General features: G+C 32.3%; 6 protein-coding genes across 10 annotated transcripts; 5 read left to right on the plus strand and 1 right to left on the minus strand.

Annotated features, from left to right (window-relative positions):
* Positions 1 to 1,996: 1,996 nt before the first annotated feature.
* On the plus strand, positions 1,997 to 4,612 carry LOC148608436 (metalloproteinase inhibitor 2-like). 2 transcript variants are annotated; one of them, XM_088546012.1, is made up of 5 exons: positions 1,997 to 2,662; positions 2,978 to 3,072; positions 3,257 to 3,362; positions 3,586 to 3,722; positions 4,391 to 4,505. In XM_088546012.1, the coding sequence occupies exons 1-5, from the start codon at positions 2,560 to 2,562 to the stop codon at positions 4,424 to 4,426; spliced, it is 477 nt and encodes a 158-aa protein (XP_088402138.1). In that variant the 5' UTR covers positions 1,997 to 2,559; the 3' UTR covers positions 4,427 to 4,505. The 2 variants fall into 2 exon arrangements, with proteins under 2 accessions (XP_088402138.1, XP_088402137.1); XM_088546011.1 differs by having other exon boundaries at positions 2,000 to 2,662; positions 4,423 to 4,612.
* A 3,236-nt stretch (positions 4,613 to 7,848) lies between these two features.
* LOC148608437 (uncharacterized) lies at positions 7,849 to 43,551 on the minus strand. 3 transcript variants are annotated; one of them, XM_088545638.1, is made up of 5 exons: positions 43,432 to 43,551; positions 10,583 to 10,662; positions 9,662 to 9,767; positions 8,832 to 8,968; positions 7,849 to 8,049 (listed from the first exon to the last, which is right to left on the minus strand). In XM_088545638.1, exons 1-5 carry the CDS (start codon positions 43,496 to 43,498, stop codon positions 7,873 to 7,875), a joined length of 567 nt encoding a protein of 188 aa, XP_088401764.1. In that variant the 5' UTR covers positions 43,499 to 43,551; the 3' UTR covers positions 7,849 to 7,872. The 3 variants fall into 3 exon arrangements, with proteins under 3 accessions (XP_088401764.1, XP_088401766.1, XP_088401763.1); XM_088545640.1 differs by lacking the exon at positions 43,432 to 43,551 and adding an exon at positions 29,255 to 29,330; XM_088545637.1 differs by lacking the exon at positions 43,432 to 43,551 and adding an exon at positions 11,219 to 11,335.
* On the plus strand, positions 20,418 to 24,430 carry LOC148608438 (metalloproteinase inhibitor 3-like). 2 transcript variants are annotated; one of them, XM_088545641.1, is made up of 5 exons: positions 20,418 to 20,675; positions 22,052 to 22,131; positions 22,950 to 23,055; positions 23,576 to 23,712; positions 24,271 to 24,430. In XM_088545641.1, the coding sequence occupies exons 1-5, from the start codon at positions 20,573 to 20,575 to the stop codon at positions 24,397 to 24,399; spliced, it is 555 nt and encodes a 184-aa protein (XP_088401767.1). In that variant the 5' UTR covers positions 20,418 to 20,572; the 3' UTR covers positions 24,400 to 24,430. The 2 variants fall into 2 exon arrangements, with proteins under 2 accessions (XP_088401767.1, XP_088401768.1); XM_088545642.1 differs by having other exon boundaries at positions 20,420 to 20,675; positions 23,576 to 23,707.
* Positions 26,657 to 30,293, plus strand: LOC148608439 (metalloproteinase inhibitor 4-like). Its single transcript, XM_088545643.1, has 5 exons — positions 26,657 to 27,002; positions 28,101 to 28,210; positions 28,447 to 28,552; positions 29,221 to 29,357; positions 30,104 to 30,293. Exons 1-3 carry the CDS (start codon positions 26,900 to 26,902, stop codon positions 28,546 to 28,548), a joined length of 315 nt encoding a protein of 104 aa, XP_088401769.1. The 5' UTR covers positions 26,657 to 26,899; the 3' UTR covers positions 28,549 to 28,552; positions 29,221 to 29,357; positions 30,104 to 30,293.
* On the plus strand, positions 37,896 to 40,632 carry LOC148608440 (metalloproteinase inhibitor 4-like). Its single transcript, XM_088546643.1, has 5 exons — positions 37,896 to 38,068; positions 38,955 to 39,064; positions 39,367 to 39,472; positions 39,828 to 39,964; positions 40,431 to 40,632. Exons 1-5 carry the CDS (start codon positions 37,951 to 37,953, stop codon positions 40,572 to 40,574), a joined length of 615 nt encoding a protein of 204 aa, XP_088402769.1. The 5' UTR covers positions 37,896 to 37,950; the 3' UTR covers positions 40,575 to 40,632.
* Positions 43,552 to 43,866: 315 nt separating the features above from the next.
* LOC148608441 (uncharacterized) lies at positions 43,867 to 46,687 on the plus strand. Its single transcript, XM_088546773.1, has 5 exons — positions 43,867 to 44,029; positions 44,398 to 44,501; positions 44,880 to 44,985; positions 45,307 to 45,437; positions 46,493 to 46,687. The coding sequence occupies exons 1-5, from the start codon at positions 43,918 to 43,920 to the stop codon at positions 46,622 to 46,624; spliced, it is 585 nt and encodes a 194-aa protein (XP_088402899.1). The 5' UTR covers positions 43,867 to 43,917; the 3' UTR covers positions 46,625 to 46,687.
* The last annotated feature ends 6,144 nt before the right edge of the window (positions 46,688 to 52,831 follow it).

The following is a 52,831-nucleotide window of genomic DNA, read 5'->3' on the forward strand; positions in this document are numbered from 1 at the left end:
CTTGATACAGGAAAGATATATAAACGTATAGAAAGGTCTGAACAATTAGCGAACAGAGTCGTCACATTCTGAGACGTTTGTATAATATTGATTTGTTGTGACATGCATCATTAATTTGATCCTCTATCTTACATAATAACATCTAAGATGAACTGTCCTGTACTACCATACATCGTGTACTAAGTTACAGCCCTAGATTAATCCTACGAGGAGGAATGACCCGGCCAGCGAAAGCTGTATTTTCATATAGCCTAGCTGGTCGAGTGGTCTAGGGCGCTGGATTTAGTGCAGGCGGTGTTGCCATAGATGTCACAGCGGTACAAGTTCGAGTCCCGCGGAGGGAACGACCAAAAATTTGCTTCGCAAATTTGACAGTTCTAACATCGTTGGGAATTTTTCAGACCTTTCTATATATATTTTCACTCTCGGTGTTGTATACAGCCCCACGCATCTCAACCACTTGATCTATGAATTTAGAAACAATAACGTAACACGCTTACGTGACCATATATGACTAATTAAAATACGTATGGCGATTTTGAATCCATTTATCTTCAATTTAAACGACTTCAAGCGGTGTTTTATTATATGTATTGGGTGTAATAAATTGAACCAATCAAAAATATAAAAAAAAAGAATTGTGTTGCGTCTCTTTTAATATGATGTTCTTGTCGAAATCAAGCTTATCATACGATAAAGGCTACATAACAATTTTTTTTTCAACTGATTTTTTTTGTTTTTTGTTTTTTGTTTTGTTCCACGGTGCATTTTGTAAATGAAATTGGTAAAACATTTTGGAAAACAAAATTTGTATTATACCTCCCACCGTTTTTGCATTGAAAAGCGCACTAAACAATCACGCTTAGCTATTTCTGGTATATGTAATACAAAACACATAGAGAAATGCCACCGACAGAATATCAAACTCAAAATATGTAGATAGAAATAAAAGAAAATGGACTACGAAACAATCATCCTACGCAAAAAAGCTTTATCGACGTAACAAGTTATAGAATGTTTTATGAAAGAATCAGAATATCAAAAGCATGAACAGGTATGTTACTAGTTACTAGTACTACTTATAAAATGCAAGCAGAAACGTAGTTATCTTGATAACACCAAGTATACGGATATAGTATTTTATATAATCTCCTGCACCTACTGAAGATAACACCTCTCCAATCATGACTAAAATTGTGAAAAAAAAATATTAAGAATTATTAAACATGGAGCTTATTTGTTATGGGTATTAACTACATAAAAATAGAATACGATTGATTTAAAAGTTCACTGACTTGAAAGAGTGGAGCTAAAGTTGTTTGTAATTTTCCACCAAAATAATTGATAATATCTATTTTTCAAATGTGTTATAAGAATAGTATAGTCCATATCCATATACTGTTATACATGCGCCTGTTAAGATTGAATTAACAATCTTTATTAATACAGTTTTTAATATAAAGGTAGATTAACAATTGCATTATGATTATTTGTTCCATATCGATTTTATACTTAAAAATTGTTTCTTTGATATTAAAAGAATAAATGAAATTTTATTTGTGATTGTGACTTTATCTGGGTTCTTATCAGGAGAGCCCGCCGAGAAGCCCCTAATATAAATAAAGTCTTGAAACTGAATAGTGAAATAGTCGATCAAATTTATAATTGCCTATCCTCTGTTTATTTGACCTTTAAAAGTAATCAATTAAGTTTGGTAATCTGGATAAGCATTTTATCTTATTTAACTTGTTTAATGGTTTGTTGAAAAGCGCGATTGTGTGAACACTTTGCGGTGAGAAGCTAAACGTCAAATAAATCAACGAGGTTATATTTAATATCTTGTAGTAAACTGCGTTTTAAATGTTTTGTCAGTCTAATTTTGGAGACATAAGGTAGTGGAGAGGCGGTATATAACACTTTTATATTCTTAAAACTTTATAAAAAAAAAAAAAATACGTCGAAATATACAGTATATATTTTATTTTTCCATATTTGCTATTTTTATCAAGTGCATATATTTAATCTTAATATGTTGTTGTTTAAGCTAAAGAAAATGGATTAACATAATATTTATCAAATATTGTTCTCGTTAACTTTTTGTCGAACAAATCATAACTATTGGATGATGTAAAATTCACTTACACAATATACCCTTGACATTCCCAATTGCCTTATTATAATTCTCTTTGCATTTTTTATTTTTATATAATTACATTATCAAAAGTAACATAGGTATATTTTACTTCGAATTAGGCAGATCAAAACAAAAAAATAATCATTGAAAGTTTTTGTAGAGCTGTTTCACAGATACATATAAAAGAACGTAAATATAAGGCCTATGCCCAAAGCTATTAAATTTATCTGTTTATCCATTTGACATATTATATTTTCATGTAAACGGATATATGTACAAAAACAAAGAAAACCGCAACATATGTGTACCAATTGAACTGGAGTGTTTGTAGACATATAAATTTCATATTTTTGTTATTTTGAATTCAGTCAAGTTTATGAATCTCACTATATTTGATATAAATAAGTAATGATTTCAAGAGGGAAATGTTTGCGATAGTTTTATTGATTTGTACGGTCTCACTGGTTTCCGGATGCAGACCAGGATTTCCTATTCATCCACAAAACAGGTTCTGTAAGAGTGAAAGAGGTAAGTATTTATAGTTGGTTTTGCTTCCCTTTTATCAGCGAACTGAAAAGTAAAGAACAAAATGATCATCCGTTAACACTTTTCATCTATGGTCAGTTTGTTGTGCTGCAGGTATTTTTATTAATATCAACTAAGAGTTGCATGAAACCACCCACCTTGAAAAAAATTTTGGACGTTTACTATATACTGAATTGTTATTTTCTTTTGTAATCTTTTATAACATTTGTGACAGTATGCAATAAATATTACACTTTTACTTTTTGTTTGATCACAGCAACCTATTATATTACGCTTATTTCCTTTTCTTATCTACAGCAATAATTGGAGAAGTTCTTATTGATAAACAATCGTTAGGAAAGGGTAGCACAACACAAATTCGTTATAGAGTACGGATTCAAGCAGTTTTAAAGGTAAAGCTATATATGTCGTTTACTCCGTGAGTGTTAAAATAATAATAATATGTATGCATATAATGGTATGACTTATTTGATTGTAAGATAAGCTATGTTGTCTGAATTAAAAACAGTTGTAGTAATATTTACAGCTCAACATCGCATTCGGTCTGAGAATCATCGAATCTAATTATCGTTTCAGGGATACCCACATAACAAAGTTGGACAAAACATATACATATACACAACTAAATCATCTTCAATGTGCAAAATAGACCTGAAAGGGAAGAAGTCTTACGTACTAGGAGGTAGTACCAATGTCTGATTAACCTTAAAAATTAACAAAAGAATGTAACCAAACAGATCGATTATTTATTTAATAGGTACAGGCAACTGATAATTCTATTTTATTCATGTAAACATCGGCAATATTGAAATTATTTTTGTTTCCGAATTAGTGTATTAACGTATATAGTGTACTTATACAAACACTGAACTTGTTTCTTTTTTAAATGAAATTTGTACTTTCAGGCAGGAGCAAAGGCAATGACATGGATGTCATTGGTCATGACTTAGTTATAGATGCATCTAAATTGACATGGCAACAACAGATGTTTTTGTTTTCAACGACAGGTCCGAATTCTTACAGAGACAACTGTATATGCGAGGTATAGAAAAAGTATTTTCAATAAAAACAATCTTGAAATATACGTAACTGAAAAAGAAGAATTTAAGATTTCAAGGGAAACTTTCCTTGAACGGTTCACATATAAATTATGTTTATCATACAAATTAAATATTAAAAAGGCATATGTACATGGATGTGAAGTACAAAAGAAGGCAGTGAGATTTCTTAAAGTTGTCTATCTTATATAGAGAAAATTTCCTTAAAAAAGATGAATGTGAAATATTTGTTTTGTACTTAAGGATAAGTACAGATTTTTATTTGTCTATCTGAAAAAAAGTGTTTTGTATTTGTAACGTGGCGATGGCGACAAAAGTAGAATTAAGCAACATACTAGTACAGAAAATGATCGATTAAATACAATTATACCATAAACATTTTTAACTTCGTTTCTTTGAGTTGATACATATTTTATTCAATATGTCTTTATCATATCTTTTTATTTTGATTTCACGCTTTCTATGATTAATAAGCATATATCATTTTAAAACCCGACCAGTGCACACACAGCTTATAATATCCCATGCTAAATACTGAACTGACCCTTAACAAACAATCTAAGGACATTAATGTTTGGGCGCTTTTTAGTCATTCGTACATATTAAGAGAATGAACATTTTTTACCCATGTTTTTTTCACATTTACTTACAGAATAAAGCCAATCAGCTTTATTTTCCTTCCAGATAACAAGTACTAGTAGTGATTCGTCGTGTGGAGTCCCATATATTAAACATGAATGTTATGCCAAAAAAGGGATCTGCAGCAATCAATCTGGAAAGTGTGCATGGGTCAATGATAACTGTTAACTACCATGGTATTTTCTTTGAACAAAAAATGAACATTCAATATGTTTTAATTAAAATTGATAAAACAGTTATGACCATTTAAAAATTCCTTTAAAAGGGAAGTCAGGTGAAGTAGGATTCGAATAACATCCAAAAAGAAAATAATAATTCAAGAATAACGACTAGAAAGTGAAAATAGCAATACACAACAAAAACATGAAATAACCAAATATAAAAAAAGAAAAAAAAATAAAAAAAAAAAAAAAAAAAAAAAAAATAAAAAAAATAAACAAACAAACAAATAAAACAAATGTAAATGATCAGCAAAAACTAAATATGTTGAATGGGTTAATTAATCAATTAATTAATTTACAATCTCAAAGTGTAATCTATCGATCATATACAAACAGATTTAGAATATATGTAATAATGTACTGTACAAATAAGTTAATCTCCAAAAAGTTATCGGTAATGTATTTCCTTAAATCAGGATGGTTTTCTGCATGAATGTTAATTTGGGACACACACACACACACACACACACACACACACACACACACACACACACACACACACACACATATATATATAGATATATAGAAAGGTCTGAAAAATTCCCAACGATGTTAGAACTGTCAAATTTGCGATGAAAAGTTTTGGTCGTCCCCTCCGCGGAACTCGAACTCGTACCGTTGTGACATCTATGGCAACACCGCCTACACAAAGTCCAGCGCCCTAGACCAATAGAGAATGAAAAAGCAACCCTCTTAAGATAAATTTTAGTATTCAGATTACCAATATCAATATGCATACTAAGATCAAGAAAAATTCTTCATTATTAATGTTTGCTCTAATGAAAGACAATTCTACAGGATATATATCTTTAGTATACATATTGAAATCATTGTTGTTAAGAGTCAAAGTATTGTCCAACTTTCTCCTAACTGTTGTTTGGAACGATCTTCATTTATTCAGCCATATATTATGATTCGTAACAGTACAGAAAAAAACATCTGCATTAAGTGGTGCAAAATTGTTTCCGATGGGAATTCCAGTAATTTGACGATTAAGAGTTTCCTCGAAGCGTACAAAAATATATTAATAGGAAAAGTGGAACAAGCACAAGCGTGTCAAAATGGACAAACCATTTAAGAATTTTGGGACCTTATGTCAATAATTATCTATCAAGTATTGGTGTGCTGTAATTTTTCCAAAAAATAGGCTTTTACATCAAACATTGGTAATAATGAAACACTATTGTGTTCCTTTCTGATCAAACAAGAGAAACATTAAAGATGGTTTGTGAAAATTTAAGAATCGTTTTAACAAATTTCCTATCAATGAATATTACGTACATATAAATGCAGGTGCGTTTCTGGTAAACTATCAGGTTTTAGATGTTTTAAATGTTTAAAAAACTATACATAAAATTTATATATAAATGATCAGAATTTGCTTTCTAAACCAGCGTACCTTGATAATTAGTGTTTAAATTAGTGAAACTCAAAATTATGTAATATTTGTGTCGTTCCGTAACTGTCTGACTTGTATAATATGCCAGTAAACAAATTACAAAGAACTTTTTGGGCATTTCAAAACATCTCTTAAATCATTTTACAACTCGATACAATTCGGATCCTGTTTTATTTCATTATACGATACGATTATAAGATATGATAAGCAAATGTGTCACACTTACATATATGACTAGTTATTTTGAAAATCTGAAGTATTTATTTTAGTACAGATACATATACTGATAATTATTTCCGTTTGCGCTCATTAGTGTTTTACAAATATAGAGTACGGATTGCATGATATTGTCACAGGTATGTTTAACTTGAACATTCTGAAAAGAGTCAACCAATAATAAAGTATATTTGCTGATCAATAATTCATAATTTATCAATGATCTTTTTGTACCATACATTACAGTTCACATTAATTGCATCACTTACATGTAGAAAGATTATTCAGTTGACCTCTCCTTCAATATTTTTGTTATGTTTACTTGGATTCATGCATTCATATCATATTATTATGCCAGAGCTTGCCGAAACTACGCAGACTTTTTGTATCGCACTAAAATTCTAACACATAGGCTTCTGGAACAGGGTTATGAAGTCATCACTGCAGAAGTTTTATGGTCCTTTTTATGAACTTATGGATCGCTACGGTGTATCGATTTGCGCCATTAAAACTGATTTGTTCAACGGGTCATTGTTTTCCTTTCATCTTTCGTCTACCCTGGACTTGACTTTTTATGAGAAACTCAACGGGTGTTTCTAGATAGCAGAGGACGCTTACCATTCCGGTGCATCTGGTCCATGCTCCCAGTTCGTAGTGGAATCCGAGTTGCTCATTTGCTTTTGTTTCTTTGTATGTATGGTTTTAATTATGTCTGTTTTCCATGTCTGGTCGTTGTTCCTGGATTACATTCTTTTGATAAACACTTGGTTCCTTTGGTTACTCCTTAACTACGTAAAAAATCCTCATTTGGCATTTTTTGCATTCACACATATCTGTAACATGCATGGATTTACCGATATCATATGGTTACTGCATGCATTTTTATATTCTATTCAATTTACATAAAGAAATATTGATAAAACTTGGAATTCGTGAAGTATTTAAATGGTTATATGATTTGTTCATCGAGTCATAGTTTTTCTTTCCTCTTTCGTCTACCCCAGACTTGACGTTTTATGAGCAACTCGAAAATGTGCTGGGAAAGCACAGGACGCTTACCCTTACTGGTGCACCTGGTCCATGCTCCAAGTTTTTAGTGGAGTACATCTACACAAAAATTCAAAAACACATTTAAAAGAGCAACACAAACTTGCCTACGGATCAGAGAAGTTCCGGAACTGGGAGCAGTTTCAGTTTCTTGCAGACCAACAATGATATTCAAAAAAGTTAAATTAAGATCATCTATAGGCTTAGGGTAGATTGAAATAAAATGTGACAACGTTTGCAGTAGTACAAATAAAAACAAAGAAACAAACAAGAAAAGGTAAAGAAAAAATACATATAACAGGGTAACTTAGGAAGTACTTAAGCCTTCGAAAAGAAGAAAATTTAACACTTCATAGGTCATTGCCGTCATCGTAATGAAATTCATTAATGTAGTCTATACGATACGTCATTTTTAGAGATAAAGGTATAGATTAAATCATCTTAAAATGTCAGGGCTCTTGCGTCCACATGTGTATGTGATATTATGAGGATAGCTATGAAGGTTTAACGCAGTCAGTGTATTAATGTATTTTAACGTTGTTATTAACCAAGATAGACAAAGGGCATGATGACAGTACAAAACACAAATGCAAACATATTCATTTATTAAGATTAAACTTTTCCTTGTGCTCCAGGATCCCCTCTGAATGGCGGCGTAACAATACCACATCTGAGACCAAACCAAATGCACCTCTTAAGCCTCGAGTCGTAGTGGCAGACACCAGTCTTTTCATAGCAGGTATTAGATCTGCTTGCTTTACACGTATAACGGCTGGATACACTGCTTACCTGTGAAATATTGATATAAATCACACTAAGTAAAGTAAGCGAAATGGTAATAATAACGTAACCTTTTACGCCATACAAAACTTAAAAGTACTTGCCTTCAGGAAAAGCATGTTTCCTTTGTTCCTTGCTATATAGAAAGGTAATGAAAAATCTAGCTGTGGAGGTTAGTTAAAAATAAGTTATTATAAATTTCCTGCTAATATATGAAACACAAAGTGTTTTAACAATATTGTTGGTACTGTCTCATGAGATTTTATTGGGTGTTTTCACTGGGCTTGGAATGAAACGCTGTCTCAGGTGTATTGTTTGGTCAATTATGATAAATTGTGCATTACTTCCACAATTTTACAGCTGATAAAACTTTTCTGGTGACTCCAGGTGATAAGCATACCTAGATTTCATATTCTAATTCCCAAGCTTCTATGTAGTTTCCATGCAGTTCACTCACAATAGTGTGGCAAACTGAAAGACATACAGACAGATGGACCGGACAAAATCATTATGACTCCCACCAAAAAACGGAGAGACTTAATACCGTTCCTGACTCGTGTGATAGCAATATCGATAGTTCTACATTTTATGCAACTTATAAAACTTTATATACTGTTGAACAAAAGGATGACCATGGTAATCCATAAAGTTTTAGCGATGAACACTTCTTTGCTGTTTCATTCTAGCTATGCAAATGCTTGTTTTTGTTGACTACTTACCGTACATCGAAAACGTGTTTGAATGAATAGCCTACTTATGATGTGTCCTTTATTGATTACATACATACATACCTTACATTTACAGTTTGCCCTGTAGGAAGCCTTCCCAAATCGTGTAAACATGTAAATTTGCTGCTGCTGTGTCATTTTAGAATACTCAAATTTAAACATAAATTGTGATATGACTCTTCTTGATCCTTCCTTTTTCACTGTACGTAAATTGTTGTTCAAAATGAAAAAGAAAATAAATAAAATAAAATAAAAAGACGGCTGATTAGTTATTATTTAGCTTAAAGAACTATTTGGATAAATACTCTTCATTACAAAAGTGCCCCGTGCAGGTCCGGGTGTCAAAAGAATAGGCTTGCAGCAGCGCTAAGCTTGTCGTATAAGGCGACTAAATAGTGCTCAGAAACCTAGCCGGGGGCTAGGCGCTCTGCCCACAGAGCAACTTGGATGTGTGGAATGGGGTACCCCTGGCATGTTACATGCCGGGGTTGTCAGTATATAATACGGAAAACCTGACCGCAAACCATAGTGGTGCACCGTGTTGGGAAAGATGCCACGTTCCTCGCACGTTAAAGAACCCTGCTGTGGTATTCGATAGGAGTAGGAATCACTGCGCTCCGCCACAGGAGGCTAAATTGCCCAACCTTACCCATCCCTCCCTTTTTCCAGTGGCAATGAAAATTTGTCGACCCTACTGTCTTTGTTTCCCATCCCATTTTTCATTTCATCATCATTTCATGTTCATTTTATCATCCATTTCATGTTCATCGTCTGAATATAGCTGAAATGTTGCTGCTCGGACGTTAAACCCCAACAATCAATCAATCAATCATTACAAAAGTTAAATTATTTCTATCCACACTAATTAATCATCATCAAACGTAGATACAAACCTGCCATGGCGTAGATAAAATTCTTTTTCAAAGGTGTGCCGCATGTAAATTGACCTTTGTCGGTATAAACAATTAAATGGCGACCCGGTAAGTTATAGCTGTATCCCTGTAAAAAGTCATTTAATATTACAGTACCTGTATGGGATAAACTTCCCATTTTATGGGATATGGGGCAATGGGGCATGGGGAATGGGACTATGGGAAATGGGGTATTGGGTAATAGGGGATGGGGCTTTGGGGAACGGGACATGGGGCAATAGGAATGGGGTATGGGTCAATGGGGTATGGGGCTAGTGGTACGTTTATCCCATACAGGTATTTTAGGTATGACATTTTGATAAACATTAAAAATAAATGTACAAAGACACCACGGATCATTTCCCTTGATTTATTCCGATTGAAAAGTAATATATCAAGCAAATATAGTGTATATGTTTTCATTCGTCCTGAATGACAATAACCTGGGAAAAAAAACCTTAGACTCAGTGAAAGTTCGTAAGAATATACATGATGAATGCTATCTAGTACGTTTCAGATGGTGTATCCATCTGCATCATGAAAACTGATTTATTCATAGTTTTCCTTTCCTCGTTTGTCTACCCCGGACGTGGTTTTTTATGAGCAACTCGGCGAGTGTTTCTAGAAAAGCAGAGGACGCTTACCCTACCGGTGCCCTGGTCCATGCTTCCAGTTTTTAGTGGAGTCCGAGTTGCTCATTTGTTTTTGTTACTTTGTATTAATGATTTTAGTTACTTAATGTTCTTTGTTGTGTCTGTTTCTATGTCTGGTCTTTGTCCCTGTGTTACATTCTTTTGATTACCCTATGCTCTTAGTTCCCTTGATTACTCTTTCACATGTCGTCACTCAAATCAGCCTCTATGACAACGATGGAGACTGTATTTTAAAACTGAACCAACTTACCTTTATTACACCAAGGACACGGATTGTGTACCTGAAATATACTCCAACACTCAAAGATTTCACAACTTGACCAATTATAACTGTAATGAATAATTACATATGTTATTAGAATTTACATGAGTAAATATTTAGTTTAAAAGCAAATTTAAGCTCCTGGATTAAGCTTGCCTATTGTGAGGAAGCACCCTAATTTATTTTCTTATTTGTTTTCTATCATGTATATTGTCTGACTATTATTCAAGCAGATGGCAACAGAAGTGATGTTGAGATCAATAACTTAATGTGTTATTATAAATAACTTTAGAAAGGAATTTTCAGTGTTATTTCGCAAAATGGGGGATAGATTTTCCCAAAGAAAGAGGTTAAAAATATCGTAGCAATATTTGTTTTTAAACAATATCCATAAAAAATAAATCGAGCATTTAAAATGAACGATATCGGTCAAACGAATCTTTCCCTTCCTTTTAAAATTTACGTAATGATATATTAGTTTTGTTCGCATATTGATTTAGTTACTAATTCTGAATAATTAATTTCTAGCTCACTATTGCGATATACCATCCCCTATGACCTTACGTTGAGGTATTTTAACCTCATAAAATCGATTTGTCATTACTACTTTACCACAAAACTTACTCCGTTTTTCGTCACAAAATTCATTCTGTGGATGATAAAAATATCCGAATGGTGGACTACATCCGTTAGTAATACATACTAAACGCATAAAAACAACTACCAGAACACCTATACCAAATTTCATATTTGAACCAAAGTCAACAAAATATTTCCTTTATGTTTTCGTTAAAAAAAATAATGCAATAATTATAGTATTGTAACTCTTGTATACAGCAGCTTTTTCAATATATAAAATATGCTAATCTTCGAAATATAGAAAAAAGCTTATTTTCTATGAAGGTTACAAGGCAACACATTATTAGGTACATCCAAACTTTCTACATTTTGTATACGTACGTGGGAAACATGACATTATTAGGTACATCCAAACTTTCTACATTTTGTATACGTACGTGGGAAACATGACATTATTAGGTACATCCAAACTTTCTACATTTTGTATACGTACGTGGGAAACATGACATTATATTTATGTCACCCTTGTCGTCTATGCGTTTGTGGCATTGCTTTAATTAAAAACACGAAGTGAAGTGTTACATTTTCTATTATCTTACAGGAACAAGTTGTAAAGATTTTTTATTATTATTTTTTTTTTTTATTTTTTATTTTTTTTTTTTTTGCCCACTTAGTCAACATCAATTAAGTTTCAACAGGCAAACCGTAATAACACGACTGACAATAGCTCTTGTTACAATTTTTTTTTTTGAAAAGTCAGCTCTCTATATAGTTCTGTTCCATTGCCTAGATGCAAATATTGAAATATCTTTCACCGGTTTTCTTTTTAACCGTTTCTCTCAAAACCTGCTTTATTTTTCGATAGCAAAAAAAAAAAAAATAAAGGTAAACTAAATATGCACAATAGTTTTTCTTTTCAAAGTATTTAACTATGAGCACTGATTCGTCATGTGGTCTGTCAAAACAAGCCATATCTCTCTTGAAAGGTATCCTCCAAGAGAACATAAAATATTCATTTCAGAAATATGTCATGTTCCTTGGATTAACCGTCTATAAAATTTTTCAACATTTATCATCGTTACCGTCAACAAAGAGTTTTCTTTGTTTTATACAATTAGTATATCTTCTCTCATGACTCAATGACTACGAAATAATTATCAAAGAGGAACCAAGATAGTGGTAATCAGAAGAATGCAATTCAGAGAAAAAGAACAGACATGGAAGAGTAATCAAGGGAACCAAGGTTATAGCGGTAATCAAAAGAATGTAGTCAAGGGACAAAGACCAGACATGGAAAACATACACAACAAAGAAAAGAGTAACTAAAATCATACATACAAAGTAACAAAAGCAGATGAGCAACTCGGATTCCACTAACAACTGGGAGCATGGACCAGGTACACAGGTAGCGTAAGCGGTTCTCTGCTTTTCCAGAAACACCCACACGAGTTACTCATAAAAAGTCAAGTCCAGGGTTGACGAAAGAGGAAAGGAAAACTATGATACGTTGAACAAATCAATTTTTATGGCACAGATGGATACACCGTAACGATCCACGAGTTCATGATGACGGCCATAAAACCTTTGTAGTGATGACTTCAATCTTGTAGCAACATAACCCTGCTCCAGAAGCCTATTTGTTAGAATTCTAGCACGATACACAAAGCTCTGGCATAACGTATGAGTTGTGATATGAACACTCCATACGCAGGAGCTGAAGGGCTGTTGCTAAAGATGAAAGGAAAGTTGACAATTCTGAATGAAAAGTCATCACGTTTGTCGTAAAGTGTGGTCAATAGTTTTCCTTTACCATCGATTTCTAAGTGTAGGTCAAGATATGAGGCTGACTTTACAGTGTCAGTAGTATCCTTTATCTCAAATTCTTTTGGGTAGATGCAATGTATCAAATCCCCGAAATTAGGATTGTTTAAAGATAATACGTCATCTATATAGCAGAAACTGAAATTGAAGGATCTAGCCGAACGATATTTTTTTTCTTTCTGATCAGATCAGCCATAAAGTCAGCTTCATAAGAGTGAAGGAATAGATCAGCAATTAAAGGAGCACAATTTGTTCCCATTGGAATGCCGACCGTTTGTTGAAAAACACGTCCACCACACTGGACAAATATGTTGTCATCCGTTATTACACCGAGGGTGGACGGGATGAAATTGATTGTTTTGGTAGAGTTCGACAATGTAGACCTCTTCCAACTGCTTAAAGGTTGTTATGTGTGACTATTGTTGGTTAAATACTGCCGTAAATTATTCAATATTTATTTTAGTTATCATAGTCGAATAAAAGGAAAATAACGTTAAGTTTTTTTTTTCTGACCAAGGATAAACACAGGAAAACAAAAACAAAACCAAAATATTGTAACTGGAAGAGCACCATGTATAAAAAAAACTCAGAAAGTAGCATCAGAGATTTGATAAGTAGCCAGACTCATTAATTCGCTACCGACAAAAGCTACGCGAAAACGATACTGAACCGTAGTCTGCATACACGCTCTTATCCCATTCAAAATTACCATAGCTTCCTATAAACAGGGAAAATTGCAGCATATGTTTTCATATGCGTTATAACATATGGAAGCATTTGTTAAGGAACAATATGGAAATGTATGTCTTTGTGCCTATAAAATCATCTGGTAACAATAGTTTTTTTTCTAAATTATATGAAAACCATACCATTTTCATACATTAAGTCCTATGGCAGACATATAATTACCATTTAATTTATTTACTTTTTTCACGATTTAACATGTTAGTCATAAACTCATGTGTTTCACATGTTTTTCATTGTGGTCTTAAATATACGAAAAACATAAGATAAACATATGTTTTTCAGGCGTTTTCGTAACATATGAAAAACATCTGTTGCAGTTTTTCCTGGGCACGCACATACTTAGTATGTTCTGTATGTTTACTTAAACCCCTAATGGCAAACCACTTTATCATAAATTTATTCTCTGCTCAGATATTGAATCCTCCTAATAAATGGATTGTCATTACTACATGTACATTAAATAAATTACTCCGTCTGTCCTCACTGAATTCATTCTGTGGGTGATAAATATATCCAAATGATGGAGAACACCCGTGAGTAATACATACCAAAAGCATTAAAACAACAACCAAAACATCTATACAAAATTTCATCTTGGAATAAATGGCAAATGATTGGTTCCTAGATATTTTCCCTTACAAGATAATGCAATATTTATAACATTGTAGTAAGCCAACTATTATTTACGTCAGCTTTTGTACGATTAAATATGCTAACCTTTGAAACAGGAAAATCAGCTTAATTTCTATATAGGTCACAAGTGAACACTTCATCAGGTTCATCCATTTTTTCCACACGATTAACACGTGGAAAACATTGCATAAATGATTATATTTAAATCAATGAGAAAAAAAAATAATCGCCAAACATTATAATGAAATGGAAAAGATTCACTTGAAAGATTGATTAACTTCATTTTAAAAGTTCTTTTGCTCAAATAATACTGCTAAGATATTGCTGCGAAATACTTACCTCCTATTTATAAATAAAAGAACCTGCTGTGATACTAAAATATAACTTTTGAAGGTTTTGTCAATAACTTTATATCTTCCTTCACTGAACATCAATTAACACAAAACTATCAAATAACTATCTCCTGAAGTGAGATAAAATTTGCAGTGTCTAATATTTGTGTTTATCAATCTCAAATTCATTTCGGAAGTTTTTATCAATTCTATAGTATTCCAAAAAAATGTACAATGCATATAAAACATAGAGTGTTTGGTAACAAACACCACTAGGCAACCAGAGGATAATTCCGCTTAAAACTGAATTTATTCACCTACGAACGTACGTTAATTAATTATTTATTACAGTTATATTTGGTAAAGTAAGACAATCGTTAGATGGAGGTGAATTCAGGTATACAATTCGTGTACTTGGTATAAGAAATATCTCTCATAAATACCTAAACAATTGTAAAACTTGCACATATTTAATGATTTATTCTAAATCATAATATAATTGTTTTCTGGTTTATAACTAAAAAAATGTAAACTTGTATTTTTCATGGTCTTGTTTCAATTAGGTTTTTTTCCCGAGGTTCTGCGTATGTACTGTTTGTGGGTAAAAGGTCGTCAATTTTAAATAAGTCTTCCATGATCCGCAAAGTGACTACGTATCACTAGTAAGTATATTTAACCAAAGCCTATTTTCCCACTGAAATAACATTTAAAAGTAGACGTCTTCATCATATGAGACAGGGGATGATTCATGTAAAAAACACAACAAATTTATTTCGAATTCAGGAATAGAAATAACCCAAACATAATAACTTTAAATTTGTCATTTGATTGTTGATGAGAGCAATCAAGGGAACCAAGATTCGACTGGAAATCAAAAGAATATTTACAAGGATGAAGATTGGACAGAAAAAAAGAAAACACTCATATAGAGCATGAAATAACCAAAATAAACGTACAAAGAAACAGAAGTAAATCAGCACCATAGAGATCCAACTAACAACCGAGAGCATTAGCCATGTCCAAAGGTAGCATAAGCGTTTTCTGCTTTTGTAAACATTATGTAGATTGTGTATGAAATTGTATATAAATTTGGCTCTTTGCATGAGTTGTTGTTTTTGGCTTGTTTGACTTAAGTATGATATCAATGCATAATTTTCTGTAGAATACAGATCTGAATACATAATGGACCATTATTACGTCAGAATACAGATCTGAATACATAATGAACCATTATTACGTCAGAATACAGAACCTATGAACCTCCTATATCAGAGGTTCTGTCTGAATTTTATATTAGTTAGTACTGATATAACGTAAGAACATGAACGGAATAGCTTGTCAGTGGTTATTATCCAATACTCATCTTTGTCGATATGGTTTTCAACCTTTTGAATCTTCAGAGATTGTGTCTAAATTTTTTATCAGTTGGTACTGATATACACATCAACATGAACTGAACCGCCTGTCAATAGTATTATCGGGAAGGCATGCTTGTTGATGTTGACAACAACACAAAATATAGATTGAACATAAATTTATGTATAAAATTTGTACTTTGAATGCCTTGTTTTGTGCTTCGTTGATTAAAAATGGAAGTGAATAAATAATTTTTACAAATACAGATATAAATACAGAGAGGACTATTATATTGTAAGGATATAAAGCACCTAAAGACCAATCTAACATCATTAGTTTGGTGGGTTTTCTACCCTAAGAATCTTCTACATCAGAGGCTGTGTCTGAATTTGATATCAGTTGGTACTTATAACGTATGAACATGAACTGAACAGCTTGTCATTAGTTATTATCCACTACTCATGCTTGTCGACATGGTTTTCTCAAGAAAAATAATACCGAATGTACTAATATTACGTAAGAATATAGCACTTGTAAGCCAAAATATCATCGTTAGTTTGGTGGGTTTTTTACTCCATAAATATCCAGAGGTTGTGTCGGAATTTCAGTTGATACGTATATTAACATGAGCTAAACAGATTGTCAACGGTATTATCCAGTACGCATGCTGGTTGACATCATTTTTGTGGACATGCAATCCAGGAGACAATCGAAAACATATCAGACTGGATTTTGGGCCACTCTTGGCAGAACTGTCCCTACATATTAATGAAGCCAGCTTTTTAAAAGGGCTAGTAAGAAAAACAGAGAAGCGAATAGTCCAGTTCTTCAAATATAGATTATGTACTGTCTCTACGAAACATAGTTTCAATCAAGGATATGTTCAGCCATTGAGATTTTTCCGTTGAAATTATCTTCGATGTGGTTACATGTCTTATCGGGTTGACTACCACCGAACTTGAAACTTACTAGCTGCAATCATGTAGCCCATTTTACACAAGTTAAATAAACTATGTTATATGATTCACTACGCTTCAACTTTACAGTTACAATTCAAACTACTGTTGTCCAGAGTTTATGAAAGATTATATGTCCATGTCTGTAGAGACATGGTCAATTTTATCTTTACCGGAAGTGAATCTTTTCAATTGATTTTTTTTGGTCAAATAAATATAATATTGGCTGTACTCTCGTATCAATGCCATGGCTCGTCATTTTCAAAACATATTTCAGTTTGAATTTTAGTCTGTACAGTATTAAATAATATGTTCTGAAAAAAATATATTCGAAAATCCAAACGCAGGTACGGCTATAAAAGTATAACTATTTATCATTTTATCTATTATTTGGTAACGTCGTGATATGGCGTTAGTGCGTTGAAATTACACAGTTACATTTTATTTCTTTGAAATTTTAGGCTCGATGTACATTTTTGTCGCATGATTTTTAGCTTCATGATATCAGTTTCAAGATCAAATTCCGGCCTTTGGAAATATAAAATGTATAATGTCGCACTTTTATAGTGGTTTTCATTATCATAATTTATTTTTGTCTATTTTGATAATTTTCAACAACTTCCACGTTATTCATTTTGTTTACATCATGATTAATTTCGCCCTAGTGTGAATAGTTTGTGACTCCTATCAGGGACCTGTATTATTGTTGCTAGACATTTACTGAATTATACTGACATACAATATGACGAGTACCGCTTGCAGTTCAGGGCATGCTACCCTTCTGGGGCACCTGGTACCACTACCGCTTTAGGAGCCCATAATTCTAGTGCTTTAGTTATTGTGTGACGTCTTGTTTTATTTATCTCCAGATTTTATGTGCTGCTTTTTTTAATCATTTCAACACATTTTGCATGTAAATCGTCCTTGTTTTTAATGTGTTCACATTTGTTGTCGTTTTGATGTCCTTGAATTTTCCCACTGTTGACGCTTCGGTATTATGTTGTCAATATTTATTTAACCTACTAGAAACCGTTCGTCATTACCAAAAGGAGGAAGAAGTGATTTTTTACATTGCTTGTTTCAGTTTAGTATTGGAGTATTGAGTTGAGTTGGACCTCCCTTAAAAATGTTTATTTGTTTGATTTCACGTATGTGCCTGTTATTAATCCAATTGTTTAGATGATTCTCACTTTGATTTTAAGTTAAACAATTCAACCGTAAAACTTTTTTAAAGCATTTTTGCCAAAAAGTATTGTTCATATTTAAAATGATTTTAAATCGCGAAGCCACATGTTACTTCACCTGAAAATACTACAAATAACAGCATAGTCTTACTGACCTAGTACATGATTTTTTTCAATTAGTTTTTTTGTAGCCTACATAATAGCTGACAAAAATTTCATCTACTAAATTCGATACGCATATTTTGTTGACTAAATGACCGCAATATTATCACAATGGTTCCGGGATTTGTTCTCTCAAGTATTAAGCATTTTCAAGTAGATTAAATGCATTTAGTTTGTATTGCTGGTGAGCTTTTATATATATTTGACAAATATGTCTTACAAAGACTATATTACTATCCCCGGCATTAATAGCTATGTAATGACAGGATGTTGTTTTATCAAAATGAAATAATTCGAAACTCACCCACCTGGCCGGTGTCCCTAGTCTATGCTCCAAGTTTTGGTGAAGTCACTTTTGTTTCTATATACACGTTACTTTGGTTATATCATGCTCTTAGTTATCTGTTACTATTTCCCTTGTCTAATCGTTATTCTTTGATTATGTTATTTTCTTTTGAATTACTGGTTTCTTTTTCGATAGTGTATACTTGTAATACAGATTTTCTTATTTGTTTTTGTTGAATTGTAATAATAATAAATTCAGAGCAATTTTATCTTTAGGTCGCACAATGTGCCATTTATATCAAATTAATCTATAGTGGACACCTTTAAACAGTAAACTTAAAGATCAAATTATAAATAGACAAAACTTGTTTAGGAATGCAAAGCCAAAATGAAAATAATTACTTCGTTATCAAAGTGTCACTTCATATCAATAATTTAAATGGTATTTCTGTCGCACGTCATTTTCGTTTTCTGGTCAAACATTTAATTCTTACAATGTTGGGCATATAGTAATACATTCACACATTACACTTATAATTTGTCTATCCTATAGGTTGCTTGTTAACATAACATTAAGGCCACCAGTACATTTAACACTGTTTACATGTGTAAATGAAAAAAAAGTAAATAGGTTACATTCAGATCCCATTTAAATCCAACAGTGAGAAAGTCCCAAGTAGTTTTGATTCAAAAAAATAATTCCATTAATTAGAGATTTCGAACAACTCTTGTTTTCTAATGATATGAAAATTGCTTTGTAACTAAATGTATTAATATATCGATTTCATTCCGTTCTTCTGTAGATGAGGCTAATACAGTATATTTAGTCACATTTGTGCCACACATCTACAGTATTTAGAAAATAGGGGTTACTTTAAAAAGTCGATACAGTTATTCTCTGAATTACAATCAGAAAGTTACGATTTTTATTCAAATTAATTCAGAATACTCCTGTGTAAAGGGACATATCACTGATGTTAATAAAAGCGTTTGATTTATTAGTCCAATTTAAATTGTTCTTTCAGAATACAATAATATATGTTTTCGCTTTTGTCTCATTTTTTTTGTTTTAATTGCTTCCATTCATTTAATCAAATCACGCAGCACTGCATACTCAATATTATTTTGTTTTACTGCCACTATATTTTTTCTCTTCTTATCATACATGAAGTTTGTGCAAATACAGATATCCTTTCAGGGTCAAGAGTATCTGACCATTAGAATGAGATTACACCAACTTCATGGTCGGCACTAAGAATGTAGATAAGAATAGTATGAGCAAGGAGCAATGTATTTATCGATCAACTTTTCCATTAATATTTCTAATTTTTTTTCGAAACATATGGTTTTATTCAATTGAACATGAGCTTAAAATATGACCCTCATCCGCTTGCATCGTTCGTTGAAGATAACGTGTTATAAGAGCTATTTCTTTCCTATTTTATTTGTTTGTTTTTTTTTTGTTGTACTATGAGTTCTTGTTTATTGTTTTATCATATACAAAACATGTACAGTGTTCTAAATAATAACAATTTTCTTACTAAACTATCGGCGTTTTATCAAACTCTTTAGTCTATCATCTTTAAGCCTCTTATGTAGTATAACATGCATAGGGTGTAAAAACAACCATTAACAACAATGTGGTGAAAAATGATTTGTACATACTGTCAGTAAAACAAACCAACGTCTAAATGTCTAATATTGGGTTGATTAACTTTAAGCACAAGATGTGTATGTCATTCAATGTTCTTATGTATGCACAAGACAAATATGGAAAATAATAAGAAAAGAACAATAAAATGAACATAATGTCACAGATTGTAGAGATTTAATCAGTAGGTAATTTGGAATATTAACCTTAACTCACTGCAAAAACTGTAGATTCATTTTGTTCTACTGCACAGAGAAGAGATTAATTTTAACATGATTGGACTTTCATTATTATTGTTGTCGTCACATATTGTTTTCGGTTGTAGACCAGCCTACCCAATTCATCCACAGAACAGATTTTGTCAAAGTGATAGAGGTTAGTTAATTGCTTTCGTAAAAGATAAATCATGTAATGTTACAGACATTTGCTACTCTATCATTTAAATTCACTATGGATTTGACATGCTACTTGCTAGTGTTGTAGCTACATGTACTGAATTCATTTTAATTTTTTTAGCTAGCATGAAGTAATATAATGAACCAGAACGGAAGCCAACTTTTGAAAAGCATCTATTTTAATTTTGCTACCGGTTTTAAGAGTATCAAACTAAACATGTCCTTTTGATAAAGCAAAAACATTGTAAATCAGCATATCTGCAACTCAGGTTCATGTGTTAAAAAAGACACACATATATATATATATATATGTCTAAAGGATTGTACAACGATAGCGATAAAGATGTTAACACATTATAATAAAGTATATAATGGGCAAAATCTTCAGTCAACAATTCTTCAGTGCCTTAAATAAACTGAGTGTGTATGAAAGTAAATGGTCGGTGAACACAACTCACTACCTAATCAGGTGAATACCTGTGACGTATAAAATTTTACCGACAGTTACAAAGATCTTGAACATTGTGCTATAGACACACGTTGTGTGTTGATCTTGAATACTGAACTATAAAAATAACACTGTTATAAGAAACTATACAAAATAGGAAGAACTTAATGTTTTCTGTTAATTCCGTGTGGGTGTAAAACACGGAGTTCTTTTATCCAAAATCCCTCCCGCTTCACTCTCAGTAGATCGCTCCAAATCGTGTTTTGTTCCACGATGAAGATTTTCATTTTGTTGAAATCATCGAGGCAGTGGTTAGATAATTTGAAGTTTTGACTCACTGGGAGTAAAGGCTTTTTTGTTAGGTCGCTCCTGTGTCCGTTCAAGCGCTTGTGAAAAGGCTGTTTAGATTCACCAACATATTGAAGGCCACAGATGGGACAGTGGAGCAAATATATTACATTAACACTCTTGCAGTGCACGTTGCAAAATATTTTGTAGCGTTTCCTCGTGACTGTGCTGGTGCATGATGACGAGTGGTGCATTTGGTTGCAACATTTACACCTTTTATCACCACAGGAGCGACTTTATTATAGTGTGATAACATCTTTATCGGTATCGTTGTACAATCCTTTACACTTATATAATTATTTTTGTTTGTGCTGCATCGTCATGACTGGACGATCCGATACCTATTAAGTTTACTGGTTGGCAGATTTATATATAGAGTAGACGACAATGAGGATTCAATCTTAAGATTGACTTATGTTTTTGTTTTTTTTTTGTTTTGCTCTGGTACTTACATATTGGAAATTGCTGATTTTTGTAAGATTTGCTTGTTTGTATGTTTCTTTATTTATGGAAATGTTGTTGCTTTCATGCTTGTTGACTCAGACGTTGCTATATTGTAGCTATTATTGGAAAAATGTTTTCTGTGACAGAAAGTCGCGGGGAAGTAAGATACACGGTCCAAATCATAAAAGTACTAAAAGTAAGAAATATATATAATTTTCCTTTTTACACGATATGCAAACAAAGTTACATATAACTTTAATTTGATATCTTTGAAGTTATGTTCGTAGTAAAAATCGTAAATGTATCCCCGTCGCAGTTTTTGAAAGTCAGAAATTTCGAGCATCTCTAGGTTTTATCGCGTTTTCACCTTTGGTTATTTTTTTATGTTACTTGATTAGATAAGGGGCAACTCTTTTGCTGTTCGTACCTGCGTATAATGATGTTTTGGTGCAAATGCAGCTGACCTGTGATAGGACAATCAAGGGAATCAAAACACACACAACAAATAATATAAAATAATCAAACAATACATACAAAGCAACAGAAGTAAATAATAAATTTCGATTCTACTAAAAACTTGGAGTATGGGCCAAATGCACCCGTAGGGTAAGCCTCCTCTGCTTTTCTAGAAACACTTGCTGAGTTGCAAATAAAAAATCAAGTTCAAGGTAGATATAAAAGGAAAGGACACTACGACACAATTCAGTTTTCATGGTGCAGATTTTCTAGTCGTTCATTCAAGACCAATGAGTGGCCTTCGGCTGTCATTTTCTACCGATGGGGTTTCTGTTTCTTTGACACATGCACCATACCTATTCTTTTTATATACATAAAGAATTTGCAAATATTAATGTTTTGTATTATGCGAAACAGGTCGCTATTTCTGCCACCAAATATTTTAGCAAACATTGCAAAACGCATGTTATTTGATTGATAAATACGTGTTATATTTTACGATCAACTAATTTACAAGCCCATTTTAACCATAATAGTTCAGTTTTTTGTATAACGTAGGGATACCCACGGCATATTGCAGGACAAAAAAGATATGTATTCACGACTGCCGACAGTGCCTCCTGTAAAATATCTCTAGAAGTTGGAAAGACATATGTCTTAGGAGGTATTGCACGTTCTTGTGTTTTGTTTAATTTATGAATTATATATGCATACCTTGATCAAATGACATCATAACGATGAAAATAGAAAAACGACAAGTTTGAAGTTGACAAAAAGGGTTCTGTGTAGGTCAGTAGTTGCAGCAAAACGTGTGGAAGCGGTATAAAACGCTTTGTGTCAAAACAGAAAAAAAAATATAGTAAACCGGGAGTATTCATCGATTAAACAAAACTACAAATATAAACCTTAAAAAGTCCAACAGTACGTATACATGAAAAAAAAAAGACAAAGATGTTCCAAAATTTAGCTGGTTCAGATTGTTCAATTTTTTAGTAGCACTTAAAAGATTTCGCTTTTAGTGCAGATTGGTCTCAGTGGAAATTGACTTTAAATACAAAACAATACCAGTTAAATATTTTTTTTTAACATCTATATCTATAAACCTTGTGATGACACAATTATTAATATTTCATTAAATTTCGGATTTGAAATAGAACAAAATATTACCATTTGAATTTTTGTAGGAAGCAAAAAGGGAAAACACATGTCAGTGATATCACTAGGTCTGTTCCTTGAAGTTCCTAAATTAACTTGGAAACAACATATATACCTTAACACGAGATATGGACCATATTCCTATAGAAGGCACTGTAAATGTAAGGTAAGAAATACAACACACCGACAGAAAATTGCACAGACAGTCCGGTATTATCGTATGTCCTATTCTGTCAGAATTTTATAATCTAGTTGCCGACTTCACAGTTTGTTGCAAAGCTGTTATTTAAAATAAATAAAACAATGTAAATATAATACTAGAAGATAAATAATGAGATCATTTGAACAATTAAAACATGTTAAAGTTGTCAACAAGATTCATGTGATTAATTTATACAAACGCATCATTTTGAATTATTTTTCCTTGTTAAAACAATGTTTAATGGTTGTCTTTTTTTCCTTTAGAGAGGTCACATACGAGTTGTGCTACTCTTTACTTTAAACACCTAGTGCGTGTATCATTTATATTGTTTTAAGGTGAACAATACCTCCGTCCCCCCCAAAAAAAAAAAAACAACAACAACAACAACAACAACAACAAAAATAAAACAAAATCAAAAAACAAAAAACAAAAACAAAACAAAACAAAATTTATGAGTTATTTTGTCAGTTCAACGAACATTTATTATAAATCATTTGATTGATTATTTGATACTCGTCGTAGGTGACAACTTTAGATACATCAACATCATGTAGTATACCAAAGGGAAGTAGTAAACACGAGTGTTATGCAAGTACTGGAATATGTAGGAGACAATCCGGATCCTGTAAATGGTTTAATGATGATTGTTAAAATTGTAAAATAAATTACATTATGTTTTGTAGCGAATTTCTTTCGCATGGTACAGCTCTTGAATAGTATAAACTTCCAACTTATAAAATATACCTTTCTCTCATTCCCCATTTCCCATAGACAAATTCCCATCCCCCAAACAATCCCCATTGCATACTTCTTATCAAATAGTTACAATATCAAATTAAATTTTATATTTTTTTTCAATTCTTCTACATTTTAGCTGTTATTTTTAATTAAATTCGATACAATTTTCATATCAATAAATATATCTTCAAACTAATTTTCCATCCTCCCCATTCCCCATATCCCCATCCACCAATACACCATCCCCATTCCCCATATACTATATAATGGGGAGGATTCCACATTCAAGTACTTTAAGAACAGAAAGTTCGTTTATTTTCGGTTCATATATCCATTCTAAGAGATCTTGTAGTGATACAAAATGTATACATTCTCCTCGGATGTAGATGGTACAACAGTGGTACGAACTCGTCGTTGTTGGTTCGTATTGTGAGTCATCCTTTATGTACAAAATTAACTTATTATATGTCTTAACAAAGTAGAGGTATGATTATACCAAAAACATAAAATGTTAAATAGCACCCCAGATAAGAATCATGCAAACTGTGATTCGTGGTTGGAAAGCCTTCATATTTTTTTTATTTTTGATACTTTGTTTAAAATGTTATAGTAAACAGAAGTTAACTTGTTGCTTTTCTTATAAACCTTGTTCTTATATGATAAGAATTAAATAGAATAACTGTAGAACTCAAAATTATGGGAGCTAACCCTGTAAATGACACTAAATTACTATGAAAACTGTTGAATTTTCAATGCGGATTAATCTCCTACGAGCAGACAGATTGGAATGAATAAGTATATATTTCATCATAAAGACCTATAAAGCAATTTAATGACAAAAAATGACAAAAAGAAATATGTAGTCTCTCTTAGTGTGTATCACATATCCATGATTCTTAAAAAGACTTCTACTTAAATTACCATAATAATTCATTAAATCTAAAGCATTGCAAAAGCCGTGCGATATGACTTAATACCAACTGCTTTGGGATTATATTAACTGTTTCTGGTTTATGTTATACGCTTAAATCGTAACCGCTTGATCTGACATTTCCGAAATCAGTTCGCATCTTGCATTCCTTACATTAACAATCACATTGTAGGCGATAGCAGAATGTATCTGATGACAGCATAAATTTATTAAAAACTGAAAACGAGAATGCTGCAAAACAGTAAGTGGCATCTTGTTCTTAATGAAATCGATGAGATGATTTTTCAGAAGACTAGATAATACATTTATATCCGATAGTGTGACAAAACCGACATTATTTGTCAAGGAAATGAAACACAAAAGATAATGACAGTCTTTTGGTATGGCATTCTAAATAATGTCGTCATAATGCCAGTATGTTTTTTCTTGGTCGTCTCCCTACATGACCTTTTCATTAACATTACCAAGATGCCTCAGCAACTGTCATGGAATCATGTGGACTATAAACATGGTGTTAAAAATACTTGTTTTTATTCAGTTTACCAGATGAAACCTTTATAAATAAAGAAAACAAATTTCCAGGGGAAGATAATCTTTTAGATTATTTTCATTGAAATGCAGATTGTTACACTGGAACATTCCTGTATTAAATTTGAGTATATGATAAGAAAATGTCATAACATTGAATTTTTCATATCATACCCATAACCAGCAAATGGTTAAAGAATAATCAAAGGAACCAAGATAACAGCGGTGATCAATAGAATGTAATTCAGGGACAAACGCCAGACATAGAAAAGAGACATACACAATAAAGAACATAAAGTAACTCAAATCATACATACAAAGTAACAAAATCATCCATCGGACTGAGTGCATGACCTAGGATAATTGGTATGATATGAAATATTCAGTTCGAAAAAGATAATATTAATTGCCAGTTTTATCAACAGTTGCAAATAATATGAGCGAAAAAACAATTTCAAGTACATCTGTACATATGTGCTGGAAGGTGTTACATATAGTACAACAAGTACCATTTAAAAAAAGTTAGCACAAAACAATTTTCATTTTGTCATTCACCATTTATTTTTGTCTTACACCTTTTGCCTAAGGGTACCACACATGTACGTACTAATAGTGACATGTACAATCCTTGTTCCTAATGTTTCTTTTTTATACATTTTTTCGTATATCTCTGCATAAAAAAGGGTGCCAGCCAAGGATCTCTTACGAGGACCGGACCTCTTAAAAATATATAAATGTGAAACATTCCTGAGACATAATTTATTTTTTCGTATTTTCTTTTATTGTTTTGTAAAAAGTAATCAATTACGGAAACTTAACAAGGAAAATTACTTCTGTTATTGTGTGACAGCTGGACCGGATTTAAATAAACTATTTAATAAATTCAGTTTTATCGTGTTAAAAGTTGTCTTTTTCCATGCACCTTCCTAATCTGAAAAGTAAAAGATTTTAAAAATGATTGGATTATTTGTGATAACTATTTCAATCCACTTAGTGTTGGGATGTAGACCTTCATACCCAATTCATCCGCAGAATAGATTCTGTCAGAGTGACAGAGGTAAGTATTTATACAATAGTTATTTAATACGGTTATTAACTGCTCAAATTTAAATCATTTTTTTTAAAGCGAACATGTAAAGCAAAAAGAGCAACGTGTTAATGTGAATATAAGTTTCTTTTGAAAGTCCAGAATGTTATTTGTCAGTCAATTCTGATAGGGTTTGGTAGTAAGCACAAACAGCTTCGGCAATTACCACAGAAATAAAAAACAAATTGACACGTATAAAGAGCATTTAATATACACAGACAAACAAATAGCCCTCCACCCACTAAAATTTAATTCGTGTGCTCCGGATGAGTGTGTAGTGCCCAACTATGGCTCCACAACTGCATGTCCATTTTGTGGATAAAGTCAATAAGGTCATAGTGACAACCGTTGCACGTTTGGAATAATGGAATAATGAGTATTGCGATGATTTTTCTACTTTCCGGTGTTTGCCCTGATATTGCCATTGTTTATACGGACTTTTCTTTTAGACTTTTCTTTTTGACTACCACCGAGATTTTATCAGTTCAGTAGTTTTGTTGCTACCCTTCATTTAATATTTAATCTATGGGCAACGTACTTTTTGGTATGCTTTTGTAATTCACTGAGCCACTGGAAGAATTTTACTACAATGAAAAGGATGGTCAACAATTGTAAGTTAAGATATGCATTGCCTTGATCAAACAGTTTAGTTGAACATTTTTCTTTATTGTCAACTTTAAGAGACAGACTTTAATGTATTCGTAGTATCTACATACCACTGATGGACGACATTTGGAATTCATATAAAATGCACAAATATATATCTTTTCTGATACAGACAAATGACAGAACAAAAAAAAAAAAAAAAAACATAGTTATTGAATTTTGCTGGCAGGCATACATTATTGGTTCACGAATACTAATTTTGTTTACTGTTTCAGCGCTCGGATATTAAATATTCAAAACATCAAATTTAAAATTCAATGCAATTGAAGTCTCATTTTTGCCAAAAAAATGTTACATGTGTTGATGTGAAAATGATGTTAAGAGCCTAAATGAACATTTGATTCACAAATTCTTATGATGCAGCACTTTATTCATAGCAGATTATTTTACATTTCGTTGTAGCAATAGTAGGAACAGTTTTGAGTATAACCAAAATACCGGGAGAACTTAATGATCCAGCCGAAAACACGGTAGAATATCGGTATACAGTTCAAATACTAGCCGTTCTGAAGGTATTAACTTTGTAGTATTTTATTCAAACTTGATATCCATGAATTGTTTACATTTATGTGTAAAAAACGCGCAATTCCGTCCAGTCAAGCCTTTAAATATTTATGATATCTTCATTTTGATTGCATTATGCCTGCAATTTAAAAAAAAAATTAAAAAAAGAAGAAACTGCACATTAGCTAGATTTTTTTTTATATTTTGTGTTTAATTATATGCTGATTATGTTTCTTTTATGTAGGGCTATTCACAGAAATTGATAGGTCAGACCAGATACGTATACACGGCAGGGAATGGTGCTTTGTGTATGTTAAATTTGCAAGTTAAAAAAACTTACGTATAAGGAGGTACGAAATAGTTATCAGTAAGTTGTTAAGTAATCTCGGTATATCATATTAAATATGATAATGTGCGATGTAAGTAAAGAACATATGTTGAGTAAAACTTAAACTAGATAATACAATAAAAGACTAATTAACTGACAGGGCGAATAACATAGATATGAACACCAGTGCTGAGGAATGCCTAGATTTAACGAGTGTTTGAAACTTGTTCCCTGTACATGTACGAATAAAATTTTAACACCTTCCTTTCTTGTCACGAGTGATTATATTTTGGTTATTTGCGATAACCAATTGATTATCATATTCGTTATAAAGATTTTGGTCATAATTCAATGATGTTTGCAACATGAATTATAAATTGTGTGATCGGCAGATTGATATTCGTGTTGTAACGTTTTAGCTGGAGGATGTCCGAGAATCAAATTACCGACTTTTTCACAATGTGAATTATCATTTTTTGTACACAGGAAACGTTCGATAAATCTGTGATATCTATATGGTTAATGTATATTTAGTCTTCTTTTCGGACAGTAAAATGTGTATGAATATTCACGGAACACTTATCCGAACACTTATCCGATCCATTATCAAGTAAAGAACATTAATATAGCTTTCGAAAGTTTGTAACTTTATTTTGGTAAAAAAATATTTAAGGCTTCAATTGTATTTAGGTAGTATCAGAGGAGATCATATGTACGTTAATACCCTGAAATTGCATGAGGACGCATCAGCATTATCATGGCAACAGCAAATGTACTTCTACTCCTTAGCAGGTCCGTACTCCTACAGAAGGAACTGTAATTGCAAGGTATGATAAAATGTAATTTAATTTTATAAAAGGTTTGGTTTTATTTAAAACAATCTGACTGGTTTTAAGTGGATTTAATGATGCGTTTTGTTTGGTAGTTATTTTATTTGAGTCTAGATAGAAAATTGTAAGATTATCAAAACGTAAAAGTCAAGACTATGCTCAAATTAGATACAGTATATTGGTTTTAAGTTTACCAACTTTAATTATATGTCACTTTAGAATAATATCCATATTCTAAATATTTTTTACTACATAAAGTAATAGATTTTCGTCTAAGTGTCAAGCATAGAATACAAATAAGTGAATTAGGAAAGATGAATGAGAGAATATTTAAATCAAAGTTGTTTAAAATGAAACAACTAGAACACTAGAAACAGAAGAACATCTATTGAAATTAAGTGAAATACTTGAACTGATAAATATGTTAAAGCGGATTAGAACCATTCTCATGGTAGGCCTCTTCTGTTATTTGAGCAACCACTGTCGACTTCGTGTTAATTGAATGTTTATCACGTTAAATGGTGTAGCAAAAATTGTTAACAAAATCCACCGATTCTTCCTTACAGCTTGACAAATCATACTGACTAAAAGATATGAACATTTTAATTCAATTGTTATAGTTCTTGCTATTTTATCCAGAATTGAAAGCAAAATAATGGAATTGTAGCTTTAAATAAAAAATATGTTTTGTCAATAGAACTTGATTAAAAGCAAGAAAGTACATGAAGGTTTATATTTTTTAGGTTACAACTCAAGACACTGCATCGTCTTGTGGAATATCACCAGGAAGCCCCCAGCGCGAATGTTATGCGAAAACGGGAATTTGTAGCCAGGTATCCGGGCAATGTGCATGGATTAATGACAACTGTTAACTTACATGTAACAATTATTGCAATACATTTTGTTTGGAATGCAATAAAGCAACAAATTATACCTTTTTATGTTGTCAGTCTTTGCCATTGCCCATAAAGGTATAGATTCGTCATAAGCATAATTGTGAAGTATCTACACAATCAACAGGGAACCATATCAGGATTTTCATAGTTTGTACATATGGACATACGGTAACGGTTCATGCCGTTTTAAAGGTATAAATTGCGTTATGTTTTATTCTATGAACAAAAAGATTAACCTGAAATGTAACAAAAATTGGCAAACACTGGTACACTATTTTACATGAAAAGCAGTCTGGAGGTTAATATTTTTGACTGAAAGAGGAAGATGACAAGATGCTGACATATGTTGGTTTCTAGGATTTTTTTTGGTTTGTTTTTGAATAAATTTTGTACGAAATTAACATTTTTTCTTACAAAAGGGTGGCCCTGGCTCCACTCCTGAGGCGGGGTTCCAGTTTCTTCGTAATGTGTTTGTTATACTTTATTATTATAAAAAAATATGATATACAGAATCTCAAAGATAAAATAAATTCCACAGGGAACGTTGTATAACACTTGTCGGTTGTAAAACCCGGTTTCTAGAGACGGATCCAAAATTTCAATTTAGGAGGCGTTTGTAGAATGAAATGCCGAGCAAACCGAAATAAAAATAATTCTTGGAGGTAGAATTTGAGAAAATTCAATATGTCATGCAAACAAATATATATTTGTTTTCCAATTTTAGTTGATGGGGTATAAGTCAGGTAATCCCGTCCTTGGATCCTCGCCTGTTTTCCAATTTTATAAATCGTCTGTACCAAAATCATTGTTCCGATCACTATATACGTATTTAATATTATAAGTCATGTACAGCTTGTGCATCTAATCGATATAAAATGTGTTTATGAAGTTTCGCCTGATCTTGTTCTCACGTATAATATTAATTTTGATGCTCCTGTAGAAAAACGTCGCAAGTTGAAATGAGAGTATAACTACAGGTACGAGTAGGAAGGTATTCAAAAAGTCTATTTTATTACAAATTCCACTGCCACATCAACCCGCAATTTAAGGACAAAAGAACTAAAGGAATAAAAAAGAAACAAATTAAGTAAATGCCTAAAATGTATTTTGTTCAACTTATAATTTTTTTTTCTAAACTATATATTTTATCATTTAGGGCTATCCTCAAACAGCGGTACGTATATGTACCACCAAATATGTATACACTACAGGAAACAGTGCTTCTTGTAAACTACGCTGACTGAATTCAGCATACTATATCAGTTCAGATAGTTCGAGACAGAACAGGTAATTGTAAATTACATCTGGCTAAAATGCCAAAAAAAAAAGGAATTGATTTCTTAGTGGAGTCCAATTTGCTCACTTATTTTCGTAACTTTGTTTGCATTATTTCGGTTATTTTATGTGTTTTGTTGCGCGTGTCAGTTTTCCATGTCTGGTATTTGTACCTAGCTAACATTATCTTGATTTTGGTTTCTCTGATCATTGATGCAATATTTCGGAAAACATCTGCAATCATATAATATTTCCTTTAATCATAACTATTCTCTACAGAAGTTTTATGGTCGTCATCATGAACTTTCGGATCGTTACGGTGTATCCATCTGCACCATGAAAACTTCAATGTGTCATAGTTTTCCTTTTCTCTTTCGTCTACCCCGGACTTGACTTTTTTATGAGCAACTCGGCGGGTGTTTCTAGAACAGCAGAGGACGCTTACCCGGTGCACCTGCTCCATGCTCCCAGTTTTTAGTGGCGTCCGAGTTGCTCATTTGCTTTTGTGACTTTGTATGTATGATTTTAGTTACTTTTTGTCTTTGTTGTGTATGTCTGTTTTCCATGTCTGGTCTTTGTCCCTGGATTACATTCCTTTGATTTCCGCTAGAACCTTGGTTCCGTTGATTACTTATTTTATTTTGAAAGTACAACATGAAAAATAAAAATAAACAACAAGAAAATTCGAAACTGCATTTAAAAATAATTTTGTTAATGATGAATATGGTTTTACATGTGTCCAGGAGGTATCTTAATGGATGATATAATAGTCACCACACTGGATTTGGTTGAAGACTATGTATTAAATGGTACACAGCAACAGCGAATGTAATTCTCCTCGATATTAGGTCCATACAGAAATAACAGTATCTACAAGGTAAGCTAGGATAAAATCTTTAAACTGGGTCAAAGTTAAATACAAATCAATTATAGATTTTCTTCAGCGCCCCCTCCCCTCCCCTTTTTTCTGGTCTTCAGATTGTTCATCACGTCTTCACATCATATTCAATCAATTTAATTTAGATTTTCGTTACAAAGGGATCTGGATCGAAGACTTTTTTAAATATTTTATTTTATTCGGTCCTGATTATATTGATGTTATCAAAACAATAAATTAAAAGCTATAAGCTTCACTTCATGTGTAATTGTAAACTGCATATTAATTTTATATACCGAATGTTTATCATTATATTTTATTCAGATGTTTAACAAAATTCGGCCATCAAAACACACGCATATGATGGATGCTCACCGATAATAACATAACAAATCTCTACGGTGAATACAATTATGCAATAACAAATGAAAATATTGAAACAACAAAAACAACAAATCACTTTGAAAAAGTCGACCGAAATATATTTACAGAAGATAATAGTACAACAATGAATTTTAAGGCGTATGTTGAAGTATATTAATACATCCCCTGGATCGTGTAACATTCCCATTTTACCGTGCGTTGTGCGCGTTTATCGTTTGCTTCCTGTGCTTGGAATAATGTAACGTACAGTATGAGATTCGTGTACGTGTGCCTTTCGTGTGTACACTTCGTTTTTCGTCCTCGTGTAACGCTCTCCGTGCACCGGTTTTGTATTCTGATTTGATGATAAAAATAGTTCCTATGGTAAATCAATTTTACGGAATGCTGTTGCAATTTCGTTTTCAATGCAAAAAGTGTTCCTTTTACATTGAAAAGAAAATATTTGTCAGGAATCAATACATGTAGGATATAATTGATTTCAAACATTCTTACATTATTCGTACATAATGTAATACTGCAAAATTTTGAAGGGCCTTCCGAAATGGTCGTGGACAAATTTTCGAACTATAGCGATGTGCATGTCGTTTGAAGATAAATATTTCCATATTTGTTCGAAACTGTTTTTGTCAGATTAAATAAAGTATTTTAAAAATAGTAAACGATATTGTACATTAAATTGCCAGATTAAAATATTTTTTACCATACTTAAACGTTATGTACATGTGACCTGTACGGATCTATAAAATGTAGATTAAAAAACTGCACCCTGTAGCTAGTGTATACAGACAATACTGGCATTGTGCAGGTAGAACGAAATACACTATTCTGTTACATCTTAAAACCAATAAAAAAGTATTGCGTCTATTCAAAATGTTACTATTTGAAAATAGACTTTATTTCATACAAACAATTCATGAAATTAGATATTTTTATTCTCCTAGAACAAGGCAACATGTTCCCAATGGTCCATGAACAACATATATGGACATTTTCCACATATAAATAGCTTTCATATTAAGAGTAATTAAGTACCAGTCCATATAAAATTCAGAAACTTCCTGTAAATGTTATTCATGATGTAGAAAAATCCATGGAATCAGACAATGGATCTCAAAATTGCACCCCCTCCCAAATGAAAAACTAAGACTGGTTATGTGATTAGTAACTGTCTCTGAGCAAGAAATAAAACTGAAATCGGTGGTTTTTGACATGCATGAATCACCTCCTGTCTGATTCATACAGGACTACTATTTAAATGGTATCGCATAAGTCAAAAATACTTTGTAATCTAGAAATTGAATATATTTTATCCCAAGATAGTATTGCATTAGGTAAAATAGTTAAAATACTTAAAATAGAGTATTGTTTACCAATACTTTTATTCTCTTTGAAGATGGAAAGTATGTTCCCAATGAACAATATATAACAAATATAGAAATTTTCCACATGAAACGTACTTTCTTTCCATATTTTGAACAATTAGATCGCATACGTCCAAAAATATACTAATATCTACAAATTAAGTATATTTACCCCAATTGTATGAAATTTCAATATTTTTTTATACTCCCGGATCAATGAAAAGGTTTTCGCAATGTACCATGTAAAATAAAAATACAAATTAGTATTTGTCTTATCAAAAATTCAATATTTTCTTTTTAGACAAATCAGATGATATCGAATTAGATTTAAAAAAAACACTGAAAACAGAGTATTTTTTACCAATATATTATGATATTTTGATATTTTTTTCTCCCCTACAACATAGAAAATGTGTTCTCAATGATTCATGTACAACAGATATGGACATTTTTCACACAAAATTACTTTCTTTTCATATTCCGAGCAAAAAACAGGATATCGCACCCATAACAAATACTTTATCATCAAAATATTTAAAATATTTAATCCAAATTTTATGAAATTTTAGTGGTTTTATAGTCCCAGACGTTATGCCAGAGCTTGCCGAAACTATGCAGACTTTTTGTATCGCGCTGGAACTCTAACAAATAGGCTTCTGGAATAAGGTTATGTTGCTACAAGATTGAAGTCATCACTACAGAAGTTTTATGGTCGTCATCATGAACTCGTAGATCGTTATGGTGTATCCATCTGCACCATGTAAACTGATTTATTCCATGTGTCATAGTTTTCCTTTTCTCGTTTGTCTACCGCGGACTTGACTTTTTATGAGCAACTCGGCGGGTGTGTCTAGAAATGCAGAGGACGCTTACCCCACCGGTGCACCTGCTCCATGCTCCCAGTTTTTAATGGAGTCCGAGTTGCTCATTTGCTTTTGATACTTTGTGTGTATGATTTTAGTTACTTTATGTTCTTTGTTGTGTATGTCTGTTTTCCATGTCTGGTCTTTGTCCCTGGATTACATTCTTTTGATTACCGCTATAACCTTGGTTCCCTTGATTACTCTTTTGATTACCTCTGTAACCTTGGTTCCCTTGATTACTCTTTTGATTACTGCTATAACATTGGTTCCCTTGATAACTCTTCCAGACCAGTGAAAATGTTTTTGCAATTTACCAAGTATAATAAAAATGAACATTTTTCATATCGAAAATGCAACATTTATTTTTTTTAGATAAATAAGGTGGAATCACATTAGTTAAAATAGCAAAATTACTTGTTTGGTATTTCTTAGCAATACGTTATGAAATTTTAATACTTTTATTCTCCTAGCTGGAACAAGGAAAATGTGTTCACAATGATTTTGATTTTAAAAAGTGGACATTTTTACATACAAAATGGTATGTATTTTCTATTTGAAGCAGTATGATGGGATGGTAAAACTCTATTTCCTAAAAACTCGGAAATTTTACATCAATTTTATGAAATTTCAATATTTCCATGATCATAAACAAAATGAAAATGTTTTTGCAATGTACCATGTATAATGAAAGTGAAAGTGATATTATATCAAAACACATATTGACATTTAAAAATTGTATAAATCGAATTATGCTTTATTAAAGCATAATACACTTTAGTGTAAAACTACATGTAAGATGTTAGCAATCAACATGATACGACAAAAAGTCGTACACTGTATACCATAATCTTTTATTTTCGTTTTGCAATTTAGATTCCGAAATATACTAATAACAGAGATGAATACAGGCGAACACGGTCATTTATGTATCGTGCTTCGTGCAATGTGTTTTGTCTGGCTTTCGTGTATCGTGTGCTTCGTGGGTTTTATTGGAATCGTGTGTGTGTTTCATGTACTTCGTGTGCGTGGGGATGGGATCGTTACACATTTCAAGAGGAGTAAAAATGCAATTTTATGACTGTTTTTAGAGTTGAGTTTTCGAGTAGGAAGTTCATTTAACACTGATGAATTTCAAAGTTAGTGTTAAAAATCCAAGAATTTCGATGCATATTAGTAAAGAGTCCATACAAATACAACACAACTGTGAGAAAATTCTTCTATTTTTTTATTTATACCAATCGTATACATATTGAAAGTTTTGAGAATTAGAACAACATACGTAGAAAATTAAAGATTCAAGAGTGAATATGTATACAATAAATACTCCAAACCAGTAAAGTGTCAAGTATATATCAATTTCAAAGAGTATTACAATTACAATTCTAGATGGCTTACTGACTATGCATGCATTATTGCCTGTCTACATTGGATTTGTTTAAGGGGGCAGACCTGAGTTAAGGGAAGTAATCAAAATTTAAAGATTTTGAGTCAGTGAATTGTTTGAATAACTCCTGATATAAAGCTTTAAAGCGATACTGATGTAAACTGGAAATAACTCCAAGTAAGTTCTTCAACTTCTAGAACAAAGATGTCATCCTAAGTCTCAGGAAATGTTGCTAATTGTAAAACAGGGAACAAAAGTAGTGCTTATTTTTGTGTTCGATAAGTACATGGAGGACAATATCTTATTATAAGTGGGACAATGTTTAAAATGACATATTTTGTTATAACCAAGATTCCTTTCAAAACAATATTCACATCATGGAAATATGAAATATTATCTGCCATGAAACAGTTTCCTACATCCTTTACCGTTCAATAGTAATCAAGGGAACAAAGGTTATAGTGGTAATCAAAAGAGTGTAACCCAGGGACAAAGACCAGACATGGAAAACAGACATACAAAACAAAGAACCTAAAGTAACTAAAATCATACATACAAAGTAACAAAAGCAAATGAGCAACTCGTACTCCACTAAAAACTGGGAGAATAGAGCAGGTGCACCGGTGGGGTAAGCGTCCTCTGTTTTTTATCTAGGAACACCCGCCGAGTTGCTCATAAAAAGTCATGTCAGCGGTAGATAAACCAAGAAAGGAAAATTATGACCCGTTGAATAAATCAGTTTTCATGGTGCAGATGGATACACCATAACGATCCACGACCATGAAACTTATGTAGTGATGACTTCAATCTTGTAGCAACATAACCCTTAAATGCATGCCCTGTAGTTTTTTGCGATAATATAGCATTCTCACATTAATTGGCAAAGAAATTAGTGGGTCAGTCAGTAAGAAAAAAATATACTTTTAAATAATTAAAACGCTTAAACTATGCGTAAAAGTAATAATTATAATAAAATGGTAGTTAAACAGCGTATAATGAAATATTGCTTTAATTGAAACAGCAGTTCTAACAAAGGTCATTCTGACCAGGTTTAAATAAGAAACCCATTAAATTTATATTTATCATGACCTTTGTGCATGCATCCACAGAGAGCAGGGTACTTGATATGTATGTTACATATAAGGCGCTTAGAGTTGAAATATTATGCATTAAAATAAAAATCCTAATAAGATATGAATTAAACAATGTATAGCGAAATGATTGAATTTATTGCAAAAAACATTTTATGATCTAATAAATGTCATTTTTACAAAGTAACAGTTAGAATCCCCTTAAATTTTATTTGTCATGACCATTCTGCACGAAGGAACTTAATATGTTTGTACATATAGGGCGCTTAGATTGTAAATACTATGCAATAACGTGTATTGCTAGACCTGATATTAATGCAAACGCCATCGTCTTACAGATTCTATAATTACAACCCGCCTTTAGTAAAACTATTATGTAACAGCTGCGTGCAATTTATGTAATATATATGTAGATATATATTTAAGAATTTGCTCTAACAGTTTGATCGACGTCTTACAATGGCAGACCAAATTGTGTTAAAACCACTTCTCTTCCTGTCGTGTCTGTCCGTAGTATTCTGCTGTTCATTTGCACCTCCAAGTCATCCGCAAAACAAGTTTTGTTCGAACGATCGCGGTAAGTTATTGCTATTTAAGTTATTTACTTTACAACAATTCAGTTTTGAATAAAAAGTTTAACCGTTTATTATGACTCTAATAAAATTCATATCGGATCTACTAGATTTCGTTCATCACATCTATTAGAATACCTATACAATGAGGCTTCTTTCTTTGTATTGCATATGGTAGAACCTTTCTGAGATGTATTTGGCTTCATTTAACGATAAATTTAGTATTGCGTACTTTTTATATACAATGTCTTTTTGATTTAGATCTTACAATGTATTCAATTCTTATGCTGCTGGCGAGAGGTTGCTGGTTGAAAAACATGTACTGCATATTTTTTTGTATTTTACTTGTACATTATAATCTTATGTATATAACCCGATAATTCAGTATATTCTCTGCCAAAAGGCATGTCACGCCTTTAAGGCTAATCACAGTTGAATCTTAATAATCTGAACTCATATTGTAAAAGTCGACACATAGAAAACGGAAACGAACACAAGAGATATTTATAATTTTTCAATGAACAAAGGTTTTAGATAGAAGAGCCTTACCCACAATAAAAAAGAGCATGAATGTTGCATATTTTTTAAATTAAAAAAAGACAACCGGAAGGATATGAGAATTGAAATACAGAGGAACAAAACAGGTGATAACAAATTATTGGACGAACACAGAAACTGTATACCCTTAAACGAAGAAAAAATATGTGTAAGGTTAAGTATCGCAAGATAAGCATTATTGTTGAATTTTGAGTTCGTCCTTTCTTTTCCTTACTTTAAAGATTGCCCAAATTTAACATCTTATTTCGTTCCAATTGCTGTTTGTTACTCTTATATGGTCTTTTTCCTTAACTTTATTTACTTTTCTTTCAATTTCTGAATAATAATTTTCAGTTATCATTGGCAAAGTTTTAGAAGAAAAATTTATTCCTGGGGAACCCGATGATTTAGGAAACAACACTGCAAACTATCGATATACAGTTCAACTGGTCAATGTTATAAAGGTATTTGCTTATTATAAAATCAGACGGAAAAATTGCTCAATTATTTTGTTTCCAGGTATATATTAGATTGATATTTATATTACAGTTGTCCCGTAATCAGGCAAAACTTAATAGATCTGTATCACTGATAAACTATTAGATCATACCATAAAGATGTAAAATGACTTAACATTAGAAAGGTTTGGCAGGATAAATCAATGAATTTGTTAAGCATTTTCACAAGATTTTAGTTATAACTTTTAATTATAAAGAAATTATTTTTATCAATGAATTGTAGTGGCATTTTTTTCTTGTTCCGACAGGGATATAGGAAATCTGCAATAGGGCAAAAACGATATGTGTTCACTCCTGGTAACAGTGCTCTTTGTATGGTAAACTTTGATGTGGGCACGACATACTACTTAGGAGGTAATATAAAAAGAAAGAAAGTTATCAAACACATACTTAATATGCCCTATACTTTGATAATGATATCTATTTGTTGCACAGTATCGATATAAATACAATAAAACTATAGTGAATTGTACATTAAGGCATGGTCTCAGTATGATTGGTTAATATAGAAGATTTGACATAACCACGCAAAGTGATAAAACAACTATTAGTGTATCATGTATCAATACACATCTGTAGAAATGTTTTTATATTCTTAGACAACAAATAGGGTAAGATTTAATTTTTTTTCACTAAATAATTTATTTTTTAAAATTTTAACATACTAGTACTACCTTTCATTGTGTTCTATTTGTGTCACATTCAACAGGGAATAAAAGAGGAACAGGCATGTCTATGAATGGTCATGATCTATTTAAAAGGATTCAAGACGTTACCTGGCAACAACACATATATCTTACATCAGCTGGAGGAAAATACTCATACAGAGATAACTGTAAATGTCAGGTAATGCTAGTTGTATAAACACAACATGAGGAGGAAGAGGGTCTTCACCCTGACAAAGCGAACACATTTTCACAGTATATTTGTAGATATAATGAATTTGCCAATGATAAAATGATGCTTGGCTTGGCTGTTGTTTGGAGAATATTATGCGGACTAAAGATTGTACTTTACATTCTTGTTTACCAATATTAGTTTACAAGTTGATTGTGTAAACATGGAACACTAGCTTGATCTTCGAAAATGTAAGTTGTATGACACTTTTTACGTATCGTTTTATAAACAAAATATTGTTCAATGATTTAAACATTCAATTAAAAAGACCTATAAAGTAACACAAAAGGCATAGTATATGGATATTCACAAAATCAAAGTTAGGCTGTGACTCAGTGTAAACAATGAGAAAAACAATGAAAAAAACTATACAGGTAAAAGGTATTTTTTAACGAATAAATATTTCATTTTAAAGGTAACATCAACTTTTACGGCAACATCGTGTGGAATACCAAATTTGACACGTGATGAGTTCTGTTATGCAAAAACTGGTATATGTATAGAAGAGGATGGACGCTGTAGATGGTTTAACGACAACTGCCCGCTACCTATTGACTAAAAAATGCTTAGGAAACAATAGGACAAATAAGTTAATAATAAATTAAGAATAAGAAATATTTTGCAGTGTTGTGTTATTTACTAATAAAAATTCTAATACGTCATTTATATGCGTACTGATAAGTTCCAAAATTTTGTTAATAGTAAAAGAATCATCTTGCTTGATACTCGTATTTGGTTATACCTTTTAATTCCTCTACCTTATGTTATTTGTGATTTTTATGTCTGTGATTTCTATTGGCAATATTTAGTTAATTGTTATATGCTGTTTGATACTTCAATATTTCTTTCTGGCATAAGGTTCAATAGATAGGAACCGTATATGAATACACATCTTTCAATAAGATCTACCATATAAAAAAAGAAAAAAAGTCAGATATAGTGAGAAATCGGATATATAATAATAGATTTATAAGAATGGATAACGCTTTTGAGTATAAACTTCAACTATGCACCTAGAATTTTAATATAAAGGCAGATTTCGCCTCAAACTAGTCTATTGAATATTTAATAAACGGCTCATTTAATATGAAAATGCATCTGGTACATGCTCCATGATAGAGCTGCGACAGATAAGCTTTAAAATATGATGTGTTCTTTTTTTTGCGAGTATTATCTTTTAATTTTACAATTCTTCAGTTTGCACAAATAAGAGACATTACACGCACCTAGGACCCTCTGTCATAAATATAGTTTGTTGTATCTGAAAAGAATGAATCTGGTCAACTTTACTTTAACAACCAATCCAATCCAATCCAATCTTTGAATTTGGTGCTTGACTGACTAAACTCATTATAAAGTTTACATTATTAAGTATTACCTTCTATGAAAAAACAATAAGAGAACAGCTCTGTTACGAATTCGCCATGTAGTTTGTTAATGAAACTCATCAAAATAAATTTAATATGTTAGTTTAACGCAATTTGATCCAACTTTGTGTATTATTTTTTGTTTGTTTGTGTGTTTGTTTGTTTTTGTTTTTTTTTTGTTTTTGTTATTTTTTTAATTTCAACCAAATTTGATATACCGCAAAAGGAAAAACCTAGTTCGAAAAAAAGAACTCTTGTAGAGTTTCATGTACTGTTAGATATCAACAAAGAAAGAAAATTCATACAACGTCCTCATTATATACATTAGTTAATCAAAAATACAAAGTGTATATGTCACATTTATGACACGAATCTTTGGTCGTTCCCTCCGCAGGACTGAAAACAGTAATCAAGGGAACCAAGGCTATAGCGGTAATCAAAAGAATGTAATCCAGGGACAAATACCAGACATGGAAAACAGACATACACAACAAAGAACATAAAGTAACTAAAATCATACATACAAAGTAACAAAAGCAAATTAGCAACTCGGACTCCACTAAAAACTGGGAGCATGGATCAGGTGCCCCGATAGGGTAAGCGTCCTCTGCTTTTCTAGAGACACCCGCCGAGTTGCTCATAAAAAGTCAAGTCCGCGGTAGAAAAACGAGGAAAGGAAAACTATGACCCGTTGAATAAATCAGTTTTCATGGTGCAGATGGATACACCATAACAATCCACGAGTTCACAATGACGACCATAAAACTTCTGTAGTGATGACTTCAATCTTGTAGCAACATAACCTTGTTCCAGAAGCCTATTTGTTAGAGTTCTAGCGCGATACAAAAAGTCTGCGTAGTTTCAGCAAGCTCTTGCATAACGTATGAGTTGTGATATGAACACTTCATACGCAGGTGCCGAAGGGATTTTGCCACAGATTAAAGGAAAGTTGACAATTCTGAATAAAAAGTCATCACGTTTGTGGAAAACGTTTGGTCAATAGTTTTCCTTTATCATCGATTTCTAAGTGTAGGTCAAGATATGAGGCTGACTTCACAGTGTCTGTAGTATCCTTTATCTCAAGTTCTTTTGGGTAGATGCGATGAATCAGATCCCCAAAATGAGGATTGTTTAAATATAATACGTCATCTATATAGCGGAAACTGAGATTGAAGTATCTAGCCAAACGATATTCTTTCTTTCTGATCAGATCAGTTATAAAGTCAGCCTGATAAGAGTGAAGGAATAGGTTAGCAAGTAAAGGAGCATAATTTGTTCCCATTGGAATGCCGACCATTTGTTGAAAAACACGTCCACCGCACTAAAACAACGACTTTAATTTTAGGTAACAACTCAAGACATTGTGTCGTTTTGCAAAATACCACCAGGAAGCACTCAGCATGACTTTTATACAAAACAGGAATTTGTACAATCTGATCAGATTGTGTGCATGGTTAAAAGACAACTGCTGATTCATTTATTATTTTTAAGCTTGTTAATAATTTTAGTTTCTGTAATCTTGTAACCAATCTTTCCTGTTTGTTTCCTTTAAGATTAAAATGTCTTGTTTTAGGGTTATACCGACATACAGACGTGTTATACGAAGTATATTTATCTGTTGGGCCGTCAAAACCTTATGGAATGGGAAATAATTTTTAAAACAACAGATTTATACATAAAGAGTTTACGAAAACTCTTTGGTCTAATGAAGACACAAATTGGATTTCTAGGAATTAAAACCTGTTTTTATATGAATTAATTTTACTAATTCAATATCTGAGTTCATATAGCAAAACTAGTATGTACAATTGGCTATTCCTGTTATATAAGGTCAAAGGTTACCCTTAACTCACTGTAACCAAAACTTACGATAAGTATTAAAATGACAATAATAAAACAGACATACTTTGACAAATTCAAACAATACCTTAATGGAGGAATATAAACAATCACTTGATTTTATAAAAAAAAAAATAATACAAAAACATGCGCTTTAGAAGAAATTTAGATATGGTTTTCATATTTGCAAACAATATAAAACGTACTTACCGCTGATTTGTCCAGATATCAAATTTGGTAAACACTTTCTGCCTTTTAAGTATCCAGAATTTTGCATGAAAAGTACGTCTAGACTTCAAGTCATGAAAGATTCTTAACAAAATATAATGTATTTTTTATAAGATTAGAGTATTTAACATATACTATTATAATGTTAAACACTTTTATGAGACATTAAACAAACGTGTCAGCAGATGCAAAGCGTATTAGGGTGGTATTTAAGTTTTAATGTTTTGTAATGCTTTATTACATCATTTATTCTTGTAGTACATAATATGTGTTCATTTCCAATTCATAAAGCCCAAAATGAGATATCATAGAATTGTTAAGCTAATTCATTGATGAAATTCTTTGTTCATATTCAGTCAAAAAGGCAAAAATGTAAAATATACAACAACTCTAAATGTAACAGCTGAACCAATTTTGTGGATTTGGCAGTATAAATTGTGAATTTGCAGCTCGTATAGTTCCATAAAAATGACACATTTACCAGTATTTGGATTTTTAGTTATTACAATCTCTGTGGTATATGGGTGTTATCCAGTATATCCACGACATCCTCAAATATCATTTTGTAAAAGCCAATGGGGTAAGTAGTCAACCGATTCGCGAGACGACACCTACCTAATGAATGCGAAGGTACCCCAAACCCAAATTTATCATTAATCAATATTCAAATGATATATCAAACTTGTTATACTCTTATCTTTTTCGTGCATTTAAATCCATGCAAAATTATTTTTCATGTAAGCTCAAGACATTGCGTTTTTATCATTTAGAATGATATTTAAAAACATGAAGTTAGATATTTGCAAATCCTGTAATTGTTTCCAATATACAACATAAACAATAAAACAATTGGTAAAGCTGTTTTATTTGTATTTTATATTTGTTTTATACCATCTTTCATACTGCATTGTGTAGGAAAAAGTACAGTGTTAGAGTTTTGTGTTTTAGCGATTATTGGAACGGTGCTTGATACAGAATACATTAAGGAAAATCAAATGGGAAATAAGAAGGCATTAATAAGATATAAAGTTCGAATCTCAGAGAAGCTAAAGGTATCTTATTTTGTTAATCATTGGATAAAAAGAAAAAAAGTCTTTGACATGTGAAACTACAATTTTCATTATATTGTAAAATATTGTTGATATAACTTAAGAGCAACTCGCAAATAGAGATGAAGTGTCACAAAACAAAGTTCTGAAAGAAGATCCAGGAGTTTCCTTTATTATTTATACTCCTTTTGTCTATTTTTTCTTACAATGGTATATCATTTCGTCATTGTAATAGATAATGATTTATTTTTTTTCAATTTCTCCTATCTTATCAAATCTTTTGTCCTTCTTTTTTTATTGTATTATCTGTTAACCACGTGTATAACATGTTCTTTTGTCTTTTATTTAAACATTATGTACATTATCATTTGTTTGGAACAGGGACATAAAAAAGTGACTGCAGGCCACACAGTATCTGTATACACCCCTGGAAATGCTGCTCTATGTATACTACTTCTTCACAATAACAACAAATACGTTCTAGGAGGTTGTAATGATATAATGAAACTATTCATTGCATTGTGGTAAAATGTTGCAATCAAATTTTAATTTCATATCCTTTAATTTGTACTCTGATAATTTGTACCGTAGTTATAAAAATGAGTTACAAGAGTTACAGTTACAAGATCATTGATAGTCATCCAAGCGTTTTTCGCGCCTGCTAGAGCACATTTTTTCCATCTTTCCAGGTTAAACGAAAAAAAAAAGGAAAATATAATTGATGTTCTAATATAGTACCATAGCATATGAAACATCAACTTACTTTCAATTCATTTAACGTGTCATGTTAAAACAATCAACATTACAGGTGGAAAACGTGGAAGAAACTTATTTATCAGAGACGAAGATCTGCATTTGGACTACGGAAAACTAACCCAGGAGCAGAAAACATATTTCAGTCGAGGGCGGAACTCGTATAAAAGAAACTGTAACTGTAAGGTAACATGTTTTTAAAATTATATGATATAAAATAATAATTAAAACAGGAACTTAAACAAACTTAATACAACCCATTATTTTTTTTTAATTCAGTAATGACACCAATTACCAATAGTGTTAGGATTTAAGTGTGATTAAGTGATTAAAACATACTAGAGGAATAACTCTTTATTTTCCTCTCGGCATATTGTTCTGGTTACCAAAGCCAGTCGATGTGTATGGTTATGTTATGCTTAGGGCATACGTATGTTTGCTTCAGACATAATTTTCTATTACATCTATGCCATTTTATACAGCTTTTGCCCTTCCAAATAAAAATAAATTTTCAGGGCAACACTGGTGTCATAAATAAATTATACTAATTATAAATTACATGAAACTTGCATACTGATTATCAAATTATTTTACTCTTTAGGTCTGTATCGCATACCCTATATTTAATGCTGCTGATGAGAGGTTACTTCTTGTAACACGTTTACAGCACATCAAAACTCGCAATACGGTGACCGTATTATTTTATCGGTGTACTAATATTTGCCATTTAGGCAGTGCACAGAAAATCGCAAAACATAGTACACGCGAATCGGATTTTAACAACATATTACACTTACTATTATAATTTTTTTTTTGTATTTTGAAAATTATGTTCGCTTGTCATGATCTGCTAAAATCAGCAACCGCAAAATTAACAAGTTTACAGTATACATGTATATTATTGTTTTTTTTTTTTAAATTGTATTCCTCACCCACAGTTGGATAATGCTTCCTGGAAATAAATTATACAGTGAACATGATATATCAAAATTGTTTTCACCAAAGAATCAACCTCTGACCTTAAACACATATATCTCCGGTTGGTGACATTTATGGTTTCAGGTTTATACAGCATGATATGGATATAACTTTTGATATGTAATATTCAGTACATAATACTGTGAATATGCACGGGTTTATTGGTGTAGTACGCATTCCACCTTTCTTCTTCTCACTCGTATTCCGTAAGATTTGGTTGAAGTTATGTCATTGGTTATATAGTGTATAATTATTCGTTTAAGGTTACGATGCATGACACAACAACATCATGTGGAGTTCCAGACAAAAGTCCTAAACATGACTGTTTTGCTGAAAGGGGACTGTGTAAGATGAATAGATATGGGAAGTGCCATTGGTACAAAAATAAGTGTTAAATACCAGCAGTGCAGTCAAAACTCTGAAATGACATATTTGTAAATAAAGAGTATACTACGAAATGCAAGTTTCATGTATTTTTCTTCAAATATGACCAATGCCGCTGATTCAGGTAACCTTGCAATTATATTTTACTCAGACAGTGAAACTATTTGTTTTTATTTCTAACTTGCATTGTGCGAGCATATCTTTGAAATACTTAAGAGAATTAATAGGTTATAAAGTAAAAAAACTTTTTCTAAAGTATAGGATGATCTGACCTTATCTATCCCTGTAAATTGTATTTATCTAACTTCAATGCTAAACCGATGTACAGTTTTAATATATATAGATTTCGTCATAACATGTCTCGACAATTCTGACCAGTCTATGTATATTCGACAAGTCTATACCAAGTTTGTACGTGTTGCAAGTAGATTGGTCAAGTGTTCACAATGCCTCTTATCGTCTTACCATTCGCTCTATTAATTATTAATATAGCTTCTGTCAATCCCTAAATACTATGCAAGAAAATGGATAAAACGAGAACAAGAAGACATTGATTCTCTGTCAGAGTGGTTAAAGGCCGTGAGGTCTTTAATTTTGAAACGAATGAAAGTTTCAAGTAGGTCAATGAGTGCCACGGCTACACCAATTTTCAAAGACCCCGATGTAGCAAAAAACGTTGTCTACTATACATGACAAATATGTTGTCGTACCAGCAGACAAAGTCCAAAACAACATTGTTTTTGTCTGCAAAACGTTTTACATTCGATGTTTTTTATCAAAGGTAGACGTAGAAAATTATAGCAGTGATAAGACCTATACTGCTACCACTCTCTTCAAAAAAGAGATTGTGTAAAACCATAAATCTGTGCTATCCTCTTCTGGTCTCTCTACCAAGGACGATGATTGTGATTTACCGTCTATGTACTGGATTCCCAAACTCCACAAGAATCCATACAAACAACGTTTCATAGCTGGATCTGCAAAATGTACCACCCCACCTCTTTCAAAACTTTTAACTTCTATAGTCACAACTGTCAAAGATGGTCTGCAGTCCTACCAAAACACTTGTTACTCCCGTAGTGGTATCAATTCAATGTGGATCCTGAAAAATTCGAAAGATTTTTTGGAGACAATCAGTTTAAGACTATTATCTGAATATAATAGCATTAAAACCTATGATTTTTCATCACTGTATACTTCTATTCCCATACTCAGTTTAACTCCCGACTTAAAAACATTATACATCGTTGTTTTTCCCCCCAAAAAATGGTACACCTATGTACAAATGTATAGTTCTTGGTGGAGATTCTTCATACTTTGAAATAATTCCCAATCATCTTTCAAATATACAGAGGAAGATGTTTACAAAATGCTGGAATTTTTAATCGACACCATATTTGTCCAATGTGGTGGACGTGTTTTTCAACAAAGGTCGGCATTCCAATGGGAATAAATTGTGCTCCTTTACTTGCTGACCTATTCCTTCACTCTTATGTGGCTGACTTTATAGCTGATCTGATTAGAAAGAAAGAATGTCGTTTGGCTAGATCCTTCAATCTCTGTTTCCGCTATATAGATGACGTATTATCTTAAAACAATCCTAATTTCGGGGATTTGATACATCGCATCTGCCCACAAGAACTTGAGATAAAGGATACTACAGACACTGTGAAAAGGAAAAGGAAAAACTATTAGCAAAACTTCACGACAAACATGATGACTTTTCATTCAAAATTGTCAACTTTCCTTTAATCTGTTCCCTTTGGAACCTGCGTATGGAGTGTTCATATCACAACTCATACGTTATGCCAGAGCGTGCCGAAACTACGCAGACTTTTTGTATTGCGCTAGAATTCTAACAAATAGGCTTCTGGAACAAGGTTATGTTGCTACAAGATTAAAGTCATCACTACAGAAGTTTTATGGTCGTCATCGGGTCATAGTTTTCCTTTCCTCGTTTGTCTACCCCGAACTTGACTTTTTATGAGCAACTCGGCGGGTGTTTCTAGAAAAGCAGAGGACGTTTACCCTACCGGTGCACTTGGTCCATGCTTCCAGTTTGTAGTGGAGTCCGAGTTGCTCATTTGCTTTTGTTATTTTGTATGTATGGTTTTAGTTACTTCATGTTCTTTGTTGTGTATGTCTGTGTAATAAAAATTGAAATATGTAAGGAGTGGTTCTAATAAAGAGGAACAATAATTTGGAGTCATTTCTGTGACTTTGAAATATATATTAAATAGTATTTTCAATGAGTTACTCCACTTTGGATTGTCTCTTTCAATTTATGCATAATTCCATATATCTAACCATTTCTTCACTGAATACTGATATATCTAGCGCTAAAGATATATCCGAGATACTTATTCAGTCTCTATGAAATCTTGTAAAGGCAGTAGACACAGGTAACCCCCGGAATTTTCCATAATCATTTTTGTTAAATCCATACATAGTAACACACAGTTTTTGATGATTTACAACTTCTGTCAGATTAAAAGAAATCAATTTGCTAATTTTGAACAGTAAGGACTAACAATTACTACTTTCAGAAATCTGACGCATTGGCTAAATTGCAACAAAACAAACCGTAATATTCATGAAACACAAAGAATTTAATCTTTCTATTGCACATAAAAGACATTTTTTGGCACTGGATATGGCTTTTTTATCAATATTTTTGGATTTCAGAGCTTTTTGTTTATAATTTATTTTGGGATTTAGATCGTTCATTATATTTGACTCTAATGCTGCAGGTAAGAGGTTACCTCTTGAAGTACGTTTAAAGCATATCTGAATTTACAAAGTTATAGAATTGATCCGATTGTATAGAACCAAATCTGGTATATGGGGATGATTTATTTTAAAAAATATATCTAAATGAACAACTGAATATAAAGTAAAATTTACTTTAAACGTTTAAATAGATAGTATTAAACTCAATTATATAATATCATTTATGTTGTAAAAGAACTATTTTTTTCAAAAAAAAAAAAAACAAAAACAAAAACAAAAACAAAAACAAAACAATAACGGTGCTATGTTCAGTTTTAAACCTGTATTTTCAAAAATCATATAATTCAATTCTCAAACAAAAATGATAGTTTATGAATCAGGTAGTTATTTTTTTCAATACTTAAAGTGGAAAATTTCAAATCTAATTAAAATAAGACATATCAATCGTTGCATTCATTCACTGCATGTTTGATCTACCAACACTCTATTTTACTTTCTGCCCAGATTACCTTTTTCAGAATCTTCGGGTTTTTCCGTTTAAATAACACTTTCAAAACCATGAAAGATAAAATCTGATTTGCCGATCAGAAAGATCATCAAAAACAGAAAGTAGAATCGAATATTGTTAGATCCTACATTCTAATGAAACAATTGATAGGTCTAATTTTAATCAGCTACCTAATAAGAATAGAAAGTTATAAATAAATCTCATAAGGAAGTAAACTGGCAATGTCATTGGTTGGTCATATTGTTTCATGGAAGATAATTATCATATTTTTATTTGAAAATTTTATCTGACGGAATCTTACAATAGAAGGGTGTCGTGTTGAACATTTCCCCACCCAGTGCAAACTATATTCCTTAAAGTACCAATACAAAACATTCAGAGACTTACATTCTTAGTTTACAGTGAATAAAATTGTTCGCGACTGACATATTTGTTTAGAAGTTGCAGTCCTTACTAAAAGTTATTTCCATTATAAGTACCACTGTGAAGCCTGGATATCAGGAGTTTTCTAACGTTCTTATGGCTAAAACCTTTCAATTGGATCTCCTACCGTACCCCACGTCTAATACCTTAAGCGAATGTAAAATCAGGTTTTAGATTAGAATGAACAAATCAGCAAAATATACCAACAATTTGACGATATGAATATAATCAATCACGTAACCATCTAAAATAATTACACAAAACAGATGGTATCAAAAAATCTTTAATATCATTAAACCTTATCATATATTACTTAACTTCCTAGACTGAATCGACGCAGAATACTACATGTAATAGTTTTTTTTTAAATAACGATATTAGTATGAATCAATACAAATACAGATACTTTAGACGTGGAGCATTCTTTTGTCCAGGAACTAATTGAAAAGTCGCTGTAATGTAATATTTGCTTAACTCAGTTTTAAATTAATATTATGTAACAGCTGAATATTTACATGCAATATATGTAAACGTTTGGTCGAGAACTGTAGGTTGCACAATGGAATACCGTATAACGTTTGGAGCATTCTTGCTCTTGATATTTGTTTCAGTAGCTTCTTTTTGGTCTATAGGACCTCTTCTGCTCTCCATCTCCAAATCTTTTTTTTTTTTGTGCAAGCGAACGAGGTAAGTTACTTATAAACATTGTATTAGTTTTCAAGTAAATTAAAATATGTTCTTTAAATAAAAATTCAGTTTAAGTTATGTTTTAATTTTGCAAATAATGAAGGTAGTAATAAGGCAATCGTCGTCCGATTTTCATTTTTGAATGGACGTCATTGTGCATTTATAAAGACAATTTGAATGACCAAAGCATACACTCAGGTGCCAAAAGTGTGTCAACTTTCACATGTACGCTAGTCCGGCCACGCCCCCTTTTAATTTTTCCGATACCGATAGTGACAATGTCAATGCATGTCAACTTGATCTTGATGTTCAAACCAAAGAAACCATTCTATCTATGGTTCGGAGTGGACTTAAGTGGTCTAAAGTGGCAGAAATCTTGGAGATATATAAGTCTACAGTTTCCAAAGTTTTGAAGAGGTATAGAGAACGTGGAAACAACGAAAACGCACCAAGGAAAGGACATCCCAAACTTTTGACAGTTCGCGGAGAAAACGCATTGACAAGGATTGTAAAGAAAGGCCGCCGGAAAACTTTGAACGACATAACAGCGGAACTTAATAGTGATACACCTGTGAAACTGACTCGTAGAACAGTTCAACGTGAATTGAAGAGGCTTGGGTATAATAGGAGGACAGTAGCGAAAAAACTTGGAGTACGCGAGGTTAACAGGAAGAAACGCCTACAATTCTGTCGTGGAAAACTACATTGGACAGCTATCCGTAACTGGAAGAGAGTTATTTTCAGTGATGAGATGACTATTGTTGTAAAACCGGATGGTAAAGTGAAGGTATGGAGAAAACAAAACGAAAAATGGCGTGGTTATTGTCTTGGATATCTGAATCAGGGCCCGACTCGTAATCTGAAGCTTATGGTTTGGGGTACTATTACTTACTTCGGACGAGGACTGCTTGCATTCGTTGACGGAAGTATGAATTCGGAGAAATATATCAAGACTTTAGATGACTTTTTATGGCCTGTTATCATTAAACACTTTCCGAATAATGACTTTCAGTTTATGGATGATAACTGTCCCGTGCACAGGTCCCGAGAAACCGAAGCTTGGAAGCAGCGAAATGGAATTCAACCGTTTTTCTGGCCACCACAGAGCCCGAACTTAAATCCGATTGAGAATGTTTGGCTGGTCTTGAAAAATCACATAAAAAGAAACATTTTTCACATTAAAGACACGGAGGACCTAAAACGCGAACTTCGGAAGGCCTGGAATAAGATCAGTGTAACATACCTGCAGAGCCTATACGGAACATTGCCGAAACGTTGCCGACAAGTGTTAATGTCTAAAGGATTTATTACAAAATATTGAAGTTTTATGTCATAAATAAAGGTATGATTTTTAATTTTTATTGTGACGTTTGTTGTTTACAATAACGCCATCTTGAAAAAAAGTTGACAAACTCTTGGCACCTGAGTGTAGTTTTCCTTCTGGTCCCTTGCAGGTCCGGATGTCAAAAGAATAAGCCTGCATCAGCGCTAAGCTTGTCGTAAATGGCGGACTAAATAGTGCTCAGAACCCTAGCCGAGGGCAACTGGGTTATAATACAGAAAACATGACTGCAAACCATAGTGGCGCACCGTGTTGGGAAAGATGCCATGTTCCTCGCAAGTTAAAGATCCCTGCTGTGGTATTCGATAGGAGTAGGAACCATAGGGCTCCACTACAGGAGACTAAATTGCCAGACCCTACCTATCCCTCCCTATTTCTAGTGGCAATCAAAATTTGTCGACCCTATTATCCTTGCGTCCCATCCCATTTTTCATTTCCTTATCATCATTTCATGTTCATTTTATCATCCATTTCATGTTCATCGCCTGAATATAGCTGAAATATTGCTGCTCGGGCATTAACCCCCAT

The sequence above is a fragment of the Perna viridis genome, chromosome 9 (assembly GCF_037379345.1).
Source record: "Perna viridis isolate PV_CMFRI_1.1 ecotype Kerala chromosome 9, ASM3737934v1, whole genome shotgun sequence".
Lineage (NCBI taxonomy): Eukaryota > Metazoa > Mollusca > Bivalvia > Mytilida > Mytilidae > Perna > Perna viridis.

Coding starts and splice junctions, on each gene's coding strand:
- LOC148608439 (XM_088545643.1), top strand. CDS start 26,900: ATGATTGGATTATTTGTGATAACTATTTCAATCCACTTAGTGTTGGGA. Junction 27,003..28,100: donor ATTCTGTCAGAGTGACAGAG/GTAAGTATTTAT, acceptor ATTTCGTTGTAG/CAATAGTAGGAACAGTTTTG. Junction 28,211..28,446: donor AAATACTAGCCGTTCTGAAG/GTATTAACTTTG, acceptor TCTTTTATGTAG/GGCTATTCACAGAAATTGAT.
- LOC148608438 (XM_088545641.1), top strand. CDS start 20,573: ATGATTGGACTTTCATTATTATTGTTGTCGTCACATATTGTTTTCGGT. Junction 22,132..22,949: donor AAATCATAAAAGTACTAAAA/GTAAGAAATATA, acceptor TGTATAACGTAG/GGATACCCACGGCATATTGC. Junction 23,056..23,575: donor AAAGACATATGTCTTAGGAG/GTATTGCACGTT, acceptor GAATTTTTGTAG/GAAGCAAAAAGGGAAAACAC.
- LOC148608441 (XM_088546773.1), top strand. CDS start 43,918: ATGACACATTTACCAGTATTTGGATTTTTAGTTATTACAATCTCTGTG. Junction 44,030..44,397: donor ATTTTGTAAAAGCCAATGGG/GTAAGTAGTCAA, acceptor TTTGTGTTTTAG/CGATTATTGGAACGGTGCTT. Junction 45,438..46,492: donor AAAGAAACTGTAACTGTAAG/GTAACATGTTTT, acceptor TATTCGTTTAAG/GTTACGATGCATGACACAAC.
- LOC148608437 (XM_088545637.1), bottom strand. CDS start 11,306: ATGCGTTTAGTATGTATTACTAACGGATGTAGTCCACCATTCGGATAT. Junction 10,663..11,218: donor ATTTTGTGACGAAAAACGGA/GTAAGTTTTGTG, acceptor TATTCATTACAG/TTATAATTGGTCAAGTTGTG. Junction 8,969..9,661: donor TTTTATCTACGCCATGGCAG/GTTTGTATCTAC, acceptor ATTTACGTACAG/TGAAAAAGGAAGGATCAAGA.
- LOC148608440 (XM_088546643.1), top strand. CDS start 37,951: ATGGCAGACCAAATTGTGTTAAAACCACTTCTCTTCCTGTCGTGTCTG. Junction 39,065..39,366: donor AACTGGTCAATGTTATAAAG/GTATTTGCTTAT, acceptor TTGTTCCGACAG/GGATATAGGAAATCTGCAAT. Junction 39,473..39,827: donor CACGACATACTACTTAGGAG/GTAATATAAAAA, acceptor CACATTCAACAG/GGAATAAAAGAGGAACAGGC.
- LOC148608436 (XM_088546011.1), top strand. CDS start 2,560: ATGTTTGCGATAGTTTTATTGATTTGTACGGTCTCACTGGTTTCCGGA. Junction 3,363..3,585: donor GAAGTCTTACGTACTAGGAG/GTAGTACCAATG, acceptor TTGTACTTTCAG/GCAGGAGCAAAGGCAATGAC. Junction 3,723..4,422: donor GAGACAACTGTATATGCGAG/GTATAGAAAAAG, acceptor TTTTCCTTCCAG/ATAACAAGTACTAGTAGTGA.